The following is a 72,089-nucleotide window of genomic DNA, read 5'->3' as shown; positions in this document are numbered from 1 at the left end:
CCACTTCTCGGCGACCTTCCAGCACTCCACACTCTCGAACTCCACTCCCCCTCCCGGGACCCACAGCTCACTGCGACCTCCTTCGTCCGTGGCTTAGGCAAGACTGGGACGAGTATTATACGTCATTAGAAAGACTGAACAACATCAGAATTATGAGAAACATAAATCCTGGGAATTGCTCTTGCTCTTTTGATTTCCTTGGATTTAGTGATGCTTCAGAGAAGGCGTTTGGAGCATGCATTTATGCAGTTTGCCAAACGCAAAGTGGTCTCTACATTTCAAATTTACTTTGTGCGAAGACGAAAGTATCTCCTTTAAAAACGATTTTGTTGCCAAGACTCGAATTGGAGGCAGCCCTTCTTCTTGCACAACTTGTCAAAACAGCAGTGAGTGCTGAAACATGCTCGTTTAGCATGTTCGTAAGATGTAGGTTTATCTGTGATTGCTAAGAGCTTGCATTAGCTCTCGTTTGACTTCACTAAACTGGCTATTAACTATTTCCCAAACTGTACCGCAGAGGGCAGCGCCCCTGCTTTGTAAACGGATGGTCCTTCCTGCCGCGAGTCTTTGACTTTTATCTCCTTGACATGATGTCTTTGTTGTTGTTATGACCTGAAGGAAAGAAAGAAAGAAAGATGGAGTCGCCTCTACTCGGAGTAGCATTTTTGAATTATCGATGGGTTTTTATCAGGTTTAAACTCTGCCTGTATTCATATTCTGATTTTTAATTGATCAGCTTCAACCTCAGGTAATGTGAGCTGTGTTTTCACTTTTATTTTATGTTTATCTTGTGGCTGTTTCAAATGCCTTGTAATCGCGACTGACTGATATACGTCTTTGCCCCGCGATATGAATGGGTGTGTGTTTGCGGGCATTATTGTGGTGGTGGTGACGAGGTAACTGGGTCTCTACGAGAATTGTCATCATGTGCACGACATTATACTTCTTTATTGCCACCAAATGTTAGTAGGCTCTGGGTGTCGACACGGAGATACGTCGTACCCAGCGCCTGTGTTGGTGGGCTTGTATGTGGGCCGTGGGTCGATATCGTCCTGCTTATAACATATTTGCAGTGTGCACGTTTCTACGTCGTGTGTGGGAACTTACTTATGGCCAGGTGAGTCATACTACATGTGTTTACGATCTGTTTTGAAAAGAGGTTATTGACCCTATTGTTGTCCGATATCGACAAAGCCTGAATGTTTGTGTGTATGTGTGAGAGCGAGCGAGGGACTAAAAGGATGTCATATCGGTCAGTTAATTTATGTTTCCTTTTTATTTATTCCTCGTACTCTTGTCTTTTTTCACTTCGAGTGCGGTGTTTATTATTTTTGTCTTGGTCTATTTTATGACCGTTTCGCTCGTTCTTATGGCCGCCATTTTTGGTTTCATTTTAATTCGGGTGATGCGCACACCCGCTTTATTTTCTTTGCCTTTTGTGTGCTCTTTGGTACAGAGATGCTGCACCCCCGGCCATCTCGATACCTTCATTGCCTTCATGTAACTATTGTTCGCTCTACTCCGAAAGGCTGCGTGATCTTTTATCATTGTGATGGTCATTGTTGATGCTGTAATAATGATGGAGGCTTGAGTAATGTTTAGTAAATAAAATGTGAACTACTTGGCGGAAAGAAATGACCAATATAAGTCCGTGAGGATCTTTTCTGTTAATGACTCTTTTAATATGTTGTGAATATATTAATCAAGCACTGAGCACATCGTAAGGTATTGTTTATCCATATGTTTATGGTATGTTGTGCTCAAACGGTTATGATGCTAGCTTCTACTAACCTGAAGGACAAAAGCACGTATGTAAAAATGTTTCATTTTTTTCTTGGGTGGCTTCCTTTCTTGCATTTACATTTTTATCTTAATAAACCCTCATTTAATTTTATTTGATTTTTATTGCTGGTAGTTAATTTCCTTTTCCTTGTCATGAATTATTATTATTAATCAACGTCTTCAGTTCGAGGCTGTTATCTGCCTCTCCTGATCGGAGTCCACGTCCTCGAATCTCCCCTCGTGTTTTTACGTATTGGGTTCGGTGCAGAGCTTTGAAAGAAAAAATTGGTCAGATCAGATTATGGAGTGACAGTACAATTGTTTTGGGATGGATCAACACTGAGCCAAGGCAGCTGAAGACATTTGTGGCAAACAGGACTGCCAAGATTCAAGAAGCCACTGATGCAACCACCTGGAAGCATGTTCCTTCGGGTGAAAATCCAGCTGATCTTCTCTCAAGAGGAATTACTTCAGCAGAACTCGAAGATAAAAAGCTGTGGTGGAGTGGACCTCCTTGGCTTCGCACACAACGTCAACAACCAGAGCATTCAGAAGAATTTGAAACAGAACTACCAGAGCTGAAGGTCACAGCAGTTACGTTGACAGCAACATCAACCAGCATTATACTGAATGAATTCTCGTCATTTCCGAAATTATGCCGTATCGTAGCATATGTGAAAGATTCATTTATAATTGCAAACTCAAACCGCCAGAAAGGAAAAAGAGTTCACTAGAAATACAAGAAACTTGTAAAGCAGAGAAACAGGTAGTCAAATGGACACAATTAGAAGCATTCCCTCAAGTACTACATTGCTTAATTAATAATAAAGACCTCCCAAAGAAGAGTTCTCTAAAGTCACTCAGTCCGTTTCTGGATAGTGACGGATTGATTAGGGTTGGAGGAAGGCTTCGTTTTTCAGAGCTAACATCAGAACAGAGACATCCTGTGCTTCTACCAGCAAATCATCACATCACCAGAATGATCATGGAAAATGAACATCATCGTCTGAAGCATTGTCCCCCAGAGCAACTGCTACATGCCACTCGACAACGATATTGACCTATCAGCGGCAGAAGAGAAGCGAAAAGAATTGTCAAGAGGTGTCTGAAGTGCTTTTGTTACCATCCAGAGGTACGCATGGCAGATTTACCAAAAGAAAGGGTTACGTTAGTTGTTCGACCCTTTGTTACCACAGGAGTGGACTATGCAGGTCCAATATCTGTTAGAGAAGGCCACAGAAGGGGCCGCATTCATACTTACAAGAGTTACGTAGCTGTATATTACCTGCTTGAGTACCAAGGCAGTGCATTTGGAGTTGGTGTCGGAGCTAACGACCGAAGCTTTCTTAGCTGCACTGCAACGATTTACGGCGAGAAGAGGTTTGTGCAAGCAGCTTTTCTCTGATAACGGGAAGAATTTCGTTGGAGCAGCCAACGCACTACAAGATATCCAGTCCTTTTTGGAAAAGGGGTCAACGACCATTACCTCCTCACTCGCTCAGCAGCAGATACAGTGGAGTTTCATTCCTCCCCGGTCACCCCACTTTGGGGGATTGTGGGAAGCAGCTGTAAAGATGATGAAAAGACATTTGCTGACTGAAACACAGGGACGCGTGCTAACTTTCGAAGAAACCTACACTATTCTTTGCGATATAGAGGCTGTATTAAATTCACGTCCCCTTACTCCCTTGCTAAAAGATCCAAATGATTTAGATGTCTTAACACCAGCACATTTTCTTCTAAGTGACTCGATCGTGCAACCTGTGCAAAGGGATTTGTTGAGAGAACCCGATAACCGCTTGTCACGTTGGCAGCACTTGCAGGAAATTCGGCAGCGGTTGTGGCAGAGATGGCAGCGAGAATACCTGCAGGAATTGCAGAAACGCGTCAAGTGGCATGATACCAATCGACGTATTGATGTTGATTCTTTGGTGCTATTAATTGAGGACAACATCCCTCCTCTAGAGTGGCCCAGAGGTAGGATAGTTCAAGTTCACCCTGGACGAGATGGCGAGGTGAGGGTTGTCACCGTTTGGACGGCTGGTGGAACTTTCACCCGAAGCATCAAGAAAATATGCCCTCTTTCCATTGAAGGGGATGACAAGGAGAACTGAATTCAAGATTTCCTGTGATATTTCTAACTTTGTGTTATTTTTCATCCAAGATATAATTTCAATATTATTTTCTTTTAATCATAAAAATATGATGTATAGAGTTTTGTATTAACGCATATGTTAAGAATAAGTATTTTTACAATAGGTATAAGATTACAATAGTTAGTTGAAAGAACTCCTTTCAAGGGGGGCAAGATGTTATGAAGAGACTTTTAATTTTTGTAAATGTATTTCATTAATTGAAGTTTGCACTTTCCAAGCCTATTACCGATTGGTCAGATTATTTTGTATTGTTGAAAATGGTTACGCAAGCAACACTCATGTCCGTCATAAAGTTGTGATATCGCATCATTAAGACATATCAAATGCAATAAAGTATAGAAGGCACCAAGTTCCTTTACTTCAAAATCAAAAACAAACAGTAAGAATACTTGAATTAATCTTGCACATATGAATGTATATAATTATAATAAGCTTGATATCAGTATCGATAGGTACATTTATAGTTGCATTGATATTTTTTTAAACCATAATTAAAAAACATACTTATCTCATGTCGTGAAGAAGTTATAATGAAAATCCAAACCAAAAATTTCAAATGAGAATCCAGTGGATGTCCCAAAGCTAGCCCAAATAATACTAACAGGAAGATATACCACTCCCTCCATGATAAATAAGGAATTATCCCTCTCTTACCCAATGAAACATATTAAAATCATGAAAATGGTTTTATGACCGGATGATATTCAGTTAAATGAATATAATATGATGAATTCAATTATGTTTACCATGAAGATTACGAGTTCAAGAATGATATTATAATATGAATCCAATTTCTTTTCACTATTGCTGATAATTTAATTCCTATTTTAATTATAAAACATTAGCATGCTAATAAATTATATCTAGGCTTATTTATCTGTTTCTTTTCCCGAAGTAACTTATAATAAGTAGAAATAGGATAGTATTAGAGCTATTTAAGGTTAGATATGCTGAGTAATGAACCTCATAACAGGTTTTCACCTACTTGCGGGGGAATTGAATGATTGATTAGAATCATGACTACTCTTCAACGGAACCTACGACTGTTTTGTATAATTTGAGAGTTTAATGAGATGTTTTACCCTGAGAACCGAATGTATACCTCCGACCATCGTACTTATACATGCGAGAGACCCCCGCGTACATGATGGTTATCTTAGTTTTGAGTCATTTGCAGCCGAGGAATGATATTATGATCGCCCAACGATAGTTATATGAGTAGATAGGGGCCGATGACAGGAGAGAAGATGGTAGGAAAGGTGTAATACGTAAGTAAGGATATGACGCTGAAGCGAACTCACGACTATGGCAAGATACTACGCTGTAAGTGTTTTTCCAACTCATCCTTAACTTGTTCCAACTAGTGAACTGAATATTTCAAAATGTGAAGTGCGTACCGCGACAGGATGTAACTTTGCATCAACTAAACTCTACGTTTTAGCCCTGCGGTGTTTGAACACTTTTCGAGTCAAAAAACTTATATATATATAAACTACTCTTGTTTACCAGGGACTTGCACCTGCTGTGAATTAATATTAATTCTTATTCTTGGAAACTGTAAATTTAATACTCAATGATTGGTAGCGGCTTTCTAGCCCTAATAAGTAGGAGTTAATGCAATGTTTTGGCAGGGTTATTAACCAAGCGAGTTGCTGCAAGGATGTGGAACAAACGTTCGTTTTCCATCTTAATTTTCCTACTTCTGGGTTATATTATTAAATTAATTTGTTTGGTATTTTCGTGATTTTTCGACGTCCTGTTTTTCTTTTGTCTCTTAATATGTACATGCCTATTGTTGTTTGGTGGCCTATGATTGGCCATTTTCCTTAACTACCTAGCGTATTTTCGTTCCCATGGGAATATTATGTTGATTGATGGTGATGCTGATTGTTGATGGATGTTGGTGGAAATGAATTGATTTCCCTGTTATGAATTTAGTATTGTGGGTTGTTTAACCTGTTTTTCTTTTAATTAATTTTGGCATTTTTCTCTCCCTGCTGGCATATTTTCCTACCCTGTGTCGCGGACCTTATTATTATTATTTTGTGGTAAACTAATTCTTGGAAAATTGATCGTAATATTTCACCCTTCCTTGTGGGAGCTCCTTGGAATATACCCCAAATAATGTTTCAGTATCAAGAAAATCACTATTTAAGTACAACTATATAACCATTCTCTAAAAGAGGGAGTGTTTCACTGACATGGACATGACACATATGAAAAAGATTTCAAAGTTTTTTAAGACTTACTGGAATCAAAAATGACAACCTCCCTAAAACCAGTAGCTAATTATAATGAAACTGAAGCAAATATTTATTTAAATCAAGAGAACTGGTCAAACAGACAAAGGTCTGCTTTCCAAAAATTAAAATTACCAAGTTTCGACAGAGACATAATGTTGTGACTATACTTCAAGGGCAATTTTTAAATAAGATCACTAGAAATTAAGGCCTAACTGGAATCAAAAGTTTCAAAATATCACCTTGTCCCTGAAAGTTTAGACAAAGAAAACCCTAGTAAAACATTGCCATGATTGAACCAAATATAACCATACTGTAGAACTTAATTCATAACCACTACCACTGCCCTAAGCTGATTGCATTGGAGTATGCGAAGCACATCTTTGAATGTACAAATAAGCTCTGCCCCACTTGTAGCATTATAATGAAGTTAGACATTATTATCAGCATCTCGACATGTTCATTAAGGCTCGTCTCTACCCCATTTAATCCTTCTAATCTGAATGGGTTGCATCGACCCAGATTTAATATTCAATTGCTTGTAACTGACAAAATATGAACTGTATATGAGAAAAAACTTGTGTATTTGTTCATCTCCTTTAGTAGGTATTGACATGATTTAAAAATATTTTTCAGTTGCTGACTACTCTACCAGTTCAAAAAATTACATATATGATGAATGGATCAAATGGACATATCCATTAATATCACTGCTGCCCTACCTGCTGGTCACTACACAAACAATGTTGGACTGCCTCCACGACTAGGGAGTGCTGCATTGTTTCTGTGATCAAATATGGCTGGTCACCAGCGGTTAATGAGAAATCTAAATGAAATATATTATAAGAAATTAGTGAGAGTAAACATGAAGAGGAAGCTGATTGGCTGATCCTGAATTTGTGTTTTCCAAAAAACTGATGACGATCACGTTTCTCTGGAGGGAGAAGAAAATGACGAGCTCCAAGTATCTGGTTATAAACTACAAGATGAGACTGACTCTGTACAAAAAGAAGTGTACATATCTCAAATAGGACGGAATGGAGAAAACAACCATATTGACAATCAGGTGTAAGGTACGTTCCACATTCAGCAGAACCCCTGTTTAACGTTTTTACAGGGACCTGAATTTTTATTGTTAAATGGGGGTTGACATATATTGTGCCATCATATGTTATTTACACAATGACAGCAATAAAAGGAGATATCTACATTATACACTGTATAGTTACAGTTTGTGCTGCATTTTGACAATTTTTGTTGGTGAATGCAAATCTCTTCAGTTTAAGGTTTTTCTTATAAGGTTATGCATGATTTTTCATAAAAGGCAGGAAAGATACTGAACTCACAAAAACCCATTAAAATTACTACAGAACAGCAATCAGTTTGTTTAAACATTATTGCGGATGTTTTCCAAGCAGCAGCTGACTCATTAGCATGGATTTTCTAATTCCAATAGACTGAACACCCATTATACATTTCCTTCTTAAGAACTGCAATAGCATCAGTCCAGAGGATTGTTGCTAACATTGCCAGTTTCCTATTTCAAGCGGCATCACCTAACCTAGGTTTCAATTGCAAGATATCAGCTTCATTTCCCGTATCAAATCCTATTTCCCAAGAAACAGTAACAGTAAAAATTTCCACCTATTTGATACTTATATTTGCATTAAGCAAATCAATTAATCACACACAGTACATGTTTCATTCCATTTTGAAACATCTTCAGCTGTATTACATTGCTTAGGTGAAAACATTAAGTATTTATCTTTTTAAGAACATCTCAAACAGGTACCTTGTTTTTCTTAAAATCTACATAAATTTAAAATTTGAAATAGATTAAAATCAATGTGGATGGTTGAATGGGGTGGTGAAATGAGAGGGAAATGGATCTGCTTATGGTTAGCAAATTTAAAAAAATCTATTCACTTGAACAGATGTTGTAAAAAATGTTTCCAGTACTTTTATCACCAAAATATTCTGCTTGTCTTCTAATAAAAAGTTTTTTGAAAATATAACTTTCCTCTGTCCCTGTTCTGAATATTACAAGGTGTTCTCTTCGTTTGCTCCTTCAAAGGTGATTGCTATTTGTTTTAAATTTACAAAAATATCCCTTGAATTTAGTTGGTTCAGGATCCCTGAAGCTGATTGCTATTTTACTATTAATAAAAGAGCTTCCCCGTAATCTTGTTGCTAAAATCTACTATGTCCTTCGAGGACGCACCTAATGCATCCTTCGACCCCATTCAACCATCCTCATTCATTTTAATTTATTGTAAATTTTAAATTTACGTAGATTTTAAGAAAAGCAAGGTACCTGTTTGAGATATTCTTAAAAAGATAAATACTTAGTGTTTTCATCTAAGCACTCTAATACAGCTGAAAATGTTCCAAAATGGAATGAAACATGTACTGTGTATGATTAATAGATTTGCTTTATGCAAATATAAGTATCAAATAGGTGGAAATTTTTACTGTTATTGTTTCTCTGTAACATAGGTTTACCGCGCACATTTTATAAAAATAAATTTCAAGCTCCCTGTAGAATAATAACAATTTTACTATAAATATACATGGGAAAAGCTATTCTGAAATTTAACAAGATGCGAAAGTACATAACCTAACCTCTGAAATTAGTTACGCACACCACTGCATCTTGAGAAGTATCATATCATAATTTTATTTCAGAACATAGTAAATTAAGCAATCTTTTACTTCAGCTTTTATTTCTAAGAGTTAACAAGTGCTGTCATTGCACTTATTGCAAAAATATGTTATCCCGATGTTTAATACACCAGTCTGTGTTGTGATAAGACCTCAGATTCACTCAAGATCAATTCACTCACGCGTAGCAATGAATCAACACAGAAGACGATTGATCGCATTCAGTATAAACCCTGGAGTAGAGTGTATGAATATTGGTAATGGATGAAAACTAACATGCCTGAATTTGCTTGTGATAATGGATGAAACGGTAAAAGGATTCTCATTGTATTGTAACTAAAGGATATTACACAGATTAATACAGGAATTTTCATACATTATAATAACATTGTCATTAAAACGGGGGTTCTGTTCTACTACATCGGCCGCGAACAGATGTCAATCAGAGTCAGACATCTCCCTTTAGCTCTAAGTGCCCGTGCTCCAAATTCCTCTTCTGCCTTGAATCATCCTTAGCAAGCTTATGACGTCTTTTGCAGTGGTTCTTAATGTCCCATAACCAAAATGAATAGAAATATAGGAAAATTTTAACACTTCCTGAACGCTAAATGCGAGTTTTGCCCTACAGTATTTTGAATTATGTAAAATTGAATATAAAATTGCATTGCCCTTATGGAATAATTTTCAGGACCTGAAATTTCTTCCATTAAATGCGGGTTTATGCTAAATCGAGGTCACACAAAACTGGGGTTGCACTGTAATATGAACAATGCTATTGCTTCATTTACATCATGGACCTATATCTATAGGCCTATACGCTCTTCAATATTTAGTTGTTTATATCAATAATACTTCAGAGAAACGTAAATTTCAATTATGAGTATTCCAGATTGAGTAACATAATGAGAATTGCACCTGGACCCACGAGATATGCTCTTCAGAGGACACGTGATCCCAGATGTTGACAATGAAGTTATTCATCATTGATAAAATGCTGGAAACCAATTTATGGGAAACAAATTTTGAAATGAAGAGGGTTTTTGCAGATAAAGGGAAAGCTACAAGCCCATTTCTTTGATAGAGTTTGAAGCATTTCTAGATATGTACGATTTACACAATTTGGAAACAGTAGCAGTTTCTGTTTTTTGTTAACTGCTAATAATCACAATCAACAATAACATGCAGTTATCTATATTTGCAGGCTTGATTTTGCTGGAGTCTACAAATCAGTGGGCGAATCACTTCGAGAAGTATGGAATGAAGCAGACGGTCACCCTATCCTTCGAGCTACAATATTTCTTCAATGGTCCCAAATGATAACCCAGTTTTGAGCTTCGATAATAAGGAAGAGAGACCAGCCCATAGATGTAATGGCAAGTTAACAGCAATAAGAGATGTTCACGACATGTTCGTTTCAGAACAACCTAAAGTGTTTGTTCCATATGAAAATAATACTGTGGATGAACATCTGGCTTCCTTTAGGGAAAATGCCTCTTTAAGCAGTATTTATCTACCAAACCAAGAGGAAAATACGGAACAAAATTATGCCTCCACTCAGATTTGGACACGGTTTATGTGTGAAACTCTGCAGTTGACAATGCTACATCAGTAAACAGAGAGAGAGAAGTGAACAATGGAGGGAATGTGGTATTGAGACTTGTCAAAGATATTGAGGGAACGGGGAGAAACGTCACTACAGACAATTTCATCACCGACTTTACCCTGGCTAGTGAGCTTCTGAAAAAGAACCACAATTTCAACAATGCCAATTTCCTACTGGAACATTCCTAGAGACTTAACACTTGCTGATCCCATCTTGCATACTCCTCAAATGGACCTATTCATAAGAACTCAAATTTTCATACACCATTTAATAATGTATCAGCAAACTCATAAAAACTAACCAGTTCTCCAAAACACAAAATTGAGGTGAATCTCTGATGGACAGGTTAGTACAATTACTTACGAAAGATAAAAGGTGAACATCAAAGAGACATATGCACGTGCTGGCCAAGAAAGGTTATACTATGGATTGTACACAGGGGTAAGATATAAATAATGCACGAGCAGTCAGGAAAATACAAGGACACTAGTGCATGAACAAGAACTGGCTACTTCAGATGTATTGAAAGACAAGGCACAACAATTTACAAACAGTACAACACAAAAAAATCAAAAGGTAATTCACAACCAAACACAAAGGAAATACTACAAAGGTCAGTGAGAGTGTCACTAACATTTACAATTAGTTCCATTAAACAGAACAGACATTTCCTAACCAACTGTACAATGAGAAATAAAGGAATATTATGTAACAAATAGAAAAAATAAGAAGAGGTGACTGAATAAAAGATCAGCATTTTCAATTACAAAATCTGGGCATACAGTAAGAATTGAAATGACTAGAAAATATAAGCGTAAGCAAGTTCAAGATAAGACTATTATGCAGTTCAGGAATGTAAACAAATTTTTAATTCCAGGATTTTTGAGAGAATTGACACACAGAAAGTTCATTTTCACATAAATTCCAAAAGCATTCCAAATAAAGGAATTAGACATGCAGCTGCACCTTTATGGATACATAATCAAATATTACCACTCAAGAGTCTTGATGAGGATGATGGTGATGATGATGATGATGATGACGATGCTTGTTGTTTAAAGGGGCCTAACATCTACGGTCATCGGCTCACTCGAGAATCAAGCGCAGTTTACAATACCTTATGATCAAGAATAAGTCCCATACCAGTGTGAAAATTTACACCAGCATAACACAAAGAATTTGCCCTCTGTCGAACAGCCAAAGAGTGCATCAAGGTAACAGGTAAAGACGACATGAAGAGGGGAGGTAGAGGAAAAGTCATGACACATGGCACTAGAAACGCCGAAAACATCCATGAAGAGTGAAGAGTGTACAATCTAAAACCGATGATGCCATCCATGTTTGATGCAGGTAATCGGCTGACTGCAGTCCCGTAACTGCAGCAGTGTGCACATGTCAAATGCCAGGAAGAAAGCAGTGGTAAATGACGAATGCGGCAGAGGTGAGTTGACAAGATAAAACCTATGCATCATCAATCTCTACTCGTATGCAACCTACAAAACAAAATTCACTATTTTGGATAACATAAGAGAACAACACCAATGGGAAAACAGCATGAAGCAAACTTCCAGCAACACATGATGACAGACACGTCAGTTAGATACACTGTATAACTCCCTGTGAAGAAATGCTTTAAAACTTGGTTGATCTAAACAAATGGAAATTAAGCATGTCCTGTCCCTGGAAAAAAACGTCTGAAAAATAACAAGTTTTGCCAGGAATATATTAAATTCATGTTAGAATTCAAATCACTTGATAACATGAGAGGAATGAGAAAACCTGCAGGAAGAAAAACACTATTAAATTCCACATTACCCTATCATAAATCATTCAAGTAAAACAGCAAAAACACTTGTTAATATCAACGCTTCAGTCAAGACTGACAATGGCATTAGTCTCAACTACATACACCATTAAGGGTCATCCACTCAAGAACATCTCTTCTCTATAATCATCTGACTGTGGGCTCAACAAATAGCATTTACGTGTGTATGTCAGATTGTTTAGCAATAAAATGTTGCTCTGTGTAAAATGCAAGGCAGCAAAGATATAAAAAAATTTGTTTTTCATAACTCTCCCTTCAAAGTCTGAGATTTGCGGAGCCTTTCTCTTGACAAGACTATTCAAAGAGAACATTAAAGGCTCCCAGTTTGAAGTAGCTAAAGATACAAATGAGTGGCACCATGTGCAGTCCAAAGAGAAACCCGCTGACTTAGTGTCCAGACGACCACAAATGAACACAATTGTCAACAATACAGTTTGTTGGCATAGTTCTGGATGGTTCAATCAAGATCCTATGAGTAGGAATAAATGAAAACGTGATGTTCGAACTAATCTCCCAGTTCAAAAAATGCCACAAATGCTTTTAGATACTTGATGATGACTTATTCATAAGAAAAGTTTCAAGATTAAAACAGGTACAGAGAGTAGCTGCATATTATTTTTGATTTATCTCAGACTGTTATAAACAAGAGTGAAATTCAAGTCCACTGTTCATATCGGAGTTGAACCCTCCACTCAAATGTTGCATTAATGTTCTGTAGAAAACATTAAATCATATTGATTATAACCATAATCATAGATCAAGAAGCCATCTCCTTGTCGGCAGAAGACTGCACAATATCTTAATTCTAGTGGGGAGGAAATATTAGACCATTCTGTATATATATCATCATCTCACTAATGTAATTATCATTGTGGAACAATTTCAACTACTTCATCATGGCACTCAACCCTTAATCACATCTCTGAGAGGCAAGTTTCGGATCCCTTCAGCAAGGGGGGCGGTAAAGAAGCAACATTTATGCACGTCTCAAGGGTCGTAAGTTGAATGCAGATACTTCTGAACAATTAACGCGAAATACACAAAGTGTGCGTGTACCCATTTCTTAACACTAGAACAGACTATGCTGGCTCAATTCTCATAAACATTGGCGTGAGATGGAACAAGACCAGACTGCCTAGCTACCAAGTCTCTCTACATAGACATGATACCTGATCTCACAACAACTACATTGCTCGCCTTTCATTGTTCACTTATTTTCACAGAGGTCAACCCCTGAATATTTACAGTGATAATGGCACAAACTTCTTCAGAGCAGCTAAGGAAATCAAGGCCTTTCTGAAAAATAATCCTGAGAAAAACCAGCTCTTCCCTGCAACTGCAGGCATGGGACTGATACAGCATTCCATCCCTCCTGCAGCACTACACTTTGATAGAAAACGAGAAGCAGCTGTCAACAGTCTGATATATCACCTTAGAAGAGTGATGAATTCTTATTTCTGGACCCACAAAGAATGGACCACTCTTACAACACATACTCACATCTTCTCACTAAAGTTAAATGACGACCCTTTTGACACTTCTTACCTAACTACATCCAATTTCCTTGTAGGAGAGAAAAATACTACACTCCCTTATCATGATTATACTTCCTCTCTCATTATCCAGATGGCTGTATATTGAGCAGCCAACCCAGAATTCTTGAAAGAGATTGTCAATTAAATATCCCAATAAATACCCCATGACAACACAGTGGACGATGGCAGTGATCCTAATGTTCAGGTGAGTAATGGGGAACATACAAAGCCTGTCCTTCACCACACATGAAACAGAAAGGCAAGATCACTCTTGAAGGGCTCATTTATTCACTGAAAGTTTAAGTAATATTATAAGTCACCATAGACCAGTATCATCACATACCACATTAGGAAGAATAAGAATGTTTTCTACTTGTAAGTGAATTCTGACAGTAAGCAAGCAATCACCTGCAACTTGTATCTACAAATAATTGTATTATCTAAAATTCTTTATAATGAACAAGATTACAATGGTGTTTCATTTGAACAACTAGTAAAATACCCAGGAACATTAACAAAAAAAGTGCTCCTTATAGCAACTCCGTGTTTGAAATTATTCACTAAGTCAAAAATATTAGTAGCTATGATACCACCTCCCAAATGATATACAGTAGAGGTCTTTGGATCTATCCCAACTGCTGCGTGATACATAATGCAAGATCTTAAAGAACATGAAGAAAACGTGAAAATTAGGTAAGTAAACAGTCAATCTCATAAAAAAGTGTTTCAATGATGTGTATTGAAATGAAGGTTCAACCACTGATATCTGTTCAGCAATTTTCTATTTTCAGTACCTAACAATGGCTTATCAAATTATGTACATTACCTCAAGTGAGTTTTCCTGCATTGGCCCTGGCTCTGTTAACTCTGATTTGGCTTCTTTTTTCAGTGGTATCATTTCTGATACATTTTCAATATTTTCCTGTGGAAAATAAGATACATAAGTTATGCATGTAACACACATTTACAAATACTGTCACCAACAAATGAGCGTGATAATTTACTACTTCCAAGTATAACAGTTACTGTCAAAATTTTACTACTGTTTAAGAGAGATTTATACCAGCAGAGGATTTCAAAACCAAAGGCTGCACTGAGAATGGTGTTATCATCCTTGTTCAAACCTAATGTCAGAAAAAGCATGAGACTGAGAACCAAATATAAAGTGAGAAGCATTTTCTAGCCATATCAGAAGATATCCTACCAGAGATGGAATTGGGACCATCTCGCACAAAATTTTGGAAGGAATCTGCCACAGACATAAACACTAAATTATATTAATTGATTTTATGTATCCAATTACGTCTGTCAAATCATTGAGGTTGTTTGAATCACATCCAAGTATTAAAACTGTCCTAAATCTTTTGCCATACAGTGAGAAATATTAATACTATGCTCTTAACATACATTTTGTTTAGATCAAAATCCCTTGAAACATTTTAATCACTTTCTATAATCTGGTTTTTGCCAAGCTCACAGGGGATAAATACTGCATTTAGACAGTTCTGTTCATCCAAGTGTAAAAATAAACGAACATGAAAGAAGCAGGCTTATCACAGTAATAGACCAGGGAAAGATGTGATGCAGGTCAAACATAAAGCAAGTACAAATGAAATGTTTTACTACAACAAGGATGTTATGCAGTGTTCTGTGAAGAACTGTGGGGATGAGAACACCATCAGTGTTGGAGTGTACATCTGCAGTTACAGAATCTCTTTCATGATCTACGAAGGTCATCCAATAAATAAGTTTCCTTATTTTTTCTCTGCATACCACTTGTTTTAGAATTAAGTTGGTACTGTAGGAACTTCCACTGGCGTATGGCTGGGGTAAGGTGATCTTCAACCGCACGTGCTTGCTCTGTGTTCACCAGTACGGCGCTACCTGCCATGGAGCTACCATTTGAAAGCGTGTCCACTTGTAAACTCTGTCCTGTTATTCGCTTTTCCACGGCAAAAATGAAATGGCTACCAATATTCATTGCCATTTGGTGTGAGTTTATAGTGAAAGATGCATGCTGGCATTCATGGTTCCTGGAATGGCAGCAAGATGTACATGATTACAGCGCAGCGCCAGGCCCATTACAGCCACTGTTGGTCAGAATGTGGTGGACAAAGATTAATGCGTCAGCACTGATGAGATAATGAATCTACTGCCTCCCGGCACGGAAACTGGCAGTCCTTTATTGCAATGATATTGTTGAATGTCTTGCAGTAATGAAAAGTCTGTGCAAGATGGGTCCCAAGTTTTCTTACTCATGCTCACAAGCAATAACAGAACGAGGTAGCCTGAGCTTTCCTGCAAGTGCTTCAAAGAGAGGGAGATCAAATGTTTTCCCGCATTGTTACTGGAGATGAAAGCAGGGCGAATTATTCAACTCTAAAAACAAAACCACAAAGCATGCTATGGAAGAAACTTGGCGAACATGCTCATATAAAAGAGCCAAGACCTCAGACTCTTTTTTACAATTTACTTTACATCGCAACGACACACATAGGTCTTATGTTGACAATTGGAGAGGAAGAGCCTAGGAGTGGGAAGGAAGCAGCTGTGGCGTTAATTAAGGTACATCCCCAACACTTACCTGGTATGAAAATGGGAAACCACGGAAAACCATCTTCAGGGCTGCCGACAGTGTGGTTCGAACGCACTATCTTCCAGATGCAAGCTCACAGCTGCGCGGCCTTAATCGCATGGCCAACTTGCCCGGTTAGACCTCAGCCTCTGCAGGCATAGTTTTGGCTACTGTCTTTGGGGACTGTAATGATGTTGTATTGGTTGACTGACTGCCCCAATGCACTGTGGTCACACATGAGAGGTCCTCCACGGTCCTCACGAAGCTCAGAGTTGAAATCCAACGAAAACGTTCTTGTCTTGTCTCAGAAAATATTGCCCATTCAGCTCAAAGGACGCAGGATTTGCTGCAGAACTTCAAAAGGGACCTTTTTCCCCATCCACCTTATTCTGCGGAACTTGCCCCGAGTGATTTCCATCTCTATCCACAACTCAAGTTGCACCTTGGAGGTAAGCGGTTTGCAACTGATGAAGAGGTGGAAGAGGAAGTGCACCGCTGTCTACAGAGATGGGACCCGACCCGATATGATGAAGGTATCAAGAAACTGCTGCCAACATAACAAAATGTTTGGACTGAAATAGTGACTATGTGGAAAAGTAGTGTACGAGTTGTAGAATGAAAATTAAATATTTCTCAAAGGTAAATAAAACCAACACCATGGGGCAACAGCCCCCGTAGGGCCATGGCTTACCAAGTGACCACTGCTCAGCCCAAAGGCCTACAGATTACGAGGTGTCATGTGGTGAGTACGAACAATCCTCTCCGTCGTTATTCTAGACTTTCTAGTTCAGGGCCACCATCTCACTGTCAGATAGCTCCTCAATTTTAATCACATAGGCTGAGTAGACCTCCAACCAGCCCTCAGATGCAGGTAAAAATCCCTGACCTGGCCAGGAATTGAACCTGGGGCCTCTGGGTAAGAGGCAGGCATGCTACCCCCACACTGCAGGGCCAGCACAAGTGTAAATAGCCTGCTTGTATTTTTTGTAAAATAGGGAAACCTATTTATCGGATGGCCCTCGTACTACGAGACCTTTAAATTTTTCACTTGGATTCATGAAACATTTTGACACTACAGGGGTGCAGGAGGGACTGTGATCTAAAGCTTACATTCTATTACAAGTTAGTTTACTAGTAAAAGCGAATTAAAGTATAAAAGTCCAAAATATACTCACTTATCCCATTTAATATAGAAGAAATCGAACAGTAGCTGAACTAAGGATAGGAAGATAAAATGACGCACAAAATGGAGAGTTTGTTAAAGATGAAGCCATACTTTCCATTGTAGACTTAGTTGTAACAAAAAAACTTTCTAGTTTGTCAAACATACAATTTTAACATAAATTATTACACTATAAACATACCCGTAAAAAATAAACACTCTATTATACAAAGAATGACATGTTTCATTCTACAAGAACATCCTCAGACTCTATGAAATCACACAAAATATGCATATATGTACAGCATTGTTTACGTTGCATAAACTTGTCAATGATAGAGAGTTCAGTGATAATATGAGCCAGTACTGACAAATAAGAAATTTACAAGTATTAATATATCGAGAAAACTCCTGAACGTATCTAGACTACCAATGCCAACTTTGTTGCCACCAAATACTATTTCAGGACTGTGGTCATGGAGAGGTAAATGGAAAGTTTTGAGTATAGCACAAACCTTACGGAGAGAGGAAGGGAAGCATGAGAGGGGAGTGCCGAACATTGTGGATCCCTCCTACTGGATGTTAAAATCTAGTACACTGTACCATGGAGAGGAGAGGGAGAAGTAGGATGGAACGAGTGGAGCACTGTGGAATACTCTTTCCACACTGGTGAAGGGAGAGAAGGTTATTAACCTACTTCATGTTATAATGTACTTTTATGTAAGATGGATGAGTGCAACTGAATGATTTTTGATGAATAATGTATGGAATTGAAATAGAGAATATTTATAGGATATTATTGTGATAAATGCCAATTTAATGAGTAAGTATGGTCCAGATATTATGTGAGTACAGCGATGTGCGGGGAATTTTTTAAGTGTGTATGGTCATTTAAGTTGGTTACGTTAGCACTTTTTGCGATGTAGATCTCGATTGCTTCCCTCATATTCGAAGATTTTATTTTATTTTCAATGTGTAAAATTTTTAGATCTGTGTTGATGTCTGTGAAATAGTGTGAAATGTCGTATATGTGCTCCCCAAAGGCTGAATGCTGTTTATATCTGATCGTTTATTGTGTTCTTTGAATCTTGTGTGGAAATTTTGTTTTGTCTGACCTATATAGGTGGCATTGCAGTTAAGTTCTTGGCACTGGAGTTCATAGACTCGTGACTTTGAGAAAGGGTCTTTTTTGTTTAGGTGCACTTGTTGATGTGTCTCTGCAGTGTGTTGTTCATCCTAAAGGTTAATTAAAACCCTGTTTCCTAAAGATAAAAACTACTTTTTTGTGTTATCTTTAATGTAGTTGAGAACCATGTGTGGTGGTTTTCCAGGGACTTTTCTTTTGTTTGTTTAATATTTTATCTACTGTACCTGGAGGGTGGTTGTCTTCTTTTATGATTTGTTTAACAATTTGTGCCTCTTCATTGAACTCCATTGTGCTCATTGGTATGGAAACATCTCTGTGTATCCTTGTATTCAATCCAGCTATTTTTAGTGTGTATGCATGGTTAGACTCGTCAATGGCATGCAACACCTGAGTGGGCTTTCTGTACACTTTGTAAGACAGGTTGCCATTATTCCTGCTGATTGTGGTGTTATTTTCTTATTAGATTCTTGCTCCATTGTGAAGCTGGTGGAATTTTGTAAATAATTTAGTGTGTATAATAACTGGTGTGCATTAGTGAAGTCATTATCATATGCACATGATGTCGCCTACATACCTGCTCCAGTATAATATTCCTTTTGAATGCTGATATGTTCAGAAGATGTTTCCAAAGTTATTCAAAAAATGTTTGCTATTATACCTTATAATGGTGAGCCCATGGCTAACCCTTCTTTGTGGCAATAAATCTTGTCAGTGATGCAAAGCAATTTTGGTGTAGCATTGTTCTAATGAGGCTAACTATTTCTTTGGTTTCCTGCAGTGAAGTATTTTCTTTATGAAGATTTTCGATAATTTTAATGGATTCATCTATTGTTACGTTGGTGTACATGTTTGTGATGTCAAAGGGTATCTTTAACCCTTTACCACCCACATTTTTTCTCCGCTTATCCCCAGGCTTCAACCTATTAATTAGGAAACATTCAAGCAGAGCACACCGTTTCATTTTCAATAATATTAGAAAACATGCCATCATTTACAACATTTAACATACCATCATGTCCATTTCTCTATTCGTTGAGTCATAAGTTTGTCGGTTCAAACCCCCACCCGTGCTGGAGATACTCAACACTGAGGTAGGCTGTATTTGTTATATTCTCATGTTGTCTAAATCCCCCTAAGCCAATAAAGATGAGATTCTGGAAGTGTAATGGTGACCTTGTATATCAACTTTCATTTCCTCTAGCAAGTGTCTTCCCATTCTGTTTCTATTTTACTGAAATGCGCCTGTTTGATTGCTGCATTGATATATACGCAATCGGTAATGTCACTGGATAGATTGTCTCCGCCTAACATATGTAAAAATATAACCTATTTCTCATAATACTCTTTTGAAATTATTGATAGGTTCAACATAATCCATATAATCATTGAGTAATGAAACAAAATGTTTGTGTTACCTGAATTGCAGCCGCATCATCATCATCAGGTCCGATATCTAGATATCCGTTTTCACTTATATCACAGTTATCAGTAAAATTATCTTTGTTGATATGTTATTTACTCACTAAAAATTTACCTCCACCCCTGCTCAACAATTTTGTGTCATTTCTTATGCCGTTATTCAGCTCAGTCTCAATATCCGCAGTATTCAATCCCGTCATGTTTACGAACTAAACAGCTGACCAGCACTCGCGGAAGTTCAAGTCCGTTGCCTAAACAACTTCAAGACAAATTCTCACTCTTCTTTTATTTCCTAAGCTTTGTATATTGTACTGCATGTTCATCAAAGCCTAATAAACAATTCACTACCAAAAAATACAAAACTATTGCATAGATTGCACACGTATGCAGATAATGCAGCTGGGTGTTTTCGGGCAATATGGACCGTAAGGCAAAGTGAACAGTCGGGTGCTTTCGGGCGGGAAGGGGTTGATTAGTTCTAGGCTGGTTTTAATTTATCTGTCTTCTTTAAGTGAGATTTTCTCTTGTAGGATTTTTTCAGTTGTTAGCTTAAATTGTGAATTGGCACATCATAATTTACTATTGGTCTAATGGGACATGAGCTTTTGTGTATTTTGGGGATGGCTCTTACTGTGGGGAGTTGAGGATTTTTTGATAGTGAGGCTTTCCTTTTCTTGTTCTGTGAGAATAAAGTCTGTTTGCTGGATAGCTTGTTTTATTTTGTTTTGAAATATATTTGTAGGGTCACATTGTAGTTCTTGAATTCCGTTGTTGTTGATGACAGCTATTGTTTCTTTCTATATACCCAAGAATAGAACATAACAAGAAGAGTCAAGAGTATAGATCTTGAATAGCAGTGCACTCGCATCTCAGATATGTTCAGACACAGTTCTCTTCTGTAGTGTCTATAATTTAGAACTCAACCAGCAAACATTTATTCAGAGAACAGTGTGCATAAGCAGGAGAATTTCACCTTTAAGCAACTCCTGGACAATATCACATCTATAAATTAGCAGTTCACAGTGTTGGGAGTAGATTTTTGCTGCCGAGTCACAATTATTCATTGAATATCCCTCTTCCAACTCTCAAGGTTTTCAAAGACTCTGAGGTGCAAGAATGATGTGCAGGAATTCACTTTTATGCCAGTATAACTACAGACGTGTGCTGGGATATTCAGCTTCATCAAATACCTCTAGAATAGACCCAAATTACACTCCCCAACATGAAAGTAGAATGTTATCACATCACCATGTAAGCTATCAGATGAAGAGGCTGAACTGTAAGCCACACATTCAGAAGATTACAATGGACTGTGTTAACAGTAGCAACAGACAGAGCAAGGAAAGATGATGACAATAAGTCGCTTCTTCTCCAAAATTATTTCACAGCTTCTCCGCCAAGGCAGAGTTTTACTATGAGATCACCCAACATTAGTAACATTGTAAAGAAGTTTAAATGATGCAAATCTTATCTGGAATTTCTTTTGGTGGAAAAATATGTTTACTATGAGATTCAAAGTCCTACTGGCCATAACCGAATTAAATCCAGCACCCACAATTGTCCTTCAGTTCAGCAGCTACTAGCACTAAAATTGGATAATGTATGATAAGAGATGATGTCAATCCCACAACGAAACCATTATTAAACCATGGAGAATAAAAACATAACCATACAACCTACAGAAATCCATTTCAATAAACGCCAGAGGTAATCAATAAACAATAAACAGTCATTTGATGGGTACTTAGCTCATGAATTGTCCTGATGCCTCGATCTTGAAACGCTGCCTGTCACAACTTCATTGGTAGCTGGACCTAACCAAGGTTCCTTCACTATCAGCTTTTTGCCACTATCAAACATAGCATGCACTTTAATGCTTAAGTAGAAATTAAATTTAAGAAAATTAAAAATATTAAATGTTAAAAATATGTAGAATGCTGAAACTGAGAAAGATTAGTATTAACTTCTTACTGTTCCCAATTGAGATGTATAATTTTCGCAAAAGTAAATTATAGAACTTGAACCTTACCGAGAATAGAGATTGTGGACACATTGTAAATGATAGAAATCACAATTTCTCAATGAAGAAAATCTGTAGCACAATAAATTAACGGAATAGGCTGTACAAATGGCTAATACGCGTCTTATGTAACTCATACCTCACACCTAGAGACAAAACCTGATATTTTAATTCAGTGTAATCACTTAAAACAAACACTTAAAGAACGGATTTGATTTGTATCAGTCAGTAGAACGGGCTGAATTTAGGAAAGGATGAATTACCAGTGAGAACTCCAGAGTACACGACACTTCTTGAAAACAGCACTGGGTGCAATGTCCCGTTATATTTCTAACTATCAACTATCAATACAGTCGTGCTCTAGTGGGCTTTACACGTGGTCAAAGAGAATGAGTAAGAGATAACTCTCAACGTTATTTTTCACTTCTGTACGCAACGGCTGCGCGAAGATCGCCAGGAATTGCACACCAGCGCCTCTAGTGTAAACAGGGCTGAACTAATATTCCCGGACGGGTGATTTAAATCGTTTAGCGCGCGGAGGGTCCCCAGGTTCTCGTCCCCTCTCCACTCTTAAATATTATATTAAATATATTATTTCTTTTTTTATTTCTCTTGTATTTTTCTTTCATTTCCTTTTCTTTCTTTCCTTCTTTCTGTTACCTTTTTCTGAAATACTGCATTCTGAACAACAATACACCTGGAGGTTGGCCTGTGCTTTATTATTATTATTAATAATTTTTTTGCTGGAGAAAAGAAGCTTACCACTTGTGCTGCTTATTATAATTATTTAAATTATGGAGCTATATTTTATTTTTACTAATTCACAAAGCCTTCAAGGATCGGAGTGACTGGCCTTGCCTGTGCTGCTTTTGTTTGTTTCTGCTGAGGAAAAAGGAAGCTCACTCACAAAGGGAGGAAGGAAGTGACCTGAAGGTGAGTTGGATTGGCAATACTTATCTCAGATTAAGACCTATGACAGAAATAGGCACTAACATCCCCTCGTACATCAGTCCTCTTTAACACTACTTAAGCCAACTGTAACGGTCAATAGTATCAAGATATGCCACTTATGCAGGAAATAAAATATAAATACAATGTAAGAAAGAAAACCATGCACATGAACCAAAATGGTGAAAGGAAACTCACATGCTAAGGAGGGAGTTTGTAGGATTCAAAGGAAAATTGAAATGAAACATGATCTTTTGATTTATGGAGCTATATTCTACCTACTATCCACAGTGTTACAGGTATAAAATTGTGTAGAAATTTGAACAAAAGTTTTAGTGATCATAGTATATCCTAATCTCATGACATTATATTCATCAGTGTTAATCATCAATTAATATTCATCAGCCAGAAAACTATTCAATACAACACAAATACAAGATCATTCCTTTATGAAAGAAAGACTGGAACTGACAAGGTACAACATAATACTTTTCTCTCTTACTGCAGTTTAACGTTGCACTGACACTGCAAAAGTTTTCAGCAACACCATTTGTATTTTCCCAAGGAACTTACTATATGATACATATTTCAGTCTGTCAAAAGAGGCACCTAGGGCCACACACTGAAAAATTTTGAGATGTGTACTTCTTTTGCATCTACTAGAGGACGGCAAACCTCTGGCAGAGTAGTGTTTGAAGAAACCAAGACATGATAGCACATACTCTGTTCCTACATACTGCACCAAAACACAACATATCATTCAATCCGTCATCTGCATATAGATGATAAACAATGTCAAGCTACAAAATTGTATGCATCCCTTGTATTCATTAACCTACACTACTTACAATAAAAAATGTTCTATTTTATGTGACAGTAGGATATATCAAATTTTTTCTGCTACATGGAAAAGGATGGAATCATGAATATATTTGAGGGTTTAAAAGACAAGAGAGAGCTTACAGATTCTGTGATTGCTCCCTCTTACAACATGCAGGAGGTACAAATAATGCTTCCTTTCAGTCCATCCGCAGGAGAGGAATTCTAATAAATTTACAGAAATATGTAGCATCAGGATCTACATACAATAATATGGCAGCTGATCCAGCACAAAACATTCCCATGCCAAGTCACAACATAGCTCCACCTATTAAGAGCTATGTCCGAGGAATTGCTTGCTAATTTAGTACAGTATTATGAACAATATGCTGCTACTTCCACAACATTACGGTGCGCAAGAGACTTTGCTGTGACCTAGACGAAATGCCAGTTGAAGACAGTGGAAACTCACTTCGGACAGTGCCATTTGTACCTACTGTATATCGAAGGCAGAAATCTATGTTGGTGGATGCAGAGTAGGCTGATCTGTGGTCTGACAGCATGCACTCCAACCGGCCAACCAAGCAGATGAGGGGTGGCTAAGGTTCCACCGTGTTTCTACACCTCTGCATTTCGGACACAGAAACGGGCTGTTCCCCTACCACTGGCTGTCCTGAGAATGGTTTTTCCTTTCGCCTGCAGTAAGGCGAATGATGGGACAGTTCCTAGTATATGTCATGGCCACCAAACATCTTGCCCTCACCACCAATCTCCTTGCATAAGATGATGATGTTTGTTGATTAAAAGTGCCTAAAATCTAGTTCATTGTTTTAAGAGAAAGTACAACTAGGCAACCATCCACTATATATATTAGTAATCGGAGAGAAGAAATGGAAGGGGGCTGACACTAGGAAAAATGATAGTATCAGCTAAGGAGGACCAGGGCCATGGAGGGAAAATAAGACTCCCTAGGCTTCCATACATAATACAATCGGGGGCAGAAAAGAACAGGTCGTGATCGAGGTAGATCAGATAGGATAGATGAAAGTGGGGAGCCTGGCACAAGTAAGCGGAAGCAGTGCCAAAATTCAATTAAGGGCTCAGTGGTCGCCTACCCAAGCTCCCAAGTGCAGAGCCCACATGGGACCCCTTTTAGTCGTCTCTTACAGCAGGCAGAGGATGCTGTGGCTGTTATTCTACTGGCCCTACCCACAGGGGGACAACTATGACAAGGCTAGTTGATTTACGTTGCACCGACACAGATAGGTCTTATGACGACGATGGGACAGGAAAGGCCTAGGAATGGGAAGGAAGCAGCCATGGCCTTAATTAAGGTACAGCCCCAGCATTTGCCTGGTGTGAAAATGGGAAACCACAGAAAACCATTTTCAGGGCTGCCGATAGTGGGGTTCGAACCTACTATCTCCCGAATACTGGATACTGGCCGCACTTATGTTTCAAATTATCCGAAATTCATTTGCCTTGGTGTGGTATGTTTTCATGTTCTGGCCTCAGGAGATTAGTAAAACAAGAACAGTAAGGATGCTTACCTCAAATATCTTGTACTTTTCCTTCAAACACACAAACGAATATAACAGATATGCGCATACAAATCAAAGTAAAGCAAAATGTCACAAACGTCCAAAACGTGGTCGTCCCACGTGGTCCAAGTTGTCAAACTCAAATCGATCAATAGCAATCGGGAGATGTTTCTACCAATAGGAGCTGCCGTATTCGTCACGTGGGCTTAGGGTGAGTGACGTGATGTACAACAGCGCGCCCACGCGGGTGGAGGGCAAATGTATTCAGTCTGAGCCGGGCCCTCGGAAGGGTAGGACCTATGCCGCTGTCAAACCCTTGCACGTGGCAGTGGTGGTGGTAAGGTTCGGCAGTTCGGTTCACTGCCGTCTTAATACTACATATATAGATTGAGACGGCGGTGGTTCGGTTATTGATGTTGGGGAGGAAGGGTCGTTATCGTTGAAGGAGGGATTGGATATGGGTGGGGTATAGTAGCCATTACTGAATGAAAACAACTCATTTGCGAGCTTTAATCTGAAAATTCAACAACCCAACAACATTATAGAGATCATTTTGCAGTTGCTCACAATCTTGTAACTTATTTATTACTCCGTACAGAATAACATCATCTGCGAGAAGCCTCATCTCTGATTCCACTTCTTTACACATATCATTGATATCTATAAGAAAACATAAAGGTTCAATAACACTGCCTTGAGGAATTCCCCTCTTAATTTTTACAGGGCAGGATAAAGCTTCACCTACTCTAATTCTCTGAGTTCTAATTTCTAAAAACAGAGCCACCCATTCAGTCACTCTTTTATCTAATCCAATTGCACTCATTTTTGCCAGTAGCCTCCCATGATCTACCATATCAAATGCCTTAGACAGATCAGTCGCGATACAGACCAATTGACCTCCTGAATCCAGGATATCTGTTATATCTTCCTGGAATCCTACAAGTTGTGCTTCAGTGGAATAAACTTTGCAACAGTATGGCTTCTCTTGTGTTTGTGTCCGCATATGAACAGTTAGATCAGACTGCTTTCTTTGTGAATGATTTGCCACAGGCACTGCAGCTATTTGGCTTCTCGCCTGTATGGGTCCGCATATGTTCGGTTACTTTGCCTCTCTCTTTATGACTCGCCTGTATGTCTCCGCATATGTTTGGTAAGTTTGCCTCTCTTTATGAATGATTTGCCACAGACACTGCAGCAGTATGGCTTCTCGCCTGTATGGGTCCGCATATGTTCGGTTAGTTTGCCTCTCTCTTTATGACTCGCCTCAATGTCTCCGCATAGTTCGGTAAATTTGCCTCTCTTTATGAATGATTTGCCACAGACACTGCAACAGTATGGCTTCTCGCCGCTATGGGTCCACTTTATATCGGTCAGACTGCCTTATCTTGTGAATGAGTTGCCACAGACATTGCAGCTGTATGGCTTCTCGCCTGTATGGCTCCGTATATGATCGATCAGACTGCCTTTCGTTGTGAATGATTTGCCTTTGCCACAGACATTGCACCTGTCAGGCTTCTCGCCTGTACGGGTCCGCATATGACCGGTTAGAATGCCTTTCTGTATGAATGATTTGCCACAGACATTGCCACTGTATGGCTTCGCCCCTGTATGGCTACGCATATGACCACTTAGAATGCCTTTCTGAATGAATGATTTGCCACAGACATTGCAACTCTAAGCTCCTTGCCTGTATGGGTCCGCATATGACCGGTTAGAAAGCCTTTCCTTGTGAATGATTTCCCACAGACATTGCAGCTGTAAGACTTTTCGCCTGTATTGTACGGCATATGTTCGTTTAGTTTACCTCTCTTTATGAATGATTTGCCAAAGACATTGCCGCTGTATGGGTCTGCATATGAACGGACAGACTACCTTTCCATGTGAATGATTTCCCACAGACATTGCAACTGTATGGCTTCTCGCCTGTATGGGTCAGCATATGAACGGTCAGAATGCCTTTGGTTGTGAATGATTTGCCACAGACATTGCACGTGTATGGCTTCTCGCCTGTATGGGTCTGCATATGAACGGTCAGACTACCTTTCCATGCGAATAATTTGCCACAGACATTGCAGCTGTATTGCTTCTCGCCTGTATGGCTCTGCATATGATCGATCAGACTGCGTTTCATTGTGAATGATTTCCCTTTGCCACAGACATTGCACCTGTAAGGCTTCTCGCCTGTATGGGTCCGCTTATGATCGATCAGACTGCCTTGCGTTGTGAATGATTTTCTACAGACAATACAGCTGTAAGGCTTCTCGCCTGTATGGGTCCGTATATGTTCGGTTAGGTTACCTCTCTGTATGAATGATTTGCCACAGACATTGCACGTGTATGGCTTCTCGCCTGTATGGGTCCGCATATGAACGGTCAGACCATGTTTCCATGTGAATGATTTGCCACAGACATTGCAACTGTATGGCTTCTTTCCTGAATGAGTCCGCATATGAAAGGAAAGAACGCCCTTGTGAATGAATGATTTGCTACAGACATTGCAGCAGTAAGGCTTCTCGTTTGTATGGGTCCGCATATGTTCGGTTAGTATACCTCTGTTTATGAATGATTTGCCACAGACATTGCAGCTGAATGGCTTCTTATCTGTATGGGTCCACATACGAACGGTCAGATTGCCTTTCTTTGCGAATGATTTGCCGCAGACATTGCAGGTGTTTGGCTTCTCGCCTGTATGGGTCCGTATATGTTCGGTTAGGTTACCTCTCTTTATGAATGATTTGCCACAGACATTGCAGCTGTAAGGCTTCTCGCCTGTATGGGACCGCATATGATAGGTCAGACTACCTTTCCATGTGAATGATTTGCCACAGACATTGCAACTGTATGGCTTCTCGCCTATATGGTTCAGCATATGAACGGTCAGACTGCCTTTGCTTGTGAATGATTTGAGGGGTCGATTTTCCTTGTGTCTCTTCAGATGTCGCAATAGGTCCAACTTCCTAGCCAGGACTTCACTGCACACACTACACCTAAAACGAGATGATCCGCCGTCCGGAGGTTGATGATCTCTGTAGCTCACCTCGGGTCTCGATCTACAGTGACAAATTAAAACCATGTGACCAATAGTTCAACAGCCAAATCCACGACAACTCTCACACAGGGGATTTGCTACTGGGCATTCCAACCACTGATATCCAGTGCAGTGAGCTCGTTACTCATAAACATTACATTCCTGAGAGTAAACATCATCTGAGGTTAAATTTCAAAAGCTCTCACTTGTTACGAGAATATGTTGCGTCTTTTCTTAATCACGATATCACGCGCAAGAAACTTGTCACGGTTTAGAAATGTACGAGTTAATTTTGAAGAAAGCATGAGAAGTGGTCCAGCCTAAAAGGGTAAATACTCGTACAAGCTCTTTAATCCAGCACACATAATTCTATCGAAATTCGTAGTCTGTTCTCCTACATAAAGAACGGCATATGCTTTGGAGTTTTGATCTTGTTGAAGCACTCTGCGCTTTGTCGCAGGCAAGTAATAATTTTTGTAAAGGACCTTGTTCTTGAGGTTGTTTGAGAAAATGTCTGTGTTGTAGATATTAATAAAGTTGAGAACGTTTGTCGACATTCAGCAAGATCTGTTGAAACTTGGCTAATCTTTTATCAATGTTATATTGTCACACAAATATACATATTGTATTTGTGCATTGTTATCATATCACTATACCGTTTTATTATGTCACTGTGTCGCTTTTCCGAAATATGTATCTTTGATGTGCAATCAAACATAGCCAACCTATATATAGGACGGTAGGTTTATACAAGGACGTTCATACTTACTACCATGTACTACATCAGTCTACGTCTTAATTCCTGTATTTAACACGGAAGCCACTAATCCTGATGAAATCCTGGAAAAGCTGAAATATAACAAGTATACGACGGCTCTCTCGCTAGCATTGATACTGTCTTTTGTCCTCAAGACACTGCTGTTAAAGACATTATGAAGGCAACACAGAATATCGCATTGGTGGTAGCGTTTCATTACAATGTCCTAATATTCTGATTTTGAAACCTAACGCAACTTATCATGCCCTTGATTAATCTTACACGTATTACTTTAACAATACGGATAGAAGGAGCTTGAAAATCAAGGCTTGAGCCAAAATTCGAGATGACAAGACGTTGAATTGCACCGTTGTGGTTATTGCTGCTATGCAAAAGAAGGAATATTATTCTATTTATTTAAAAAGATCACGGGCAACGTGATTATTTTTAGTGGATTCATAACATAGTTGGATAGCATCCAATTCTGAGCCTGTCTCCCCACGACAGAGTAGTTCTACATATTCTACGGAAGAAGGGCGGGAAATGCAAATATCTTGGTTAAAGGTGAGATCCGCTTACAACTGACACATGGGAAAATCGATCACGCAGGCTAAAATATATCGTAACATGAACTGGTACTTTCCAATTCATGCTGTATGAACTGAATTCACATGGCCCAGTCGAATGCATGACTGGCTCACAAGCAAAGTAATGGGAGGCTCGACCATGCATTGTTACTGCACTCTTTGGAGAAAATAAGTGGAAAAATGAAAGGGGGTCATTGATTCCAGATATGACAGACTAAATCTCTTGATCATCAAACAAGATATTGATGTTGACACCACTAGACAACAGGGGGAAGAAAATACGACACTGGATTGTATGTCATGCGTTCTGTGGCATATCACACCAAGCAAAGGTGCAAAAGCCTGTAACACTTCTTCTTTACGCGAATACGTGATTCCTGTGACAAGTAATTTATCAGGTTCACAATTAGTTTTCAGTAAAATAATGTTTCATTTTGCATTGATAAATATTCTACACGATCCAGCTATATTGCTGTAACACGTGGCGCTTCCCAGGTGACGGATACGGGTTCCCCGCTGGCCTGCCGATGAACATGAGCAAAATATAAAAGCTCTCGCGTACCAAACATGTACAAAGTCTTTAATGGCAACTTTGGCGGAGATGGAGACGTTCACTAGGGACCAGATGGCGGAAGAGGTACACTAAATTTCTGGAAGATAATGCAGAGAAGAGGGTAGCGTTTCTTCTCTAGAGGAGTGGCTGCAAAAGGCATCTGTTCTCCATGTCCGCAGCTGCGTTACTACCTTCCGTCATGAGCCCTTAAATGCTTCAAGACAAGCTGGCCGTAAAATAATACCGTTACATCATTACAGAAATATGCCTCATGGTATCGGAGCCAAAGTTAGTGCAGCCCCTGGAAGGGACGCGCATTGCCAGTGCCCAGTCAGCATGAAAAGTATGCTAGGATTACCGTCGCACGGGCTGTGACGGCTAACCATGCTAGTACCCCCATTTTGTATCCCATCATTGAATTATGCCTGGGTGAAGCAGCGAATAAGCCACTGCGCTTGAGAGAAGGCTTGTAGGCATCTGAGAGGTGCGGATAAAAAGATGGAATAGAGAAAAGTCATGTGGAAAGAGGTGTGGTTACTAACTGGTTTATAACAGAAACCGAAGAACAGCTCATGGTGTTGATGTTGTCATATCAGCTAAATTTGACGGTTCAGTCTCCGAGGTGCAAAAGTTTGACAATCGCTTGATGTAACTCGTCCGCATTGGGGAGAGAAGGAAATTCCAATTTTTCAGCGCAACGCTCCACAAACTGACGTGCGCATGAAAACCAAAGATGCGTTCTGGGCACTGCCTGACAAGAAGACCGCTGCCGCTGATCTGAATGGACGTGTCGGACCGAGGAAAGAAGAACAAACAGTCCATGGCGTTCATGGATATGGAGAAAAGAACGACGATGCCCAACAAATTCGCGATTATGCAGAAACTGATCATCGCAAACACACGGTTCAAAAAGAGTGATATTCATCTACTCTGTACTACAGTGGCTCCCATCCAATTCGCATTAACTACATCCTTGTGAGAGGGTGAAATCTCGAAGATGTTCTAGAGATAACAGTTGCCCCTTATTAAATCCTTGCGATGCAACAATGACCAGTCATCTAAGCTGTGGATAAAGTCACCAAGAGCCCAATACTTCGCAGGAAATAGACAAATTGGGATCAAACGGTTGCCCCTGAAGAAGGAGACTAACGTCGTTGCAGAAGTTACAGAGTCACAAATCACCATAGTTGAAGTGAGCCGGACTTAACTGAAAGACGACTTTCGCTCTATCCCTGGAACAATTAAGTCAGGGCGACGACAACGAAGGATTAAACATGACATATGGCCAAGGAATGAAGATGTTAAATATGCAGTACGGTTGAAGAAGCAGCTGTACCACGAGTTTCTTGCTCGTTGGAATGCCTACGAGACTGCCACTCGTAAAATGAAGGAGGTATTTGCGTAACAAAATCAAACCGGTAGGCAGGTCTATATGTGAAACTTGACATGCGCGAATCGAGCGGAATTTTTAACGCCTAGTCCAATCGAGCCATCGCAAAACGGCAGAAGCCCAACGTTTTTACGACATCAACGAGGAAACAGACGATTTGCTACTGGACTGGCGGGAAGCGCGAGTACACTGGCGGAACTATTTTGACTAAATTTCAATCATGGAATTTCCGTATCAACGAATCCTAATCACCTCCACTGTTGAAGGTCCAATGTAGGAAAATGACGTCACTTAAGTCCAGGCTATGCAACGAAACCAGGGAAGGCCATCTGTCCCGATTATCTTCCAGCAGAGTTTTGTTTCTCTCAATAATGGAATGCAGCAGTGTGGCTAATGCAAGCTTTTCAACCATATCATCAAAGAAGTTCAAAAACAAACAGACTGGCGACGGAATATCCATACAGAAATAAGGGAAGCCCTGACGATTTATCTAATCACCGCCCGATCATACTTCTGAGCCACGCAATGAGAGACTTAGAACAAATCTTCGACAAAAGGATTAGCGATTTAGCCAAACATATAACAAGCCAAGCTGGATTTTTATAAAATTGTGGCGCAATAGGAGAAACCCATGTTGCCGGTCTGTTACTTGAGAGACACTGTAAAAAGAATAAGAGGCTTCATCACAAATTTCTGGACCCTGAAAAGGCCATCCATCGGGTACTTCATGACCTAATCAGTCAGCCCTACAAGTACATGACATTCCAGAGCACCTTTCTGAGAGGGTATAATTGCTCTAGAAAGAACAAATGAGTTGTGTTCAAGCTGCCGCAGGAGCGTCTGATGATTTCCGCATAACTGTAGGAGTCCATCAAGGCCCCGGCTTATCACCACTGCTGTTCATTCTTGTGATGGACACAATTACCACAAACCTGCACAGTCCAATACCATGGACACTTCTCTAAGCTAATGATATCATTTTGGCTGAAGAGAATAAGCTTTACCTGCAGCGTCAAACAGAAGACTGAAACAATCTACTAGCGCAATAAGCCCCGCGCCTCAACAAGAACAAGACAGAATACATTGCATTACATCGTCGAGATTTTGGAACCATGCATGTTGACGTTTAAGATATAACACGAGTAGGGAAATTTAAGCATAATGTCTCCACAATCTCTGATGATGGCCGACTTACTGAAGAAGTCAACTTAAGGATATACAAAGCCTGACTGAAGTGGAGAATGACAACAGGCGCCCTTCCGAACTGTGGACGAAGGGCCATCTCTAAACTAAGTTCTACCGCACTGATATCTGTCCTATCGTTATCCATCCTGTCGTTTTCTACGGCAACGAATACTGCCCAGGTCTAGAAGTAGAACGCCAATTATGCGTCATGGATACGATGTTGCTTAGGTGGAAGGCTGGCATAACTAGACGAGATCATATTTCAAATGACGTTATTAGAAAACGTTCTGGCATTGCACCGATCCAGAAGAAAATTGGGGAAAGGCGTGTGCGCTGGCTTGGGTATGTGTTGCGTGCAGAGGAAGATATATTGGGAAAGTCAGATTATACACAGAAAGTCGGTGAAAAGAGGCGCTAGGGACGAACCAGACAGCATAGACTGATAAAGTGCACAACGGCATGAAAGTTGGAAGACTACATGCAGACATGGCCCGAGACCGAACTAAGTGGAGTCAATGAATCACAAGACCGGACCCTGCCACCAGAAGCAGACTGGTGAATATTGTTACAAAAATGGGATGCAATGGATATTATACACATCCTAACATTCAAATTAGTTTATTGTATGTTCAAATTTTCTCCCCTAAAGCCTATGTCCGATATATTTAAAAACTTATTTTCACAAAATAGTGTTTGAATGGCTGAACGCTTCTGGATTTCGTGTTTAAGTGACTCCTATAAATGCATTGTGAAGAAAACTTATAACTCAACAAAATAAAAAATTGGGTATATCTGTGTTAAATGGGTAGGATAGTTTGAATATCCGATGAAATTCTATGAGTACCAACAAGAGGGGTGTCCATCAGTGTATTCTAGCCTGAATAGAATTTTGCAATTCATATTTCTGCTTGCATACGTCATAGACAGCAGACGATCATGTTAATCCGTTTGTTATTTTCACCCCGATCACGCCTATAAATATGAAGACCATGGAGGAGTGGCACACAGTGGTCAGCTCAGGGCCATGTGACACTCGACGCTCTAAAGCTGGAAGGAAACCACATAACTAAGTGGTTAGTTCAGGACCATGTGTCTCTACACAAACGGAAGTAAGCCTCATCACTATTTAGCTCAGGACGATGTGTGTCTCCACAAATGGAAGGTAATCTCATCACTAATTGGTAAACTTAGAAATACGTGTATTTCCACAAGTCAGCAATTATGAAAATTTTTGAATCTTAAAATCTTTTCTGATGTAATTCAATACCAAACTGGCATGGCAAATATTTTAGACATTTTAAAGGAAGTCATTTAAGTTGTGGCATGATATTTGTAGACTGCTGAAATGAGAGTGAGGAAACAATAGCGCCTGAGGTGAGATACAAAACAAAGTGGGAAGTAGCAGATAAGTTCCGATCGACTAAATCCTTAACAAGCATCTAAAATCTATGAAGTAAAATGGACTGAGCTACGTTGACAATGGACTGTCCTCTGCCAAATATGCCAAGGAAAAAGAAGACACATAAAATGCAAGTCGCTTTGCTGGCCTGAGAGATCCTCGGCAAAAAATATGCTTAGAAAGTAGAAAGCTAATTTAGACTCCATCACGAAATAGAAATATGCATTTTGTGTGTGAAAGGCATTCATAAGCAACATTCTTACTGGTGGTCATATTACAAGATTGTTCTCTAGCATAGCTTATTGTGTCCTGTTACTCATGAATTAAAAAGAAACAGCAGGATTTAAACCTCGAAGAATTTAATATTTGGGCGATCTTCAGTTGTGTACATGGTTCTACTCTGACTAATAAGAGAGTGTGAGCTGGTACTGGGTAGTTCTGAGGACCGACATGAATATGAATATTTTTCTCCACTAGTTGTGAATGTACAGTAGGAACAAGTCAATGCATCACATAAGAATCGAGAAGACTCTAACCACCCACAAAATCAAATAAACCTTTCAGAATTCGTGGTTTCCATCACAAATCTGGTTTGAAGTCAAACCTTAGGCTATGACTAGCCACTGCATGACCTGCCGATACAAGGGGTTGGTTAAGAGCACCCATCCGAGACTCTACAATCATTTCTCAGGGATTATCAAAGATCATTTCACACAGTAACCAATAAAGGTGAGACAGCTAGAAATTAATTAGAAATGGCACAACTACACTTCAGAAACACTACTGCATTAAATCTTTTAAAACAGGATATACACTTGTGCTTACTTTGTAAGGTCAGTGACAATAATTACAATTGTGAAAGAATATTATATCACTACGTTATTTACCTATTATTATTATTAATATTATTATTACTATTATTATTAGCATAGGGCAACAAGTGTGTCTCCACAAATGGAAGGTAATCTCATCACTAATTGGTAAACTCAGAAATACGTGTATTTCCACAAGTCAGCAATTAGGAAAATTTATGAATCTTAAAATCTTTTCTGATGTAATTCAATACCAAACTGGCATGGCAAATATTTTAGACATTTTAAAGGAAGTCATTTAAGTTGTGGCATGATATTTGTAGACTGATGAAAGAATATAATATTTACAAATATACACAGACAAGAAACATGTTTTACAGCAGAATGTCCAGTTGGGTGATCCACTGTATGGCTTCCTCTGTTGGTTCCAAAAAGTCACTCAGGCTACCTGTGTAGGAACGTCGTGTACATTCACTTACAATATGGGGATCATCTGTCGAGATGCACCACAGTCGCACTCTGGTGATGAGATATATTTCCACTTATAAAGGGCATCACTGCATCGCCCATGATTTGTTCTCACCCGATTCAGAGTGGTCCAAATCTTACGCGGTAGATGATGTTCACCAGGAAGATGTTCACCAGAAAAGATGTTGTGTAAGGAACTGTCTGTGGCAACTTTTCAGCGACTTCTCCATTCTTCTAAAGGGTGAAAATTCCCATCAGTCAATGCGACAGCATCATGCAAAGATGGATGTTGTCACTTGAACCTTGTTACCTTGAGAATAGGAATATCATCCAAAACATACAGTTGAGGGTTAATTTCTATCTTCTTGAACTCTCGAATGGGAGCATTTGATCTTCTTAAATCATGCGGCATTATACCTGACAGAATTGGGAGCCAATAAAGGGGTGTGGACTGGACAGTACCAGATATTAACCGCATGCTAGCATTCAGTTGAGTATCAATTAGTCTTGTATATGGGCTATCCAGCCAAACTGGTGCACAGTACTCACCACACGAGAATACCAGTCCCAAAGCAGATCATAAAGTCTTTGCTGATGAACCCCAACTTGAGCCATACAATTTCTGAAGGATAATATTATGTGTTTTGAGCTTTTTGGACAGATTCATAAGATGTTGTTTGTAAGATAGTGTGCGATCAAGTGTAATCCCCAAATATTTGGGATAGCTGCTATGCCGAAGTTCTTGGTGACAAAAACGTATGTGAAGTTTAATGCCAGCTTGGCGATTATTCAGGTGAAAACATGACATTTCTGTTTTGTTACAGTTAGGACACAGTTGCCATTCCTTGAACTACGTTTAAAGTGAAATCAGGTCTCTTTGTAGCACTTCTTCTGTCACACTAATGTCTCGATGTTGAGTGTCTAATGTTATGATATTCAGCATAACAAAATGTTTGTGATGATGTTTCTGGGAGATCGGAGATATACAAATAGAACAGTAGGGGAGACAGTACCGATCCTTGAGCTTCTTTCTCTACTTACACTATTTCCCATACACACTTGAAATCTTCTGTCATTGAGCGTATTGCTTATAACCTGCACGATGGTCCTACAGGGTACAATTCGGAGAAGCTTGTAAATTAATCCTTCCCTCCAGACTGCGTCAAATGCTGCTGTAAGATCAATGAATACAGCTGAGGTCTTGAGTTGTTTCTGGAAACCTCCTTCCATGTGGAATGTCAGTGAAAGCACTTGATCGCAGCAGCTGCGATTGGGCGTGAATCCGGCTTGATCAACTGCAATATGCTGGAAAACTGTTGCGCTGATTCCGTTGTAGATTAGCCTCACTAAAAGAAGCGCAATTGGTCTATAACTGCTTGGGTCATTGGCAGGCTTACCTGGTTTCAAGATGCAAATCACTTCTGTTCGTTTGAATTCTGCCGAGAGTTGTCTGTTATGTAGAAGGTCTGCACAAAACCTTGCCAGCCAACTTCTAGCATTCTTCCCTAAATGAATGCGAAATTCTGGATAAATACCATCAAAATCTGGAGCTGTACTTGGTTTAACGTCTTTGAGAGCCGCATTGATGTCTTGCACCGTAAGCGGTTGTGAATACCTTGGTGTGCGTGGTGTTCTTGATTTCAGAGTTTGGAGCTGGCGCCGTATGTATTTGGTATGTTTCTTATCTGATGGAGTTTGGGAAGTTGTGACGATGTGAGATGCTACTTCATCCAGAATAACTCCAGGCTCTTGCTTCACCAAAAGTGTCCTTCCTCCAAGTTTTCTGAGGAGACCCTAAGTTCTTCTACTGGAATGAGTTAAGTCGATATTCTCCACTGTTTCAATTCACCGTTCTCTCCGGGTAGTATCCATGCTGGAAAGAAGTTCATCAGCTATGTCTTCATCACCAGTCTGCAGATATTCGTTATAGAGCGTATCAGTCTCAACATTCCAACCACGAATGTATTCTTTTTATGGCCCTAGGCATACTCTTCTTAGCCGCCATCATAACTGCACCTACGAAACGATTGTAATTGTTGTGCTTGGGAACAATCCACCGAACGATTTTATCCAGTTCAGTGGTGAATGTTGACCAATTTGCTTTTCTGAAGTTCCTCCGAGCATGTGGCTTTGACCGTACAACAGGAATTTTGATGCCAGTATCCACTATAATGGGGTGATGTTGACTGAGGGGAAAATGCCGTAACACTTTACGACTGGTATGTAAGGGCTGTCCTCCCTCATTCCAGCTAACAAAACACAGGTCAAGATTGGAATCCCTATTTCATGCAGCTGATTGGAAAGTACCAAGATCTTTTGGGTCAAAAATCAGATGGAGATTGTTCATTTCTGTCCATTTTACGAGTTTCGTTCCACATTCATTGTTATTCGAATACTACCATAGTTCGTGATGGCTGCTGAAGTCGCCTATATATACTGCAGGGTGTTGAGCAGTAGGTAGAATGGTACTTGGCCACTGTTCGTTTCGGGGTTTATAAATGTGATTTATAGTAACATCTGCCACTCACACAGCAACAAAATAGATGTATTCGTCTTCGTTATGAAAAAGCAGTGAGGCATCTTGGATATTATTACGAACATAAGTAGCTATACCATGTGCACTGTGATATATTGCACCAAGAGCTGTATAACCACTAATGCGGCCCCTTTTCCGAAACTCTTCTTCATTGGCTGTAAGGATTTCAAGTATAGCCACAACATCTATATTATCCAGGATAAACTTTGGATAGGTAGTCACATTTTGTTCTGCTGATGCTTTCTACGTTAAGCTTGAAGACACGGATGAAAGGTCCAATGTTTCTTGTCTGGCAGCTCTGAGAAGAGCTATTTCCATGAAATACTTTTGTTATTGCTGGGAGATTTTTACGAGGATACGCCCACCAGCCACAATTATTGCTTTCTTAGTACCACCCGGGGGTCACGTGTAGAGCACTTTGAGGTTAAACCTACGGACGTGAAGCAATAATGTACCCCTATTTATCTACTTTTACGATATAATAAATTCACTTAAAGTTCTGAATTTTTTAGGCAACCTGCACAAATTTTAAACTCCACTTGTACCTGTCCATTTTATTAGTTTATACTAATTGTTTAAGTATGTTTGCAATCAACACACTACAAGCTCCTGACTGACAATGAACACTAAAATGAATCAGCAAGTGTGACCACAACACTAGAATGAACATAAATTCAATACCACATATTTTACGCTTACAACAATGCACAAGTTTTATTTGAAAACTATGATATCGATGATGTAGCATTATGACCTGAACATTTCATTTCTACAACACATTATCTGCTTTGGCGTCCACAATTGGAGGAATCTGACTTACCACACAAGAGAGCAGAAATGATCATAAAAAAAGGAATCTAACGAAATAGTTTAAAATGACATTCTTTGAGTTATAACTTTATTGAACTCAGCCATCATTGTATTGATTAATGAGAATGATTATGTTAGTTCGAAATATTACAATGTACATAAAACTTAACAATTCTGAGTTTGTAGATTTAATTTATAATCTACAAACATCGCTTTTTCTGTGTGTCACTCTTGGTGTGAACGTACAAAAACTTACTCAGAATATCTGGAGGCAATAGTTTCAGATGGCATTTCAGATGATAAGAATGTGATGAACTAATGATGCAGAGACAGTAAAGAAAGAACACTTTCTCCATAGTTGGTTAAAGGTAATGTAAACAAATACACTTCAAAACATCTAGCTTTACCGGAGATTCTTTTTGCAGACATATACCGGTATTCAATAAAACTACATGATAGTACATTAAATATGATCTTAAAGTTCTTGAATATTTAAGATGATTTTAACCAACAGAATTTTAAGATATTTGCATTTAAATGAAACCTTGTAAAGAAAGGATTCAACTGACAAAAATGGCCAGTTTTTGGAAATAAACCAACCAACACTGAACACAACTGTGAATAGGTACGACATATTCTATATTATACAGGATTTGTAGTGTACTTACTTTGTTTCTTCTTTGATGTATGGCAACAGCTGATCATCGGTATGTTCTTCTATGAATATTTCCTCCTTAGTATCTTCGGAAGGCTATAAGTAAGTAATAAGAAAAGTAGAGTAAAGAAGTAAGGGAGTACAAATACATAGGCCTAAACAAGACACAGCTGAGAAAATAAATTTCATAGTGGCACAATAAAGATTAAAATTAATATACCTCTCATTTTAAAAATATAAGAATGGAAAGGAACAATCAATCTAAATACAAGAGAGGTGTCTATATTGGTGGCAAATGGTACACAAAAATACATTATTATCAAGCAATAAATTTTAAAAGAACACAGAAGAAGACAATTTCCTAAAATACAGTATTACACAATATACGCTTTCTTTACTATTAAGCACACAGCTCATCCTTAATAAATGTATACAATTTACAAAATTTTACTCATAACATCTTCTGTATTACAAACATAATCAACACATACACAACTTGTGCAATTAGTTCAAATAATAGTATACAACTTCTATTAGATTAAAATTTACATTGCATTTATTAATTTTTTAATTTTTTTACCCTTTTTGGAACCTAACTTGCATAATGACCTGCTGCGTTTGAACCTGGTCCCTTTTGCCACTGTTTTTCAGACAAATGATAAGAGAGATAAGAACATGAAAAGGAACACAGTGTAGGATATCAGTAGACAAGGTAGCATAGAAAAAGAGGATCATTTGCAAATATGTAAATTTAAAATTACCTACATATTTGTGAATATTCACCAGAGTATGTGTACACATACATGTGTGGGAGGAGGCACTTTCGTGTATGTGTACATGTACAATTTAAGGAAAATAAATAATAATAATGAACACTATCTCCAAATCATTACCCAATAACATCCCGTGCTTGTGTTTCTCTTTCTGTTGATCCCTATTTCCACACTGAATAGTTGCTTTCTTCATCCTTTTATGCCGTCGCCATAAGACCTACGTGTGTCGGTGTGACGTAAAGCAACTAGCATCCTTTTATGTTCACATTCCCCTGTTCCCATCTTTCTATACCAACTGGACTTGTAACTTCTTTGTTCATTTCCATGTTCCTATATACTTTCTTTCCAAAAACACTTTACTGTAATATAAAATAATCCCACATTATTCCCACTACTTTCCCAACAAGTGGACAATGCTTAAATCATAAGCATAGATATATCCATCATCCCTCTCTGTACATCACATTAAGACCAAAAAACATAAATCAGTCAATGTCCCAATCAATGAATGAATCAAACAACAGCATTTAGGGCTATTGGTTGTTTGTATAGAGAAAGATTGTGGAAATATATGAAACAACTCCCATGGTAAATTATTTCAATCACTAAATCATCTTCCTATAAGTGAACATTTGCCAAAATTTGTCGCCATGAATTCCAACTTATCTTCATGTTGTGACCTTTCCTACACTAAAAGAACATGACTTAAATGTATTCATCAGCTAATGTCATTCCAAGCCATCTTTCCAATGACATCTCATAATATACTGCTTAATCGAACAGCTTGTGTCCTTTCTCCAATTCTTCTCAGCTGGAGCTTTTTAACATCTCTGTAACACAACTCTTTTGTTAGAAATCACCCACAAGAAATGGAACTATTTCTGTGGATAATTTCCTGTTCTCCACTTAAGTAATACTGCTGATGGTCTCATATTCTCATTGTGGTTTTGCTGGAGATTTATATGCCCTCTCCTTTATAACCCCTAAATAACCTCATGAACATATTAAGAGACCTGTAAATTTTATTTTCAATATGTTCATATGATTACCACAATGAAGATATATACTTATTATGAATAACAAGGTACTTACAGAGATCCCCATGAAGAACTTTCGCCCCATCAACACAACAATTAAACCACAGAGGACTTTTTCTATTTGTGAAACACATAACCTGACTTTTCACCCCGTTTACCAATATAGCATTGCCCGATGTCCATCTTACAATATTGTCAAGGTCCTTTATGCAGTTACTCACAATCCTGAAACTTATTTTTTACAAAGAGCCTTATCACCTTTCTCAGTTCATTAATCAAATTGTTTATATATATCAGAAAATAAAGGTCTCAATACTACCCCATGGGACCCAATCCCATAATTGTTACAGGATCAAATAAAGCTTAACCTACTCTAAAGCTCTGAGTTCTACTTTTTAGAAATACACCAGACGAGGCCAAATTTTAATGGCAAAAGGTATATTTCTAATGTAAATTATTGACCTTTATAGCCTAATCCTTGAACATGTTTGGTGGTAAAGTTACCACTTGGCAAATCCCTGTCCACACTATTGTATTTTTTCATACAGTGGCTACAGTGAGAACCACAATGTAATTTCATTATTCATATGGCTTTGTTCACTTTTGTTAGTGAACATGTTCTGTTGTTTATTGTCTATATCAGCATATTGTTGCTGTATAGAAGTAGATAATGTGACCTATTGTTAAGACTGTGCATTCTGTAAGTTACATGCATTATTGATACTATCCACGAGTTCAGTTGATATTTCTTACTAGTGGTTCTTGAGAACGGTCAAATGTTGAGGTTATGGGGAGACGAAGGACCTTTCGCCAAGAAAGGCATTGTCAGAGAGTTACTTCTTGAGAAACGTTATTCTCAGCAAGATACAGATTCTAGATTGCATCCATCACAGCAATCTGTAAGTAGAATTTTAAAATGTGAAGATACGGGGAAGAGAAATTGACAAAAACGTGTTGGAAACTGTGGGCGAAAGAAGAAACTAACCCCAAGGAGGAAGCAAAACTGATTAATTTGTCAGTAAACAACCGCAAGGTTACTAGTTTGGGTTTACGTAAGAAATTAGAAGAGTGTGGGTCATTGGAACCAGCCAGGACTTTGAAACGAGAGCTGTTTAATGCTAGAATGAGAGCAAGACGACCTCAAAGAAAAGCGAAGATTACTCCTGCTATGGCTGCAAAGAGGTTCCAGTGGGCTAAGACTCTCCAGAATTGGTCATCTGATCAATGGAAACAGGCAACTCCATGACAATTACTGTAATTCCTAAATTATCATTCATTATTCCATTTTAACCCAATCTAAGTGGTGTAACCGTACAGTACAGTAAATGTATGAAATTCTTCTTTCAAACTGTACAGCTTATTGCATTTAATGCTAGGCTTATTTGTTTTATTTATTTCAGGTTCTTTTAGTGACGAATCGGTATTTCCTGTCTAAGAAGAGACAAGTCGATGTGTCAGGAATAGAAGCATTCCATCCAGATTGAGTGAAGCAGAGAGTGAAGCATCAAACTTCAGCGATGGTCTGGAGTGTGTTTCTTTGGTACGGCTGTGGACGATTATATATTACATAAGGAACTATGAGACTTGAACTATATAGCATTAAGAACCCGTTTGATAGCTCAGGTGCAAGAGTGGTTTGGCCAAAGTGAATTTAGTTTTATGCAAGATGGGCCTCCTTGCCACAAAGCCTAGAAACAGTCCTGACATGAACCCCATAGAACATCCTTGGGCAATAGAAAAGAAAAGTCCGACAAACGAATATAACGACAAAAATTGGCTTTACTGTGAAGCTCGTTCAGATCTGGTGTCATGATGACGATTTAAAGAGTCAGTGTAAAATACTGTTTGAGGGTATGCCCAGTCTAATCAAGTCACTCACGGAAGCTAACGGGATGCATACCAAGTCGAAAGTCATCAACTTAAATATTGGTAACATCTTATGTGCCCAATTCTCAATTTTTTTATGTTTAATAATTTGGCCACGTCTTTATAGTCACCCATTTAGCCACTATTTTATCTATCCCAACAACACCAATTTTTGTCAGTAGTTTCCCGAGATCTACCCTATGAAAATCATTAGATATGTCAATCGTGACACATCTGACCACGTGAATCTAATAGCCACACAGTGCTACTACACTAATTATTCATTCATCTGCTATAGCTGCTTCACACATACACTAATCAATATTTCGAAGAATTGACTTTCGTGTTGTCCCCTTCAACTTTGGCCTACAATGCACATTTTCTTGTATGTGGAAATGGGATGTTATCATTCTTTCATTAAGGGTGATGTATTACAAGTTTATGCCAACAGAGTCGTGTCTTCTTATAGAGAACCGGTTTGGACAGGCAGGGAGCGCAGTATTGATTATTCAATCGACCAGCCAGCTGAGTCATGTGACCTACTGGGAAACTTTCAAGGCCGCTCTAATTAGCAGAGCGTGTGGAATACTCTGGAGACAGTAATAACTAGAATTATGAGAACCCAACAGGTGAAAGTACGATGTCCAATTACGAGACGACATAGAGACACACCCACACGGGTAAATGCTTGAATACCTGTGTTTTTGGAATAAACGCTCTCATCTCTTATCTTCTGGTAGTCGAGTGAAGCAGATTTTCGAAAACCAAGTTACGTACTGTTCTTCGATATTTTCCACGTGGTTGTGTGCGAGAACACAGTCTAAAATCTTTGTCAGTTTCAGCTCTTACGCAGTGAAGAGAGAAGAGGACCTCTACGTGTTCGGTAATCTTCGCCAGGATGTTTCACCCATCGCCCGAAGGAGCAGTCTACAGGATTATGGACATCAACACACTTGTCAGTCAAGGAAAGCACCAGATTGTTTGTCCTCTCGTCTGTTTGTCGCAGTAATATTCATTATTAATTAACATGCTCGAAGATGCAAAGCTGCCGCATCGCGACTGTGTGATCCTTCACTCACAACATTGTAAATGCAATGAAATACTAAACGAAGGAATCAATACGCCCAACGGTTTGATTACAATAGAAGTTCTATATGGCCCCCTCCTATTTTGGTGCATAGTTCACAATGGTGTAGTAGTTAGTGACCTCTGGACTCTGTCCAGGATGTGTAGTGTGTGGCGAACGACTTGGAAAGCTGCCTGTATTCTTGGCACAAGTATGTCTTCTCTTTCTATGAGGATCACATAGTAGTCAATTTCTGTAGAACAAACTGTACACTGCCTACCGGAGCTCGGAAGCGACTATGCGAACTGATCGAGAAACTTGTCCATTCTCACCGAGCATTACCTCTGTCTCCCACTTTTCACTTCCCCTCCGTTGCCTATTCTGACGCACAGCAACGAGCAGCGGCTGACTCTCTGGTAGAGCAAATAGTTCATTTCCTGAAAAAGAAACATTTCCACGGCAATCCAACTGCACCATCATCCTCAACATTATACGAAGGGCATCTCTGATTTATTTGTCAGTACAGTTCTGATACACCTTGGACACAGGTAATTACAGTGAGTGCGCTTCGATTCAGATTTCTTAGCCACACGTTCGGCAAAGACAATCCTTTCCCTTAGTTCTGGAGTCTTTTGTGAAAGCCAATTTATATACAGTATTCCTCTGTCTTTTTTTCACCTCTTCTTGGACTGGAATCATCCATAAGAACGCTTGATTTTCAATACAGTAGGAACTAGTATATGTTGTACCGAATATTACTGTGATGGTTGCAGTGAAAGATCCGTAGAATGTGTCCACATGTTGCCAATTGCATTCAGGTCAACGAGAGGAAAATTTATGCTGTCTGCTAGGGTCTCCTTCCAGTCTTTAAACTTCTACCACTTGAACTTCTCGGGGGCATTTATCATTCCACCTCTACGGTGCATAGAGGTCATTAAATCCGTTATGCCTACCTTACGCAGAGGTGGTACACAGTCAGATGATATGACATTCACATCCTTGTAGGTTGGAGATCACGGTGCTGAAAATCGATAAGGTCAATTTGCTTGCTCCAATCACCACAAGTGAAACCTAAAATATGAGTTCCATCACCATATCAGATACCGAAGGTATTACCACCATGGCAGCTATAAAAATTATTAATGTGACCAACATGCGCATTATGATCACCACAGAGAAGTGGAAACTCATCTTCAGGACACGCTGCAACATGATCTCGTAGCTACTGCCAACGTTGTTCCTTACCCAGGTCATCACAGCCAGATTGTGACAGAGAAAACACAAGTTCGAGAGGATGCACTGTCGAGTGTAATTGACGTAAGGCTGTCTGAATAGCGCTGAACCTCAGTAACTCAATTTTGTAGGCTTGCACACACAATGAAGTCAATACCATTTTTGCCGGATGTAACCTGGTAAATAAGTTCATAGACATCTCTGATGTCATGAGATTTCTGGCCTTTCCAAAGCAAGCAAGTTACTATCTAATTAACATAGCTACTCTTCAATTCTAAACCGGACTTACGTTATCCTAATTAGAGCAGGTTAACAGAAACAATAGAAGTAACTACATTTCCAAGCAGATATCTCCCATACGATGAAAAGATTAAGAAATAATAACGCAGAATGATATTTACTAATAAACTAACTATTCTACAATAACTCTAAGCCACATTTAGATGTATACTAATTACAAAACTGAATTAAAACATTCCTAAACTATGAATCTATGGAACTTCGGAGAATGTACTGTAAATTTTCATTGACTATGTACATAACATTTAGTTTCCTTGTATTATGAAAGAGACAAAAATGTGAAAAGTATGAATGTAATTATCAGTCAAAGAACAGTGGCCAGTTATAATCATAAATTTAAACCTTACTAATGAAAGTGAATTTAACATAACCTACAGCATTTTCTTTATTTGATGGTTTCTACCATTTCCCTTTCACACCGACACAGATAGGTCGTATGGCGGTGATGAGCTAAAAATGGCTACTAGTGGGAAGGAAGCAACTGTGGCCTTATATAAGGTACAGTAACAGGAATTTTTTCTGCGAAAAATGTGAAACCATGGAAAACATGCACTTCAGGGCCGTCGACATTGGGTTCGAACCCAGCATCTCCCAAATGCAGGCCGATAGCTAAACGCCCAGTTGCTCAGTACCACAAAGAAGCAATTGCTTGAATTTCTTTCCTTCCAATACTTATTGTGAGAGTATCTTAATATGTAATTTCAAAGAATACGTTAAAAAGCAAGTCCTTATTTTAAAAATTCGGTGTTTAAGTTCCCCAGGTTTACATGCACATTTGGACATAGGTTTTCATATACATGTCCAAAATTTAACGACATATGGGGATACTTGGGAAAAGTAAAGAGTAAAGTAGAACCCCAAATTCACATCCTTCAAAATTCTATGCAGAGAATGCTTTCCTCCCTTGAAGTCAAGATGGGCTGCCTACCTATGCTCTTTGGTTCTAGGATTGAGGTAGCCCTTACTTCCCCGCAGCTTCTCCGTAGGCCTTCCACCAAGTACCCATTTAGGAGACTTATCAAGCATGTCGGCATGGTAATTACGATAAACCATGCTGCCAAGTTTATGCTTATATTCTTGCAGCACAGTCCGAAGAAAACCCCACGAAAGAACCCTACTCAGAAAAACTGCCAAAGACATATTCTTGAGGTAATCAAACTAACGAAAGTAGAACCTAACAGAACTTCAGCTAGAGTAAAACCCTAAAAAACAATTCACTTCAACTAACATTTGTTGACAATGTGAACATTCAGTACCACACGATACAACAAACAAATTCTCCCACTGAGGTACGGAGAAAAAGAGACAACAATCAAGACATGGATTTATCACAATAGTTCTATGAACATTGACTGCCCTATATCAACACAGATCTATCCGTGTTCGGAAACAAAGTATACACTTGTTTGAAGATAAACCGACGTCCAGAATTACTCCATGGAATATTTGGAAGCTAACACTCAGAGAAGTGTAAGAAAACACTAGTAAATTGCAGGGTATAACCTGTAAACGGTAATCATGATTCAAAGGTATCTAGGCACAGAGAAACGATCATGGGTCAATTTATCTCCAAAGGGAAGAGATTGGGTCGGATCAAACAAATTTAAATGACACTTGGGTGAATTATCAATTAACAAATAGTAAATGAAATCATTATCATTATTTTACTGTAAAACCAATTATAGTATTAAAATTAACAGCTAAAAGATAGCTAGGCATCTCAGAAAACTGTTAATAATGCAGAATGACACTGCGTAAGCACTGTACAAACCTACAGATAGTTTCACTTTAAAGTTCTACAGAACAATTTAAACTGAAAATGCAATTATCACACCACACATAGGATTTCTACAAAATATATTACTAATTCAACAACGCATCAATATATCAAAATAATACACTTTTTTTATAGTTCTGTATAATTTTTTTTGCTAGGGGCTTTACGTCGCACCGACACAGATAGGTCTTATGGCGACGATGAGATAGGAAAGGCCTAGGAGTTGGAAGGAAGCGGCCGTGGCCTTAATTAAGGTACAGCCCCAGCATTTGCCTGGTGTGAAAATGGGAAACCACGTCCGTATAATTTATACAGTAGTATATACTGTGGAAAGAAATCTTTCATCTACAACATATTGTATCCGAATATGGCGTAACATGGTTAACATTGAGATTGCCGCAAAAGGCTAATTTAATTCGGTCAGTGGGCCATTTATAACAGCTGTGGTGAAGGCTAGGATCCGATAACCTTGGAGCAATTCGCCTTTAAGCTCATAGCTGCATGACCACGTGGCGATCCGTTACTTTTCTCGTATTGCCCAGGAGCTTAACATGCGACAGATATGAATAGCTAACATTTTCAAGGCTAGCACCGCAGGGCAAGTTTTCAGAACTATTCACAAGACCAGTTTCGAGCCATAATTTTTAAAGAAGACGTTAAGATAATTTATGATTGGTTTCCAACTAATCACACATTCTAGACTGAGAAATGATAAAGGCAGTGTGTAATCGACACTCAACTTACTCAGCTCTTAATCTACTGCATTCATACTACACTACTTTATAGCACTACTTCACTTCGTTTTCCCACTACAATTCTACAAGATATTCTACGCCAAGCGATGTTTATTAGCCGTGATATCTCATAAAGGGAACACTTTATTTCGCCTTCTGCAAGACATAACCACTATAACATTAATTCCAGAACACGTGTGGTATGCATAAATCATCTGAACCCTTAAGTTAAGTGTCGACTGACATTTAAATAGGCATGGTTGGAGCACATATTAATGTTCTGTTTTAGTTTCAGTGTGTGTGAGGGTGCGTGTGTGCGTGTGTATGTGCATGTGTGTGTTTGTGTGTGAGGAATCCTACTGTTACAAGAAGCCTGTAAGACAAGGAACGAGGGTAATCATCATGCTGCTTGCAACAGGAATCTCTACCTTCATCACGGTGCACTTTGCAGGGGATATTCCTTCCGGAATGTGCTACTATGAGGGGAGATACCACCACATCCTAAAGGGTGCTAAAGGGACCAATCGTGAGAGTTGCCAGCCAGGACAGAATCAACTCCAATCATAAAAATGTAAGTACCTTTTTTTTTAAATATTAATTTCCTTTTCAGAAGGACTTCATTCTTGAAATAATGTTATCTATTACTTTGTGTTGTTACAGATTCTTATCACTTCTCATCTACTTACTGGTGTTGGCAAATTTAGTGAATGATTGAAATACATTAATGTCCTTAATATATCCAGAACAGCTTGAGATAGGAAGTTCATATCAACAGTACATGTGGACTAGTATGTTCTGACTCAGGCGGGTAAGGCGCTGGCCTTTTAACCCCAACTTGGCAGGTTCGATCCTGGCTCAGTACGGTGGTATTTGAAGGAGCTCAAATACGACAGCCCCGTGTCGGTAGATTTACTGGCACGCAAATGAACTCCTGCGGGACTAAATTCCGGCACCTCGGCGTCTCCGAAGATCTTGGGACGTAAAACAAATAAGATTATTATTATTATTATTATTATTATTATTATTATTATTATTATTATTATTATTATTATTATTATTATTATGTTCTGAAGAAATGATTAACATTTGAACCATGTCGACCCTCAGGCACAAGGTCCACATCGATATCTCTACGCACCACAATCGACAGGTAAACTGTGCCTGCGGCTCTCGTTGTCGCTGTAAACCAATGTTAGTGGATTAGTGTGACTTGAGCAGACGTGCAGGATGCCTCGCAGACGTATGCAAGAAAAGTACTGTCAAATGAGTGAGTCTGAAGGGGGCATGAGAGAACGTGATATATCTATCTGGGAAATTGCAACTCGTGTGCAAAGAAGTGTGTCGACAGTGCAACGGGTGTGTATAGAACGTTCACAGAAGGCTGTAGAACACAAATCAGAACCCCCAACCCCGAGAAGGTCGACACCTCATGCGAATGGCATTGAAGCAGAGATATGCGTCCTCCTCGACTCTGGCGCAACACTGGAACAGTGTAACATATCGTACTGTACTTTGAGAAGTGACAGTCCGTCCCAGTTTATTACGATCTGGGTTACCGTCGTCCACTTCTCCAACTACCTTTGACTAATGTGCACAAACATGCTACACTGCAATGGTGTATGGAACGAGGTCAGTGGGGACAGGAATGGCAGCAGGCAGTGTTTTCAGACGAATCCAGGTTCTGTCTGTTTGAAAATGATGGCCGCATTTTGGTTCGCCGCAGACTGGGGGAGAGACATCATATTGACTGCATTCACACGAGACATACAGCGCCAACTCAAGGCATTATGGTGTGGGGCGCTATTGGATACAACTACAAATCACAGTTGTTGCGTACTGTTACCAGTTTGAACTACGTGAATGACATCCTGCGGCCCGTAGCCATACAATTTCTGCACGACACCGCAGACGCCTTATTTCAGCAGGACAATGCGCGACCACATATCGTTGTACGAACACGTGCCTTCTTGTTGTCACAGAATGTCAGACTGTTGCCTTGGCCCAGCTGATCACCGAACTTGTCGCTAATTGAAAATGTGTGGGATATGGTGAAAGGACGGGTGGAGCGCTGTGATACAATGCCAGCCACCAAAGATGAACTGTGGAACCAGGTGAATGCAGCATGGATGGCTATACCCCAGGACGCCATTCGCGCCTTATACGTGTCGATGCCATCACACATAGAATAAGTTATCACTGCCCTTTGAGGACCCAGTGCCTACTAGTCAACGGGATACATGTCGACTCTGGGTGACTGAAATGCTAATCGTTTCTGCAGAATATACCAATGAACATGTCCTGTGAATATGAACTTCCTGTCTCTAGTCTTTCAAGGTGTTCTGCTTTTTATGAACATGAGTGTAGTTCTATCAGATAAAGTGTGTTGATATTGTAAGTCTTCAATTATTTGAATTTCATTAACAGTGTAGTGCACTAGCAATCACGTGTTAAAAATCATAGACCAATTTGTTTAACTTAGAACCTAAGAGACGAATTGGGATGGATACGATGTATTTATTTGTGAATGTTTATAGAATATGACACCCCATCTTGCATTATTTCATCAATGAAGTGTAAATTGTCACCTAAATGTTATTCATGTATATTAAGGACTAAACTTATGATATAAAAATAAGTTATGTCGAAAGTAATGAAACTGGATGTAAATGATCGAGTGTTAATAATAGGCCCTAATGATATAGGATGCTCTATTTATGAAGGCAGATAGTGCTCAAAGGAAGTAGCCTAGCTTTGTCAAGTGACAGAATGGTACCATAGCTCATATTTATGATCATTGAGGAAGTAGCTTTTTTTCGCTGTTTGCTTTGCGTCGCACCGACACAGATAGGTCTTATGACGACGATGCGACAGGAAAAGGCTAGGAGTGGGAAGGAAGCCGCCGTGGCCTTAATTAAGGTACAGCCCCAGAATTTGCCTGGTGTGAAAATGGGAAACCAGGGAAAACTATTTTCAGGGCTGCCGACAGTGGGGTTCGAACCTATTATCTCCCGAATACTGGATACTGGCCGGACTTAAGCGACTGCAGCTATCGAGCTCGGTGAGGAAGTAGCAACGAATACTGCGTTATAGAGATATATTATTGAGCACATGAGGCGACAAGCGCAGTTTAAGGTAATAATCACTTTCTGTGCTCAGTCAACAACCCCGAGCTTGTCTAATTAAAAAACGTATCTAATTAATGCAAATTTTAAACCATTATTGTCTGTCTTCTATAATGTGTGGAGATAAGATTGACAAATCTTCTTAATATCCTAAAGTGATCATTCTTCCAGTTATTCGATCATGATTCTTATAGCGAGAGTGACATAAGTTATCAAATGTTCATGTAGTTCTCAAAAATTATGAAGATACATAATGTAACAATTATGCCTAATTAAAATGCTTTAACCTCACATGACCTTATATTTGGGGGGGGATTTGAAAGTAGGGCTTGGCCAAGAGTGTAAGCTTAACCTAACGGGCACGGATTCGACTCGGGGCCTAACATCGCAGGCCCTGGATCCAAACCTAGGCTTAACCTTAAAAGGTCGTCATTAGCTTTACAGACAAGTTTGATGTCCAAGATTACTGGCTGAAGCTATCAGGCATGGATTTGTTGCCCGATTTAACCTTACAAGGGCGTTATAGACTCGAGTTTGAGATTCGATCCCAGGCTTAACCTAGCTAGACAAGATGAGATATGGTCCATGGATGTTAGGAGCTGAGGTTGGAAATGGATGGCGGCCATTCACATTATTTTAATAGGACAAGGGAGATGGTATAAAGCTCAATAGATGTGCTATATTCATAGGGGCATGACGCTCAAAGGTGACATCAGGTCATGGAACTGAGTGACTGCAAAAGGCCAAAAGCGCAAAAATGATACAGATCAACATGGCAAAAGGACAAATGTGCAAAAGTGTTAAATGGCTAAAGGACAAAATGGCAAAAGGGCTAAAACTAAAGGGCGAAAGGGAATGAGCTACGGTCTAGGGCTCAAGAGCTGAACGTGGAACAAGATGGTGGTACGGAACTACGGAGATGGTGAAAGGTTTAATGCATGTGCATTATTCACAGGGACATACCGTTATATAGCTACCTCAAGTTCCTCAAGCTGAGCAACTGCAGAGTCAAAGATGCTAGCATGTAGGCTGATGCGTAATGTGTTGTTGGTATTTAGTGCTTGGAACCCCAATTTTCTTATTGTAACAATTCGAGCTCAAAGATTTGAATTCTGGAGGCCTATAGTAGCTTATAATACTGTTGATATCACTCAAGGGATTAAAACTTAAGTGTTCAGAAATGGGAAAAAATGTTCGCACTACATGTGACCGGGAATTGAACACAGAGCTCATCCCTTTGAACTGCTGAGTATCCTGCTAAGTAAATGACTGCACACTGAAAGTGCCCATTTAATTCAAAACACCTAACGTTTGAGCTGAGAGAAATTAAAAATCCTCACACCGACTGGGAATATAACTCGGCAATCTTTCCCTTGGACTGCTGACTACCATAGTAACTAAAGGATTGTGTGTTAAATTCTAAAACACAGAACCTTTGAGCTACAAGGAATGAAAAATTCGCCGACCCACTAGGATTCGAACCCAGGACTCATTTCCTTGGGAAGCAAGCAAGCATGCTAAATAAATGACTGTACATTAACAGCTTATATGTTTCACTGAAACACCTAGCTTTAGCGTTACAAGATTCAAAGGAAAAAATCGCCAACAGAACTAGAATTTGAACATGGAGCTCGCTTGGACCCAAAGCTGAAGTGCTATTCAAATATCTAACACCAAAAATTAAAACTTTTAATTCTGAGCAAAGAAAACAATCGCTGAATTTGGTTCTCAGACCTGGAGCTAACTTCGAGTCAGAACTAACGGTCTTAAGTTCACAAGAAGAAAAAATGTTAAAAGTTCTCAAACCGACCCGGAATCGATGACGCGCTTTTCTTTCACGGAAGACTAAGTGTGAACGATTAGCACTGTTACCGTTTTTAGCGGTAGGTAGAGGTGAAAGAAGGTGCAGGTGTGAACGGGTCTCAAACTACGGAATCAAAGTTAATGTAAAATTTAACAAGGTTATATTTTCTTTTCAAAATAAAGAAATAACAATCATGGCAGGTACAGAGTAGCAAGGTAATAAAAATACAATTACAATATTTACAGGATTTGGGCTTCGAGTCCCAGCCTCACAATTCTTGAGCAATTAGCCCAGTTTTACCCCAAACACAAGTTTCCACAGAGGGGCAGAAAACCCCATTCATGCCTAGGAGCACTTGCTCCAAAATACACAGTAAGGCCTCCTTGAGGCGCGCAGAAAACAAAATTTTCAAGAAAGGGTTACTTGCCCTTAAAATCCAAGCCTACCATAGGCCACTCCGAATTCCACCTTCAAGCTGTCCTCTAAGGACATGTACACAGGGGTAACATACCCAACCTACTGAGGTCTATTAAATGAAAAAGGTTAATTACACGACCTCTAAAATAACAATTTGAGAGGAGGCGATCTGCACTTCTAATGCATTTGCTTTAAAACCTAATCTGGCTCTAGGCCACTAATGCAAGGGCTAATCCCATACTACAGAGGTGACTTAAAAAAAAAAACAATTTACTTTACGTTAACGAAGAATAGGTTGAGAAAAATAAGTTCACCTCAAAACAATATGATTGGGAGCTCGAGAGGGTTAAGCACTCTCTATCCCGATATGCAGTTTAAAGATAGAATAGATACATCTTAAGGAAGGTTACATAATGGAAAAACTTCGGACCCGTCCCGAGAGTTAAACTGCTGAGCTAGCAAAGAAGGAAGTTATTAAGTGGCCATTACCTTGTTGTTGACTGCCGCCGAAGAAAGAGGCGCTTCCCGCCCCCTGCTATGTACTTTACACACTGAAAGATGGAACAGAAGTGGCGCGGAGACCCTAAAATCAGCAGTTTATATACTCTCGCGGAAGGTTCGAGGCGTTAGGGGAATGAGAACACCCTCCCAAAAGGATTTTATTGGTTCATCAAGAAACACCCTACACAATACGAAGAAGAAACATATTATTGGTTGAAAATTAATTAAAGAAATTCGGGATTGGCTAGATACAAAACAAGGGGAAAGAAAGGGTTAATATTGCCAACGTAAACAATGACTGAAAGAAATTTAGCAAAGAACAAACTTTTGAAATTAAATTTTCTCCAAAAACAAACAGTTCTTTCACTCCGCACTAGGGTGCACTATTGTTGATCTTCAGTAGTGTCCTCTAGAAGAAAAGTTCACACTTCTTACTACAAGCAAAACAAAAATACGTCGAAAATGACACAGTTCAAAAAACTCCAAAATTTCCAGGTAGTGACATCTTCTGAGAAAGTAGAAAATTAATACCGTAGATAAAGTTCAGACTTCCTCCAGCAGAGGAGTTTCAACTGGCGCACATTTTGAATTAGCGGCGTGGAGGTGTACCGCCCGGTACAGACCTCCCCCCCCCCAAAAGTTCCTCCAGGGGTGACACATGCAATTGTTTGGAAACAAGGTCCAAGTTTTGATGTTGATATGGAGATTAATTGCAGGAGTATTTATAAGATTTTCTTAATTTGGTTTGATTCAGTTTCAAAATTTTGTTGCAACAGGTGAAGTACGGTCTTTATGTTTGTAGAAATTGAATTCAGAAGAAAACTTTTAGTACTTGAAAGTGAAGAAAAATTTTCAAAGTCCACCAAATATTGCTGCTGAATTCCCAAGAAAAGGTATTAAAGTTGAACTGGAATGTCCATATAGCTGGATATGTACTTCAAACGTTGATGATTTTAACGGCCAGACCAGCCGCCACTGCTTGCGTTCAGAGGAGGCCGCCCGGGCCCCTCAAGTACCCTGAGATACCGCTCGCCCGCACTATGAGGGGAGCAGTGGTGTTGAAGCACGCCGCGCCCGCGGTGAACATATACAGGCTGCGGGCAAGTAGCATGTCGTGCGCCGCACATCAGCCTTGGCCTGGTGGAGAGCTCCGGCTCGCCGTGCACATGTGGTCCTCGCTGGGGAAGAGGGGGCCCTTCCTCTAGCCCAGTCGCGGCACGGCGCCGCGCGGCGTCGGGGGCACTGAAACATTAAAACTAGGCGGCAGAATTTGTTGGACCATCATCTTTTTCTTTGAGGGCACAGGCTTTGTGGAGAGGTTGAGGGGCCAGCGGCGTGCAGATATCCATGGCTTTTAATATAAGCAAGCCACAGTGTGTATAGCAGGAGACGGGAGCGTGGTAATGGCCGTGGTAAGGACAGAATGGCAGTTTAACGGTGCGGGGAGGGTTTACAAAAATACTTACATATGAAACAAAATATTATAGAAGGGGCAGAAAGCCTTAAAAGAGAAACTCAAGAAAAAAATATAACCTTCATATTCCTTTCACGATTATATGAAGCAAGTTAACACAGATATTACACCGGTTTCACCTGGGACAGGTGAACCCTAAATATCCTCTCGGTGGCTGGATTGCTTAATAACAACGTAACCGGCGTAAGAAAATCGAGAATGATACAAGGCCCATGAAATCTGGGGGCAAGCTTGCCCGCGGGAACAAAGTTCTTGACCATAACTTGGTCACCTACCTTCAAAGGGGTGGGTCTCCGTCCACGATCATACCTTTCCCTAACCTTTTCATGAGACACTTTAAGATTGGCTTTAGCCTTCTTCCAAAGATCTTTAATGTTGTCCGGATCTATTTTCTCAGGTAGAATGTCACTCAGAGACCAGAGGTTAGAGAGCGGCGTGTTGGGAACGAACTTAAACATCAAAGAAGCTGGAGTAAACTTATGAGATTCATGAACCGCCGAATTCAAAGCAAAAGCTAACCAATGCAGGGACGTGTCCCACCTGGAATGATCTTCATGATGATAGGCAATAAGCGCGGACCTAAGATTATGGTTAACCCGTTCAGCCAGAGATGGTTGAGGGTAATAAGCAGAAGTCGTCACATGAGAGATGGCCAAGTCGAAACAGAATTTACGAAAAAGATTTGATGTAAAAGCCTTAGCATTATCAGATACAATATATTGACACGGACCAAAAGAAGCAAAGATAGAATTTAGACAAGTAATGGTGTACTGAGCGGTAGCCAGCTTAGTCGGAAATAACCAGGAAAATCTTGTGAAACCATCTACGCATACAAAGATGAACTTGTTGGCATTTCCCTTTGACTGGGGGAAGGGTCCTACATAATCAATATACAGGCGTCCCATGGGGCGCGACGCTTGATGCGAAGACAGAAGGCCTACCTTGGTGGACATGGTTGGTTTACTGAGCAAACAAGATTTACAAGCTTTTACTAGATCACGGATTTCACCGTCCATACCCTTCCAGATGAACCTTTCACGAATCTTTTCACGAGTTTTAAAGATTCCAAGATGCCCCCCTAATGGGGTCTCATGATAGTATTTGAAGATCACAGGCACAAGAACAGCTGGAACGACAACCTTCATCATCTTATCATGCCTCGAAGGGCAACATAGAACCCCATTCCTCAGAACATAAGGGACAACATGTTCCCCAGAAGAAAGGGTTTCCACTATCGGAGCCAGCGTCGGATCTTCACGTTGGTATTTCTCGATATCCCTAAAGAGCATGGGAGCATCTGTTAAGATGGCATTAACGTCAGATAGCATGGACTCGGGAGGAGATGAACTATCGACCGGTTCATGGTTCTCAACGTCGTTGGAAAACATACGGCTGAGTCCATCAGCAACAACATTTTCGGTACCTGGGATATGCCGGACATCAAATTGGAAGGCCGAAATACGGATGGCCCAACGGGCTATACGACCAGTACGACGCGGCCTACCTAAGACCCAGCTTAAGGCTTGATTATCTGTCTCCAGGTCAAATTTGACATGTTCAAGATAGAGACGGAACTTTTCTAAGGCAAATAAGACTGCCAAACCTTCGAGCTCGTAGATAGAATACTTGGCTTCTTGAGCCGACAAGGTCCTAGATGCATAGGCGATGGGTCGCCTCCCTAGTTCAGTCTCTTGAAGAAGGACTGCAGCTACTGCTGACGACGACGCGTCGGTTTGGACGATGAATTTCTTTGAGAAATCAGGCATAGCAAGGACAGGGGCATTACAGAGAGCTAATTTAAGATCTTCAAAAGCGGCTTGTTGAGAAGGTCCCCACTCGAATTTGATGCCTTTCCTACGAAGAAGGTTCAAGGGCGCCGCTCTATTAGCGAAGTTAGGAATAAACTTCCTGAAGAAATTCACCATACCAATGAACCTGGCGATACCTTTAATGTCCTTGGGAGGTTTAAACTCACGGTTGGCCTGTGTTCTAGAATGATCGACTGCTACACCATCAGGTGACACAATATGCCCTAGGAATGACATAGAGGGCTTAGCAAAGGCAACCTTGGACAACTTGACAGTTAACCCAGCCTTACGAAGGCGATCGAGAACTTCTCGCAGATGATCTAGATGTTCTTCAAAAGTCTCTGAAAATACGACGACATCATCCAAGTAGTGATATAAGTACTCAAATTTGATGTCGGAGAAGACCCTATCTAGCAGCCTAGTGAGTACAGCTGCTCCGGTGGGGAGCCCGAAAGGCACGCGGTTGTATTCGTATAAATTCCAGTCCGTGGCAAACGCTGTAAGATGTTTAGACTCTTCCGCTAGGGGAATTTGATTATAAGCCTGATTCAGGTCCAAGATAGTAAAGAACTTGGCCTTACGAAACCATGAAAAACAAGAATGAAGGTCAGGAAGGGGCACAGATTGTAACACCACCTTCCGATTGAGAGCCCTATAATCAATGACAGGCCTGAAGCCTCCTTGGGGTTTCGGGACTAGAAAAATAGGCGAAGAATACGCCGACTTAGAGGGCCTAATAATACCATCCTTCAACATTTGATCGATGATTTCTTTCAATGCCTTCATAAATGCCTTCGTAAATTAACGAATACTATCAGCCTGCTCCACAGGTAGATGTCTAAGGTCTAACAACATCTCATCCTGGGTAGGCGAAATAGATGAACATGATACAGAATTACACTTTAACAAGGGAATTTTACAATTGGACGCAAATTTGAATGTGCACGACTTACTCTGAAGATCGAGCACAAGACCCGTGTGAGAAATGAAGTCCGCTCCCAGTATGATGGGGCAAGACAAATGCTTAGCCACAAACAGTTTTGTTTCCATGTAAATTTAAAAATACGAATTTTGACCTGTACAGAACCTAGAATTTCTAATGGAGATGAATTAGCCGAAACATATTGAACAGGAGATGAGACATAGTCAAGTAGTTTACAAATAGATTTCAATTTAGAATACCATTGGTCCGAAATAATAGAACAAACACTGCCTGAATCTAATAGAGCTGTTATAGGTTCGTTATTTAACTCAATCTTAAGAAAAGGAACAGGTGCGGGGGTATCCGCCGCAATCCTAAGACATTCTTTGGGGCATTCGAAAGATGAATTTGAAGATAGAACATTCCCTGAATTTTCGACCTGTTTACCAGGGGCTGAGCCTCGGGAAGAGGGATTAGTCGACTCAGCCGAAGCCACTAGTCATTTTTTATTATTGGCATTGGTGGAGTTTGCACCAGAGGTTGAGCAGGAGGGGTGCTACTTGAATTGGGACAATTCTTGGCGATATGTGAGAAAGCCCCACATTTAAAGCAGCCTTGTGATGAACCAGCTCCATTCCTTGTCCCACTCGACTTGAGCAATGGGCACTTGTTCCGAAGATGGTCGGGCGATCCGCAAGCATAGCATTTACGAGGTGTGACTGGTCGGCGAGGAGGAGGCCGAGGATTACCAAAAGAAGGCGGGGGTTCTTTCGCGACACGCAAGGAATCGGCGTATCTAACTCCTTCCGCAGAGACGGCCAAGGCTTCAAGTTCAGAGAAGGTTTGCGGACACGCCGCGAAACACAAATATGACCTATAGGATGGTGAAATGCCTTCCACAATAGCTTGTACAATTTGATCCTCAGGGAAGTGAAGAGCAAACACCCTAGTATAGAATTTAATATCTTATATGAATTCAGCCAAGTTCTCATCCAAGCGCTGTACACGATAATAGTACTTCTGAATCAGAGATGACCTCGCGCGAGCAGGAATAAAATTTGCAAGCAAGTGTGCGTGAAAATCTTCAATAGATGACTGTTCAGCTATTGCTCTTACTATTTTGTCAGAGAGAATACCAATTGCATAAGGATAGATGATTTGCAAAATTTGACATGGAGAAAGAGAAAACACAAGGGCATGATCCTGAAATTCAACTAAAAATCTTAAAAAGGAAATTACTTCACTGGTGGTATTAACGGAAAATTTAGAGATACCTCTGAGCAACATTGCCAATGGATGAGGCAGACTGCTGAACCCGGGTGACATAGTAGGTAAAGGTTTCAGTGGCAAGGAAGTTAATTAAGAACGTATATTATTCAACGATGCACAGCGTTCAGACTCGTTGTCCAATGGGGCAGAGATAGTTTGAGCAGCAACGGTTATCCTATTGGCTTCTCCCTTAGGAGGCACTTCCTCGCTACCTACATTCATCGTGGTGGGTTGATCAATTTTGGGAGGAACTTCCCCAGTTAACAATTGAGTGACCTTGCTAGATAATTCAGAAATTCTTTCAAGCAACGTGCTAGCCTCCTTCCTCTGAACGTCATTCAACTTTAGAGACAAGAGATCGTTAACTCTATTTGAAAAGTGATATAGCCTGGCTTGCACACGCTTAATTTGATTAGGAGAAGGATCATTTCCATCAAAAAAACTAACTACAGATGCTAGCCCAGTAGTATTCTCGGTGATCGTGGAAAGAGAGTCGTCAATTTCCTTCTCTCCCAAATTGGGGATGGAAATGGGCAAATCAAGGGACTCTCTAAGCTTGTTGGTGTCTACCGCAACCGTGCCTCCAGATTGCACATTTCTGATAGTTAATTCATAGATCAACTCCTCCTTACGCAAAGAGTTAAGATGGAGAACATCCCGAGGACCGGGCATGATGCCAGAACAATTTTGAAAAAATCAGAAAATTTCAGCAACTGAGAAAATTGTTAGAGTTCGGAACACAACAATGTTTAGCCGTCAAAAGGGGCTAAATTGAGACCCATTCAACCACGCTCTGCTACCACTTGTTACCGTTTTTTAGCGGTAGGTAGAGGTGAAAGAAGGTGCGGGTGTGAACGGGTCTCAAACTACGGAATCAAAGTTAATGTAAAATTTAACAAGGTTATATTTTCTTTTCAAAATAAAGAAATAACAATCATGGCAGGTACAGAGTAGCAAGGTAATAAAAATACAATTACAATATTTACAGGATTTGGGCTTCGAGCCCCAGCCTCACAATTCTTGAGCAATTAGCCCAGTTTTACCCCAAACACAAGTTTCCACAGAGGGGCAGAAAACCCCATTCATGCCTAGGAGCACTTGCTCCAAAATACACAGTAAGGCCTCCTTGAGGCGCGCAGAAAACAAAATTTTCAAGAAAGGGTTACTTGCCCTTAAAATCCAAGCCTACCATAGGCCACTCCGAATTCCACCTTCAAGCTGTCCTCTAAGGACATGTACACAGGGGTAACATACCCAACCTACTGAGGTCTATTAAATGAAAAAGGTTAATTACACGACCTCTAAAATAACAATTTGAGAGGAGGCGATCTGCACTCCTAATGCATTTGCTTTAAAACCTAATCTGGCTCTAGGCCACTAATGCAAGGGCTAATCCCATACTACAGAGGTGACTTAAAAAAACAATTTACTTTACGTTAACGAAGAATAGGTTGAGAAAAATAAGTTCACCTCAAAACAATATGATTGGGAGCTCGAGAGGGTTAAGCACTCTCTATCCCGATATGCAGTTTAAAGATAGAATAGATACATCTTAAGGAAGGTTACATAATGGAAAAACTTCGGACCCGCCCCGAGAGTTAAACTGCTGAACTAGCAAAGAAGGAAGTTATTAAGTGGCCATTACCTTGTTGTTGACTGCCGCCGAAGAAAGAGGCGCTTCCCGCCCCCTGCTATGTACTTTACACACTGAAAGATGGAACAGAAGTGGCGCGGAGACCCTAAAATCAGCAGTTTATATACTCTCGCGGAAGGTTCGAGGCGTTAGGGGAATGAGAACACCCTCCCAAAAGGATTTAATTGGTTCATCAAGAAACACCCTACACAATACGAAGAAGAAACATATTATTGGTTGAAAATTAATTAAAGAAATTCGGGATTGGATAGATACAAAACAAGGGGAAAGAAAGGGTTAATATTGCCAACGTAAACAATGACTGAAAGAAATTTAGCAAAGAACAAACTTTTGAAATTAAATTTTCTCCAAAAACAAACAGTTCTTTCACTCCGCACTAGGGTGCACTATTGTTGATCTTCAGTAGTGTCCTCTAGAAGAGAAAGTTCACACTTCTTACTACAAGCAAAACAAAAATACGTCGAAAATGACACAGTTCATAAACTCCAAAATTTCCAGGTAGTGACATCTTCTGAGAAAGTAGAAAATTAATACCGTAGATAAAGTTCAGACTTCCTCCAGCAGAGGAGTTTCAACTGGCGCACATTTTGAATTAGCGGCGTGGAGGTGTACCGCCCGGTACAAGCACAAACTATGTCAATTGAATGTGGAAAGAGAGTGCAACAAATTCTGTACTGAGGTCGTGACATATGTGCGTCTTAGCAAAAAAGAGATTGATTCCAAGAACATTCTGATTAGACATGGAAATATTTGCTGTGTCATGAAATACAAAGTTCATTGTTTTTGCAATTAGCCTAGTATGCACATCTCAGCAAAAGGACATTGCCGGTACGAGCAAGTTGACTAGACTTCGAAGTAACTTATTTGGTAAGACGGGGAATACAAATTTTATTGTTCGCGCATTGAGCTCTAGGCTACAGATTTGAACCCTGGAGACGTGTAATTGCCTGCTTGTTTACATCAGTTGGTAACTAACATTAGAGAAGCGAGCAAATAAAAAATCATCAGGCCGCCTGGGAATCAAACTAACATAACAGCTAAAGAATCAAAACTCACAACCTTCGAGCTAAAAGAAATTGAAAAACCACCGACCAGACTAGGAATCGAACCAGTGGCTTCTTTACACGTGCATGAAACGAGCATGCTAAGTAAATGACTGTACATTAAAAGTTTGTGTGTTTAATTGAAACACATCAAGTTCGACTTCCTTTCACAGGGTAGTCGAGAACAACAAAATTCGCTTTACGTCTTAATAACTACACTCGAACGTTTGAAAAGTTTGAAATAATAATTTTGAAGATCCAAGCTGCTGTCGTACTGAATACTCAACATTCATACACAATAAGAAAGATAAGGCTAGCACTTTAACCGCCTGAGCTACTCAGCTAGACAAACTATTAAGTGCCAAAACACACACACACACTAGTAATGATAATTGTACCGGGAGGTACACCTCAACCCCGTGCAGTTAAATGAAGCGCATTGAAGAACGCAACCTATCACATAAAAATTGAAACAACTAGTGCAAGAAGTTGGTCAACAGATGTCACTACTAAAATGATAGAGTAATGTGTTATATTTAGTTGTCCTAAACAGACTGCATTTCTTTTGCTCCTTTTTGGTGTATCATAGTTGTCAACAGCTATTTCAAGACGTTCGGATATTTCTCCACAGATGTCTCTATTAAACAACTGATGTCATGCACTCTGGTGTAAAGTGGAACAACTAGAAATTTATAGAAATTTTGTGTTTATAGGTTTCCTGAACTGAACGGATTTTCTTTGCTTTTGATACTACTACGTTTTCAACACTTCTTACTCATCCCACCAGCCTTGAAGTCTGGCAAATCAAAAATTTTGTGTATTTATTTTTCAGCCACTAATAGGCTTTTTGTAACTTTTGGACTGTCCAGTAAGAATGATGGGGTGTGTCTGGTCTTAGCCCAGAGCCTTCTCGAACCTTCCTATCGGGTATAAAAGCTTACGCTTTTTCGAGTTAACTTGTTTCACTGATCGTCGTGCTATTGAGTGTGTGCTAAGAGAGGTGGCGGCGCTGTAATCCACCGGCAGGCGGAATATCAGCTAAGGTAATGGCCACCATTTTCCATTTCAGTAGTTATGCGATACTTCGCTCTCTTCTCGTGTAATAGTTCGAGTAAATCAAGTGTACTTAACTGAAATTCGGGAATAGAGAGTGTGACACCCTCTCGAGTTCCCTATCAACTTGCTTTTGAGGTGACTATGTTTTTGTAACCATATTCTATCTGTAGCCTCGTAACTTAAATTTCCTCTATACAGTCACCTCAGTTGTGTGGCTTTAGCCTCTGCATCGTCGGGCCACTAGCCCAAGTAGAGTTGTAATCTTTGATTTCAAGGAGCGCAAGTTTCCGCCTCCATATTTTTTTTATTTTTGGGCCGGTATAATCAATTGAAATGGTCTTGTTAAATGTAGGTTGTGCCTAGAGAGACCAGAAAGTGTAAATATGATTGAGCAAGACGCTCTTGTCACCAGTGTAAAAGTTAAAGGCTGTAAGGCTTGGGAGCCTAGTCTCCTCAGTAAAATTGTAGAGCATTGAAGATCTTTTATTCAAATGTATACATATTTATGTGATATTGAATGGTGCCTTTGGAAGGCGATAACTGGTAACCTTTGCAGCAAACCGCTCTGGAAAATAGTGATTTAAAATTTCCTCTAAAACAAACTGGGAGATTCGTCTGCTTGCCTATCTAACTAAACGCAAGAGTAGTGGCGTAGGGACCTTGTAAATAGGGAGCTGGGAGCTCGAATTTTATAATTAACCTTTCGGAGGTTTTTCTGTTTTTATATTTTGTATAAATTACCTCTGTACCTGAAAATTTGTTGTTTGTTAAAATTTAATATCAGAAAAGAAATATAACCTTTATTCTAAAGTTTTAAATTAATCCATGACTATCGTAGACAGACGCATTCAAACCAGCACCTTCTTTCACCTCTCTGTGATCCACGAAAACTCGGTGACAATAATAATAATAATAATAATTTAGGGGATCCAACTCACCTTCATATTGAACACTTAAAATGCATACCCAATAAAAAAAAGCTGGAGACGGAATTTAGTCCTGCAGGAGTCTGCGTCTTGTCAGAATTACCTACCTGGTAATAGATAATAAAATCCCTGACCCAGCTGTCAATTACCAAATTTAATAAACTTAAAGTAGCCTGCATTACACACACACACACACACACACACAAAATAAGAATTTAGAGGATCCAACCCACATCTGTACTGAATGTTCTACATGCATACCTAATAAGAAAAAGAAATCTAGTGCCGGAATGTAGTCCTGCAGGAGTTTGCATCATGTCAGAATTACCCTATCAAGAATAAAACCCAACTTAACTGGGAATTACAAAATCTAGAATATTTAAATCAGCCTGGATTACACCTATGTGCACATTATTCCTGTAATATTCAATCATTACGAAGCAAAATGCTTATCCTGAAACACAGATATGTTCCACATTCAGTTGTCAGAGACAAAAAAGGGGTTATTCTACTGTAGTTTCTAACAAGTAGGCTGACAGAAACACAAGTTTTCATGCAGCATTTAATAACAGATCAGAAAACTTATGAAACCTAACCAGTTCTTCAAAAAAATGAGGTGAATCTGTGATGGATAGGTTAGTATAATTACATACGAAAGGTAAAAGATGATCGTCGAAGAAACATATGCAAGTGCCGGCCAACAAGGGGTATACCATGGATGGTACACGGGGGGAGGTGTTACGATCTCCGCTACATGCTACGTGCATTTCCTACCTTCGCATGCTGTTTTCTCCGACCACGCCGCCGTTGCTTCACTCACTCTACTGCTCTGCTCACCTGCCGCCTGCCTACTCGGTCCATCCCGTGTCTCTCCCGTTCTTCTCCATGCATCGCCTTCTCCGCTTGCTGTGTGTGTTTGTGTTATCCTGATTATGACGTTCTTATTTCTGGAACATGCTGGCTTTCAGCTTCTCTATTCATCTCGACGCTTCCATACCGCTATATATTCTCTCCTCCACCGCTCTAAAATTGAGCCTGCCTTCAACTCGGAGTGGTGGAGCACCGAACAACTGTGCTACGTTTATATTGTCATTACCATCTGGACTATAATTCTTCGCATTATTTCGTGAGCAAGACTTATCATTACGTTATTTTGACATTAGATTCTTCTTTGGGCCATCTGCCCCGGTTTGAACTTTGCTTTCAGCAGCTTATTTCGGCATCAAATTACATATGTGAGTCATTATTCCTACTAAATATTTTTAAACACGAACTGTACTACGGACAATGGAACTTAGATCTCACATTATCTGCTTCCTAGGAGCATTGCTACATTTTGCAATAATAATAATAATAATAAAACATCCTGAAGACTAACTACACCCGGCAAAGAGAATCCTTAACCCAGTTCGATCCCTACTTCCATTCCCACTTTTCCCTTCTTTTAGCATATTTTCTTCTCATTTTTTTAGGTTCTTTGAGTTTACCACTCTTTATTGTTCGCTTATACTTATTCATACGGTTTTTTATGTATTTCTGATATTCTTTATTGTAAATATGGCACAATTTCCTTGTCTTCTTTATATCCTTTATTGTCCGCAAAGCTCTTGACGGGCATTTACTATCTTGTTGAGAAATGTTAATTACTAATTTACTTATCGTTAAATATATATCTTATTTACGTTGTTAACCTTTGGTTTCCTCTTGCCCCTATAATTTTCTCTTAGCCTAGTTCCTTCTCACTGCCCGCTTCTGTCGTTATTGTTCAATTATTATTACTATTACTATTACTATTACTATTATTATTATTATTATTATTATTATTATCATTATTATTTATTGTGTTTCTTCTTCCACTACTTGTATGCTTAATCTAATCTATCTATTAACTATTACTATAACTATATTATCTCAGCATAGTACGTACATAACGATGATAGCAGGGCAACAGCAGATATAAACAACACACAAACAGTCACACAAATAAAAGGACACAAGTGTATGAACAAGGATTGGCTACTTCGGATATATTGAAACACAAGTCACAACAAGTTACAAATAGTACTGCACAAAAATATTGAAAAATATTTCAAAATTAATCACAGAGGAAATATTACAAAGATCAGTGAGAGTGACACCAACATTTACAATTTGACTCATTAAAAAGAACAGATGATTCCTAACCAACTGTACAATAAGAAAGAAGAAACATTCGGGAGGATATCGAAGTAAAAAAGAATAGGGGAAACACGCTGACTTAGTGACAAGACGACTACAAATGAACATAATCATCAACAATACAGTTTGTTGCCATGGTCCCAGATGGTTGAATCAAAATCCCTGGACTAGCCCAAAATGAAAATGTAATGTTCAAATTAATCTCCCAGTTCAGAAAATGCCACTAATGCTTCTTACAGTCATGCATGGTGATCTGTTCATAATAAAAGTTGCAAGATTAAACAAGGTTATAGAGAGTAGCTGTATATTGTTTGCGAATTATCTCACATTAATTCAACAACAGTACAAAAGTTTATTGAGATCCACCTATTCAGTACACATAACGTTCTTATAATTAAGATTTACATCTTGTCATACTAATTTAACGGTACATGTTTCGCTCATTGCATGGACATCATCAGCCGTGATCTCATGCCTAAAGAATAAAAATCAGGATCCTGATTACTCTAGTCAAAGTGTTACATAGAGAAACGTGTCTTATAAAAATGAGGAAACTTGTTGTAAGTTCACAAATGACAATTTACACAATTAATGCATGTCTAAAAAATGTCTGAGAATAATGGTTAATGTTGGTGGAGTTTTACATTGATATCTTTAAAACAATTTTAAAAACAGCCAATGTCTATATTTACATGAACAATAAGAATGTCTATGGCTAAAATTATGGCCTCAGGTTACAAGTTTAAATTATGAATCGAACCTGGTTTAAGGCAACTCAATTTGAAGTCATAGAATGGTTACTATAGACCTTAAGTTGTTTTATCATTGAAAGATGACATTGAATATTCTTGTAAGAAGCTTGTAGTGTTATCAGAGAGTGTACAGCTCTGTGACTGATTGAGTTGTTACTGTTATTAAACAGTGTCCACCAAATCCAGTTTTGAAATTCCTTAACATTTCCCTGTTTTCCAGACATAAAAACCAGTTTTTCCCTGACACACAACGACAAAAAATAAAATTATAAAGGAAGTTTCCAGGTATGACAGCAATATTAAAATAAATTTGGAAGCTTAACATCCAAAAAGTAAATGAGTAATTAATATGCAAATTAAATTTTATAACAAATCTTGGAAGTTGAATTTATTCTAATAAAATTCAATTTAAGATTTTAAAAGAATTGATTACCATTACTGCTGCAGCAAAGAAATTCCTTTGCCCTAGACACCAAAGACTGTTGAGCTTCTGTTCTTCTAATTCTTTCAGCAACAAAGTGCCCATAATACCCTGGCTGCAAACACAAATTGTCCTCTGCCTACCACAGCTACACAATGAACTCTATCACATATGACTCCACTTCTTCTTCTACTTCCATTACAGAAGGTTCACCAGAGGATAGATGGTCTACAGAACTACCTTTCAAGAAAGCAAGTAACCAAAGCTGAGATTTTATGGTGCATGCATACTGTCATATAACACCATTATTTCAGAGGCAGTGAAGCTAGTGTACGTATGTTACCTGTAATGTTTCCAGACTCTGAAATTGCTTTGAAAGTTCAACTGCAAAGAACGAAAGTTGCATATACAATCACTCATGGTTCGGCTCCCTATTTTCATAAACAAGTTCTTGAGATGTGTAGTAAGTGCATACGTTTCAACATTGGTTTTGATAATTCGCTGAATAAAGTCTCTCAGATGGGCCAAATGGATCTTGTAGTTTGCTGTTTCATCCTGATACTAATGAGGCATGCACTTCTTATTTTGATTCCGTGTTTCTTGGTCACTCTACCTCCTAGAATTTTTTAAATGTTTTTTTACAAGCACTGCAAGGACTCTTAACAAATTTCAATGGATGGTCCAAATGTTAATAAAAAGTTCCTTCAGGATATCAGTAATTTATTAAACGATGATTCAGATGCTCCTATTTTAGTGAACATTGGACCTTGTGGCTTGCATACTGTGCACAATTCATACAAAATGCCAGTAAAAGAAACCCAGTAGAATATTGAAGAGTTTCTTCATGCACTTCACTTCTTGTTTTGATACGTTCCTGCAAGACATTATTCAGGTTCAAACGTACATCCTTTGAAATACTGTGCTATAAGATGGCTTGGAAATTCGAAAACGACTGAACATGCTACAGATAAGCTACCTAATGTTGACATATATGTGGAATGGAAAAACAGAGGCAAAAAATCCCAAATTGTAACAGCTTCAAAACAGTATCTACTTCACTATCACTAACTTAGTGTATGCACTTCCTAACAATATCCAACACTAAAATAAGAATACATACATTATTATTACAATTTTTGTGGAGTCACATTCTTCTCACCTGTCTTTGATGAACTATACTGAGGTATGATATACAGATGAACAATATACTAACCAACGCACGGACATAAATAAAATTACATCTACACTGAAGACTATTAAACCTATACCATAAACGCCGAGCCAGGTAGCTTAACCACATGGCGATGCATTGTAGACAATATAATTGGCAGCCAGGTTTCAAGATTGCACTTAAACTATATAAATCAATATGAATGGCAGCTTGGGACTGGTTGGATCAAGACTGAATACACAGAATCATGCCTCAAAAACTCCAAACCAAAAAAAACTTTCATTTTACAATGTGATGTCACTTTATTTTAAATCTTGTTCTGTATTCACAAAATTACACGTGATATTACAAGCCACTAGTCATGCCTCAAGCTTCCAAACACCGATAGATAGATAGATAGATAGATAGATAGATTGATAGATGTGGTTTATTTTAACTGGCAAAGTTAGGGACACATGTCCCTGTCTTAGACTTAACCAGTGAAATACATAAATAATATAAAATAAAAATTTCTGAATACTGAATTAAAAAGAGACAAACAAATTACTATGCTACTGTGCTATCCTACAGTACATAAAATATCTATTATAAAACACAATATAAAGTTACATTTCCTAAGTATAATAATATAATAACTGCTAAAAAATAAACATACAACAAATTGCAATAATAATAATAATAATAATAATAATAATAATAATAATAATAATACAGACAAACCTAATATTTGCAATTAATTTGTCCAATTCCAGAAATATATTACACTGACAAATGTTTCAATTTTCGGGTTTTTATTGTCGGAAGAAAAACATTACAAAATGGGGATCGGGATAAGGTTAACTATGCAGGGAACCACAGCTGAGTACTCTCTAACACTACTGATGAATCATATAATAATAATAAGAAGGCAAAGAAGAAAGGCCAGGATTAGAAGGAGAAGCAGAAGATGAAGAAAAAATAAATCTGTTGCACTACAAGCTCGTTTCATAGAGATACTTTGAGCACATACTTTTAAACCTTCCCAGGTTTGATATCCCTCTGACCTCCTACAGAAGGAAATTTCATTCACAGATGGCCACAACAGTGAAAGAATTGTTGTTGGTTGAGGATTTATGCTTAGGAATAGCGAGCAATGTCGAGCTCAGCACTCTGATGTTTTTAACATGGTGTTCAGGGAGACTATGAAATCATTCATACAGGTAGGATGGGGATTGTAAGGTAAAGATTTGGTGCAATGAAGTCAGGGTATGCAGCTTGCATCTGTTTTCAAGGCGTAGCCATCCGAGGTCGAAGTAAGACTGGGTAACATGATGTGACAATTTCAGATTACATATAAATCTTACACAGGCATTCTGTGCACAATGTAGTTTATCTCGAAGTTCACGTCTGTGTAAATTACATCACAATAATTGAATATTGGAAGAATGAGGGTTTCAACTAGTTTCATCTTTAAACTGAACGGGAAAGTAAATTTGAAATTGTTTAATTTGTGCAGCATTGCAAAAAATCGTCTACTCACAGATATTGTCTGATCCGTCCAAGAGAAGTGCTGGTTAATGATTACTCTGAGATTGTTTACCCTCTTGCAAGAGAAGTGCTGGTTAATGATCACTCTGAGATTGTTTACCTCTTGCAAGAGGGTAAAGCTTCATACTGAAGTCATACATCAGGGATGGACATGTGGTAATTACTGGAAATAAGTCTTGGATGAGCAAATGCTATGATTTGGGACTTTTTGGGGTATATAATAAGTCCATGCTGGAAAGACCATTTGCTTATGGCCTCTAGATTCATGTTAATTTGCTCAATTGCTTTTAAAAACATCTGTTGGTTTTGCACGGATGTACAATTGTACGTCGTCAGCATAAATGTGACATTTACAATGTGTCAGCTCTTTAGCTTAGTCATTGACATAGACAGAAAATAGCAAGGATGCTAGGATTGACCCTTGCGGGACACCTGTTTTCACATATGGTCATGACAAAAAGGTACCATGATTGAAGACACGTTGACGTTCATGTAAATAGGCTCCCATCCATCTCAGAGTACTGTAGGAGAACCCTAGGCAATAAAGTTTGGATAGGAGCAACTCATGGTCTACAGAGTCAAATGTTTTGCTGAAGTACAATAATACTAGAATTGTCAGTTTTAGCTCATCAGTAGCCTGTCTTTCAGTCATGCCTAGTAAGGTAGTACATGAAATGTGATTTCGACAGAAGCCTTACTGGTGTGGCTCCAGTATGTCATGATCGTTGAGATAGTTCGTGTTTTGATTATGCACCATGTGTTCGAGTCTCTTGGCTGTTACAGAAAGTATATTAATAGGTCTGAAGTTACAGTTTAGTGTAGGAGATATTATTTTCAGTAAAGGATGCACCAGGGCCATTTTCCAGACATTTGGAAATACACTGTTTTGAAGGCAGAAGTTGAATATGAATGTCAATACTGTAATAATGGCGTCGACATAGATTGTCCACCCCTGTGGATTGTGGATTTAGTTTTAATTCGCAAGATAGCCGCTTTCACTTGCAGGGGTGAGACATAAGTACAATAAAATTTGTCTCTGCCTATGGGTGGTGTGTTGTTATTTGCCCTCAAAAGATTTTTTTTTGCTTCTTCGATTAATTGAACATGGGAGGATACAAAGTGATTATTCAATTCATCAAGAGAAATCTCGAAATTGTCTACTTTGTCTGGTTTATTTAAGCCAAATAGTCGCGTTGACTTCCATAAGGTAATGGGTCTTACATCAGGTTTTATAAGGTCATGGGCGTAATGTAGTCGAGCGTTTCTTACTGTGCGAGTCGTTTTATTACGTAGTCATTTGTAATAGATAGGTTTTCTTCCATCGGGTAATGTTTATATTTCCTATGAGCTGGATCCCGCTTAGGAATCATTGCTCTAATATCATCATTTAGCCATGGAGAGAGTCTTTTACAGGTGCATGCTGTTTATAGAGGGGCGTGTTTGTCAAAAGTATGTAGTATCATGTTACTGAAAGTGTGACCATGTCGTCAATGTTAGTTTTATGAGTTATATCCTGCCAAACAGCATCATAAAGGAGCCTTCCAATAAGTTTTCCTTGTCAATACGGCTAGAGTCTCTGTATCAGATCAAAAATTAATGTATGGCTTTTCAGGCGTTTGCTCTATTAACCAGCATTTTGTCTTAG

Source organism: Anabrus simplex, chromosome X (assembly GCF_040414725.1).
Source record: "Anabrus simplex isolate iqAnaSimp1 chromosome X, ASM4041472v1, whole genome shotgun sequence".
NCBI lineage: Eukaryota > Metazoa > Arthropoda > Insecta > Orthoptera > Tettigoniidae > Anabrus > Anabrus simplex.
The sequence above is the reverse complement of the archived record's forward strand: the minus strand, read 5'-3'. Positions refer to the sequence as shown.